This window comes from Scyliorhinus torazame, chromosome 22, assembly GCF_047496885.1.
Source record: "Scyliorhinus torazame isolate Kashiwa2021f chromosome 22, sScyTor2.1, whole genome shotgun sequence".
Lineage (NCBI taxonomy): Eukaryota > Metazoa > Chordata > Chondrichthyes > Carcharhiniformes > Scyliorhinidae > Scyliorhinus > Scyliorhinus torazame.
The window spans coordinates 84982230-85054318 of NC_092728.1; the positions used below are offsets into that span (position 1 = coordinate 84982230).

A 72089-nucleotide genomic window follows, 5' to 3' on the forward strand; every position below is an offset into this window, starting at 1 on the left:
ACATGTAGGCCAGACCAGGTAAGGATGACAGATTTCCTTCCCTAAAGTACATTAGTGAACCAGATGTGTTTTTTTTATGGCATTCGACATGGGCTACTTTAGACTTTTAATTACAGATTTTTATTGAATTCATCTGCAGTAGCGGGATTTGAACCTGGGTCCCCATAGCATTACTCTGGGTTTCTGGTTTACTAGTCCAATGATAATACCACTATGTTACCACCTTCCCACTAGCTTTACTAGAGTAATGATTCAAAATTTCTAAAATAAAAAAGTTTAAAACATTGCTACAATTCTGCCTCTTTAAGTATATATTTTTCCATTTTGATTACATTTTCTCTATCTTTTATTTTAATTTATTAGAACTTATTATTTTAGTTGTTCTATCTTTTGAGTTAAAAACATGCCATTACCTCTCTGCCTCCACTGACTCAACTTTCTTACCTGAATTGGAACCTACCAAATCTCTGCTCTTGATTGGCTGAGAAATTGATGCAAAAACCAATTCCTTTCAGCCAAGGTGCCCCTTTTTCAAGTTTGACTTAATCGTGTCCGGCATTCAACAGATTTTTGAAGGAATTAAAGAAGAATTAGCATCACTCAATAAATATGTTTATTGGCAGCCATCAAAGTATGCTCTTAGTAATATAGCTTAACCTGTTGGCAATCTGAGGGTTAAATAAAGAAGTGATGAAGGGCAACATGGCGGCACAGTGGTTAGCACTGCTGCCGCACAGCATCAGGGACCCGGGTTCAATTCAGGCCTTGGGTGACTGTGTGGAGTTTGCACTTTTCCCCCATGTTTGCGTGGGTTTCCTCCGGGTGCTCTGGTTTCCTCCCACAGTCCGAAGATGTGTGGGTTAGGTGGATTGGCCGTGCCGAATTGCCCCTTAGTGTGCAGGCTAGGTGGGGTGCAGGATAGGGCAGGGAAGTGGGCCCAGCCAGGGTGCTCTTTCAGAGGGTGGGTGCAGACTCGATGGGCCGAATGGCCTCCTTCTGCACCATAGGGATTCTATGAATCTTCTGATGACTTCCAGCATAACAAAGTCTGAATAATCCAGTAAAAAAATGACATCCAATGAATTAAATTTTTTTAAAAATATTGTGAATTGGCTTTACCACAGAGTAACTCCTGTACAGCTGTGTTTTGCGGACTGGGAAGAAAGCATCCTTGCACTAAGGGCTGCGCCAAGCAGTGGATGTTTCTTTTCTGCAGCTGGTCTGAGAGTGAGCGAGTCACGAACAAAACACGTTCTTTCAGAGGCAGCACTATTATCAGACAGCAAAGGATTTCTGTGCAGAAACATGAAGTGAAAGATGTGTTGCAGTCAGTAAAATTCACTGGAATGTGTGTGTAGCTGAGCAGAAGGAAAAATGGCAGCCTGCGTTCTGCAATATTCATGGAATGGGGGAAAACTCCAGATGTTCAGCTTCATAGCTAAGTTTTGGTAAATGTTTAAAAGGTTACTTTTAACACAAACCAAGCTTGGACGGGTTGTCTTGGTGAACACGTAACAGTGTTGTCAGGAGGATCGGGTAAGTTTGCTTGAGAACCACCGATGGGATCCTTCTACAATACACCGTTACCATCAGTGCGCATCTGTGTTCCCCTTAAAATGTTCCAATTCTTTCTCTCCCTGAGCTGTTTAAAATAATCTTTTCGATCTTTTGGGTTTATGATGCAACCACCAAATGCAGCCCACCAGGCCATGGAGAGAATAATTGGCAATAGAAGCCGTCCCAGCTTCTCCGGAATATTCCGTTTGGAAAGAGTGGCACAATCACTGTAGTCGGCAAATAGGCTGCATAGGTTCAGGGAATGGTGCTTGACGCAGGCTGAAGAAACATGGGAGTTATTCAGAAATGTGAAATTACACCAGTGTTGCTGTGATCATACATCTCCCTGTGATCACCGATGAATTGTTGGCTCTGATGATCTCATTTATGTGGACTTTTGAAGTTCCTTGTATGGATTTTTAAAGGAAGGGCAGCAATAGCCACACTGGTGACACAGAGGTAGCACAGTGGTTAGCACTGTTGTTTCACAGCGCCAGGGCCCCAGGCTCGATTCCCAGCTTGGGTCACTGTCCGTGTGGAGTCTCCACGTTCTCCCCGTGTCCGTGTGGGTTTCCTCCGGATGCTCTGGTTTCCTCCCACAAGTCCCGAAAGACGTGATGTTAGGTAAATTGGACATTCTGAATTCTCCCTCTCTGTACCTGAACAGGCGCCGGAATGTGGCGACTAGGGACTTTTCACAGTAACTTCATTGCAGTGTTAATGTAAGCCTACTTGTGACAATAATAAAGATGATTATTATGATTATGATTAGAAAATGTCTCCAATGTTGGCCTGTTTGGAAGTGGAAAGATTATTTACTGTGGCCAAGCTGAATTATTCATGGACACAAAGCTGAAGTCCTAGTGTGTTGTATATGTAGAAATCTGATTCAGTAAAACACTGAAGACAGCAATAGAATGTTTGCAAAATAGTGTTTATTCTCCTTTCGGTTTACCCTTCTGGATGTGCACAGTAAGAAGTCTTACAACACCAGGTTAAAGTCCAACAGGTTTGTTTCGATGTCACTAGCTTTCGGAGCACAGCTCCTTCCTCGTTCACCTGAGGAAGGAGCAGTGCTCCCAAAGCTAGTGTTTGAAACAAACCTGTTGGACTTTAACCTGGTGTTGTAAGACTTCGTACTGTGCACACCCCAGTCCAACGCCGGCATCTCCACATCATGGCTACCATCTGGATGTGGCAGTGACTTATCAACTGGTGGAATTTGTGGACAGTTTCGTGTTATTGATTCTGGTCGGCTGGAATGTGGACCAATTTGAATCTAGAAATCTTTGAAGGGTTGCATGACCAATGAGACCTCTCGACCCTACTGGTTTGGAACTAATTCAGGTCTTAGCGATGAGGGGTCAGAAATAGAAAGCTCTGTGTGAGCATTTTGTAAAGTGTGTGGATTTGACAATCCAAAATCTAAGGATAGTTAAATAGCTTGAATTTATTATTATTATTACTTAACTGGCTTCTGGGACCTTCTGGGGCGTCACACGCAAATTGGTCCTTTTCATTTTCGTCTTTTGAAAATTATTGAATATGTTTTTTTTAATCGTGTCAGATCAAATTTGAAAGCTTAATAACAGTAAGTTTTTCTATCGTGGTTATTTTTCTTCACCGGTTAGGTGGATTGGCCATGCTAAATTGCCCCTTAGTGCCCAAAGCTGTGCAGGTTAGGTGGATTGGCGATGCTAAATTGCCCCTTAGTGCCCCAAAGATGTGCAGGTTAGGTGGATTGGCAATGCTAAATTCCCCCATAGTGCCCAAAAATGTGCAGGTTAGGTGAGGCTCCGGGATAGGGTGGGGAGTGGGCCTAGGTGGGGTTGCTCTTTCAGAGAGGGAGACTCGATGGGCCGAATTGCCTCCTTCTGCACTGTAGGGATTCTATGTATTACAGATCACGGGGGCTACCCAATTCAATTTGGGGAAACGGGGCACGGTCCACTTCGGGTACCTAACCAGTGTCGGCATCAAACACTCCCGGACATAGGATAGTGAGGAGCAGAGGAGGAATTCCCTCTCCTCCATCTCCACAAGTAGGCTTCAACACCCCACTCCAGCCCAAAGACTGACTACATGTGCTTTTGTAATTAGACCAGTCCCCTTTTAATCAAACCTCTCTCATCGTCTTCTGCAGAAGTGTAATTAAGACACCAGCCCCTGTTGTGGAGACCAAGAGCTGGTCAACACATGTGGGGCAGTTTGTCATCGCATCCACGTCCTGCACAATGCGTGTGAAAGAGTCTTCAGGACTGTATGACATCCAGTGACAATGCCAATTAAAACTGTGAAATAAATTGAGTAGTTTCCCGCGAATTAGCCTTGTAACTTACAGCGTTACATCTCGCAGCCTCTTCGTCCGCGAACTTAGGCGGTACTTTGAAACCGTTAAAAAATAACTTTTCCTCCCAACACTGCAATCTCCCTCAGCGTTTAAATTTCGCTTTCATCAAGCTGTGCGTGTGTGTGTGTTAGTATTTGTTTTAGTATTTTCTTTTGTCCCACTAATAAAATTCTGCCCTGGAGTTAAAAGATAACGCGGATTTGCAGATTTCTCCCAGAAATGAAACATTTGATTTCTTCACACGCATTGCTGCAGTTTTGTTCTGTGACATTTTCAAGACTGACATTGGCAGCTTTTTACTATTTCGTGATAAAAAAAAACAGCATTTTTTTTTTAAGGAATTGGAAATTTGGTGAGAGGCGCTGTGTTAGGAGCCTTGCTGGAGTGTTAAATCATCCCCTCCCTCCACAAGCTTTCAGTCCCACAGTCACTGCAGCTCTCCTTCAATGAATAGAGAAATCACACACACTGGCCAGTAAATGCACTTTGGCTGGTGTCAGGTTTATTTCATTGGCAGGTGCAGCTACTGTACACACACACTTGTTATGTACGTTGGGTGTGTCGGAAAGAGCAGACCCGGACAGGCCACCGCTTGGATTGAGGGGAGGGGACGTGTTTTTGCTTTGCTGCTGGGAGGAAGGGTGGGTGGTGCTGGAGGGGCTCCACTCAAGGCTGCATTGCACCGCCCTCGGCTGGCTGGACATTGGCAGTGATTCCAAGGGAGAGGAAACTGACTGGTTTAGCTGGAGCGGACCTCATCTTCTCACTCGGCTGCACTCCAGGAGTCAACAAAGGGAAGAAAACTGCAAAAGGGAATCCGTGTTGACGTTTTTCCTTATTTTGAAAAATTACACCTTTCACTGCTGCGACCAGCAGCCCCCCTCCCCTCCCCTTGATTGAATTAAGAAGGGATCTAGTGAAATAAAGCAATTCTGCCTCTGAAACTAAATGAACACAGATAATAAACCAAAATCAACTTTGGAGCGCATCTGCCATCAACATTTGGCACTGCATTCGCCACGGGGGTCTGTGGCACTCTCAATGTAGATAGATTTCAGTAGAAAGTCTTGGCGTTCTTTCTCAACAAAAAAAATAAATAAATGTGGACATCTTATCATCTTCATCTGTTGGCATCTCGATTACACTGGCCATCAGCAATTACTTTCTCAGGAATCCTGTCTGTCACTAAACAGGTCATATATTTCTTGAAAGCCGTGGATGTTTAGCTCAGATAGTCCAAAGGTTAAATTGAATGGAAATATCGGTCAACTGGTTTATGGAGGAACAAAAATATATATATACATACACACTTTATATATATATATATACATACACACTTTATATATATATATATATACAAACATATATGTATGTACACATGCACATATATATGTACACACAATGTGCTCTCCACAAACTGTGAACAAGTGTCCACATTCTGACAATGCCAGGTGCAATGACGCGTGGCAGGACATGCTAATATAGAAGGAAAAACTTGATGGAAAAGACAAATTTGTCTTGAAAGTGAGAGTTGGCCAACTCGTCCAGAACAGAATTACCTGCCCATAACGTGTCAACAATGTGCTTTTGTTTTTCCCCCACCGCCGTCCTGATCCCTCGGTGCTGATGGGGGTTTTACTTTCCAGGCTGTGTACCCCACCCCCACGCCACTCGTGATCTTGGCAATTTTAAACGTGCTATCAGAGGGGTTGCTATGGAATTCCTTAGCCCGGATAAATATTTTATGCAAATTAAAATTTAATTCTTTGCTTAGTTTAAGCAATTTTCCCGTAAGTGGTGTGTATGAGAGAGATTACAACATTTGCCTGTTTGTTTATAATTTAATTTTTTATGTTGTGGCTGGCAATAGAAAGACTGAACACCTGTGAGTATTTATAATGTCCCGTCTCCCTCACAGCTGCTCCTTTTCAAAACACCTCGCTGGTGTAATAATTTCATAAAATTTCATGATTTACCATCTGCTAGACTGTGCTATAGGTACATGCAATAAGCGGCTGTGTGGCGCCAGTCCCAGAAAGGTACAATAACTGTATATTTTAACTTAATGACTTTTTTGGTGGTGGGGGGGGGGGGGGGGGGGAGGTGTTGGTTGCAAATTTCAGTGCTCCGCGTGGCGATGTTGTTGAAGACAAGTCGATTTGGATTTCATATCAGGCACTTCCTATCCACCCCCCCCCCCTCCTCCTCTTCACCCCTCAGCTTTCAAAAGGTTGACAGTGTCAGAATCTAGATACCAACATTGAGCAGGAAAGACAAGGTAGGAGGCACAAAAGGATTATTTTCCTTTTAGCATTTTGATGTCTGTGCATTTGGGTAATTAAAATGATTACTACAACAATTAAAGCAAGTAATTAGAAACTAATTACACCAGAATTTTTTGTGATTACAGGAGCAGATGAAAATAGTGTTCAAAATTAAATTCATTGCATATTCATGGAAATGAAATTAAATACTGCTGTGTGAATGAGATACTATGAGCGGGGAAGGGGGAAAATGGCAATTGGGGGATTCAGAGTACAGGCTGTTCCTAATGCACAAACCAGACATTTGGTTAAATCAGTGATAATCTTTTAATGGCTTTAAAAGGAGTAATATTTGGAAAGGAGTCAAGAACTACCAGGGTATGTGGTTTTTACACTCTGTGTGATAATGCATAGCAGCTGTAGCACAATAGAAAACAGTTAATCATTATCCACTCAAATGGATGCACAGAAGAGATATTTTATATCTTTTTTGTTGCTCTTCATGCAAGAAGATAAATTAAATTAAGGAATATTCTAAAGCCCTCTTTTTACTATTGAGTTCCTTCAAGCCTCTCTTATGCCATAATCATTTAATGAGATTCGGTAGATTAAATAGATTTTCTGTTAAGCCGAGCACCAGAGAGATAGCCATGTCTGGAGTGAATGGTTATTAACATTTAAATATTTCACAGAACAAAAGTCAGAATATGAATTTTTCATTGTTGCAGGGCCGGGATGGATTTCGCTCGACCTTAATGAAACCAGAAGTAATTAGAATGAGACAGGAGGAGCACTTTCACGAGAGCGCAATTAAATTGAGCGCGCAGAGTAGTTATTTATATAGGTTGGTCAATCTTCAGCTCTGGTGCTATTTTCTCAGTCTGCTCGAGCTGTAGATTATTACAAGAGATTAATAATGTAAATTTCACTGACTCCGCTGCTCCTGAAGGTTCGGCCTTCAGAAATTGATGTGACCGTAATCCATCAACTTGTTCCATACAGCCCTGTCCCTTCCCATTTCTCATCAACTTCCTCCGCCACCATCACCACCACCCCCCCCCCTTCTTAAAGCTGTCTGTTGTCAAACGCGATCCCATTTGGTGGAAATGTCCAATGTGAGCTGACTGGCGTGAAGCGACACTCGGCTTTGTATTTCCAGTCACTTGTCAATTTCAGTGCGAGCGCTGATCAGTGATGTCTGCAAATCAATTCACAGCCATTCGACATTGAGAAGAAAGTGCCTCACCTGCACAGCAGCCGCAGCCGAATGAAATCAGACTAAATAAACAAGTCTGCTGAAGCTAAAGGGGGGGGGGGCTGTGTGCAAAACAATTAGCGCAAACATCTGCCCGAGTGCCCATGGTGTTTTTAAACATAATTAAAAAGTATTCTCCTCAATCCCACTGGATACTGTGTAATCCACCGGTAATCTGGCCAAGGCAGCCAGGGTGACAAGGTTTAGAGCAGGGAATGTGTTTCTGGGGCATGTGTCTCAAATTGTATTCACTCGACTCTGATTCAGATTGAAGCACTTTACTGTATCACGAGGTGATGGTTGCAGCGCGTGTTCACTGTGCGGGGAAGTCCTGACTGAGCCCAGATGTGATGCAGGCCAGATGTTGCCATAATATCATAGCTCAGAAACCACCCTGTCACATCTTCGGGTCAGTTCCTGATGTTCCTGAGCGGATGGCTCGGAGCTTGGGCGATTATTTTTGGTTTTGGCGTTCAGGTGTGATCTTTCTTTTTACACCCTCGTTTTGCCTCCTTCCAGCATGTTTTTTGTTTCACAACATGCAGTTGCCAATTCCTTGGCGAGGTGCACATGGTTCAGACCCCCGGTACTCGGGACACCGCCTGTGTCAAAATACCAGGCACTGACCGGCCAACTGACCTTCGTTAAACTCCTGCTCTTGTAACAATCGTTTACAATTAGCTTGGCCTTCTCGCCCTGGTTTTCTCTGTTCATCAAACGGGGAATCAATCCCATTCAATGTGGGCACCTCTGTTTTGGGGGAAATGGTTTAAAAAAGTCACGAGTCCCTTTCCAAACATTTGTGCCAGAGTATATTAAATATGGTAGCTCAGAAGTGATGCATGCATTGAAAGACGCATTGTGAATCCAGGGATCGGCAATTGTTTGTATGAGGTCTTGAAGTTTCAATTGAAAGCAAAATGCTGCGGACGCTGGAAGTCCGAAATAAAAACAGAAAAGGCTGGATAATCTCAGCAGGTGTGGCAGCATCTGTGGAGAGAGAAACACAGTTAACTATGGAGACCATGTGACCCCTCTACAGAGCTGAAGAGGGGGGTAGAAATATGCTGAATTATATATAAGGACTTCATTGGCAGTGAGAATTTACTGGCCTTGTTCTAGTTAATGCCAAATAATGGAGGCTATGAAGGTGGGCGTGAAACTTGCAGGTATAGACGCCGCCGCTTTTCTGATTTTTATCATTTTTATTTTGATAGCTTCATGTTGAAACTCAGCCACATCAGCCTACAAAACCAAAGCTCACACTCCAATGCAGCACAGAGGGAGTGCTGCACTGTCAGAGGCACAGACTTTCAGATGAAACATTCTATGTACCCTAACAGGAGGATGTGTGGTGACTAGGGGATTTTCACAGTAACTTCATTGCAGTGTTAATGTAAGTCTACTTGTGACAATAAAGATTATTACCTGCCTGCTCTGGTGGATGTAAATGATCCCATGGCAGGGAAGTCCTCCCCCATGTCCTGGTCAATACTTATTCCTCAATTAATCACAGAAACAGATCACCTGGTTATTATCACATTGCTGTTTATGGGAGCTTACTGTGCACAATTTGGCTGCTGCCTTTTAACTGGCTGCCCTACAACAGTGATTGCATTTTGTTAGCACCTCATCTGCTGTAAAGCACTTTGAGACATCTGGTGGTCATGAAAAGTGTTTCTTTTTCACAGGACTAGTAGAAAACGAGTGAAATTGCTTTCCAAATGTTAACATTTGTTTTCCATATAAATAATTTGCATGGTTATTTCTGTAGTAATTTCAAAGGTTACCATGAAATACTATGTTAAAATATCGAGTATAGGGGCAAGATATGATGCATTCATATTAATTTATCAAAAAAAGGACACATCAAGTGTATGGAGGCGTTGTTACAGATGTTAAAAGCAATTTCAAAATGTCGCCAGCAGACTCAAACCGACCGGCGCATTTCAAACTTGAAAGTTTCCTGACCAAACAACAATTAAATTCTGAGTGCCTCGGCCCAATATTCACTTCAGAGCAATTAGAATTTGTGCCTTAAAAGGAATACATCCCAACATTCACACAATGCATGGCACGAAATCTATCATCTGACTTGAGCAGCAACGTGGGAGGTCTATAAATTACAAAATTACAGAAAGCTGCCGTCTCAACAGCATCGTTCACATTTCCTCACAACTTCCACAGAGAATGTTCGGAAGGCCTGTGGTTTGTTAGAAGAGTTATGGAGTCACCTCAAGAGGATGCTAAGAAGATTTATTTTGCGAGGCGTTTGGAATGACACCTGCTGGAGACTGCTGCACGACCATATAGGCTGGGTTCTCATTTTGGCTGACTCCACTCACTTTAGCTGTGACTTTTCATTAACAACATGTTTTCAAGAATAGATCTTCCCCCGCATTTCCCGCTTAAAAGAGATGAAATTAAATGAAAATCGCTTATTGTCATGCAAGTGATCAAGAATTAAGAAGTTTAGAGAACTATTAAAATTTCGGTCAATGGTTCACATGTAGGGTAAAAACGCTGACTCAATGGATAATCTGTATTTTTGGGGGGGGTGAATACTTAATTAAGGTACAGGTGATGGCGGGCAGGGTTCAAAATAAACGACGGCTGCCTAAATCTGAGTTCAAACATCGAGGAAATTCCAGCATTTCCAATCATTTTCTTTCTCACCCATCAACGAAAGCAATGAAGCAGCCAAGCCCTGTTAAGGACTTATATTAATGCATCTGGAAAGAAAATGCCAGTTTATCATTGCTGTGCTGAGCAGTAAAACCCACTGTTCCACGTTCCTACATAGTGAAGCATTGCTTCAGTTCAGATCCCCCCCAACCCCCCCGCAAGGTGAAGTATGGAATTTGATTAACAGGGCTTTGATTTTACAGGTTTTGAGATTCAATCAGTTGGAAACATGTTGAATGGCAGCTGTGGAGATCCTGAGTCGGTGGGTTGATGTTCAGACAGCGGATCGATGTTACCCAGTGTCTGGAGTGGTAATTGAGGTGAAGGGCAGCAATCTGAAAGGTTAGTTCCGTGACAAAACAGGATACATACCATTTTTGGAGTGGGTTTGTGCACTTTGATGCAGCCCTTCTCTTCAGCATTGCTATTAGGAAAGCACCCTGACGGTAGAGGGTCATGTGACTTGGATGATGACATGATTTGGGAACCGTGGACTGGCAGATTGAGGCCTTTAGAAACATCTTGTTCGACTAACAGGACAGTTGCCACCTTGAGCCTAGAAACATTTTTGGGATTGCTTTTGTTTTCATCAGTGTTGATAATGATGGTAATTGCTGATCGTCTAGTGTAATACGTACAGTGAGTAAATTTAAGGAGGAGTTGGACAGATTTTAATTAGTAATGGGTTGAAGGGTTATGGAGAACGGGCAGGACGGTGGCGCTGAGGCCATGATGAGGTCAGCCATGATCATATTGAACGGTGGAGCAGGCTCGAGAGGCTAAATTGCTCACTCCTGCTCCTCGTTCTTATGTTCTAAGAAGGAACTATTCTGACCATTTCCCCCTTCCAGCACTTGGTCTATCGCTCTGTAGGTAACAGCACCTCAAGCACAAATCTTGATTAATAAAGGGATCCGAGGAGCAGCACGGTGGCACAGTGGTTAGCACTGCTGCCTCACACCGCCAAGGACCCGGGTTCGATCCTGGCCCCAGGTCACTGTCCATGTAGAGTTTGCACATTCTCCCGTATCTGCGTGGGTCTCACCCCCACAACCCAAAAAGATGTGCAGTGTAGGCCAATTGGCCACGCTAAATTGCCCCTGAATTAGAAAATAATAATTGGGTACTCTAAATTTATACATTAAAAAAATAAGATCAAGGGTTATGGGGAGAAGGCAGGGGAATGGGGGAACATATCAGCCACAATCGAATGGCGGAGCAGATTCAATGGGCAGAATGGTCTCATTCTGGTCATATATCTTATGGCCATATGGTACATTGTCCTCACCAATTGTGGAACATACTCTTCAACAGCCCACTGTCCTGGCCAGTACGTATCTCGCAACCAAAGCTTAAAATCAGGTTATCCAGTCACTATGCCAATTCTGTTTGTGGGAGCCAAATTGACTGCAGTGTTTTCTACATTAGCACAGAGCCTATACTTCAGTCGTACCAAATTGGTTATAAAGCACCTTGGGGCTTTATATTGGCTACTCCAGCTCCTAGTTCTTATGCTCTAAGAAATATTCCACCATCCACCTCTTGCTCTGTAGCCCTGTAGGTAACAACACCTCGGGCACAAATCCAGTGTTCTTAATAAGGGGATTTCTTGATTAATAAGGGGATCAGGGGTTATGCAGAGGAGGCAGGAGATTCTGTTTGTGGGAGCTTGCTGTGTACAAATTGAGTGCAGTGTTTTCTACATTACCACAGAGCCTATACTTCAGTAGTACCAAATTGGTTATAAAGCACCTCGGGGCGTCCTGGAAAGTTCCATATAAGAGCAAGCCGTCTTTTTTAACATTGGTTCCCGATGCCATTGTTGTTTTGGAAACCGTTTATGCTTTTCAACCTAATTCACACAAGTAGTGAACTGGATTGATCACTCTGAATAGATAACAAGTGGACTCTTAAGTTGTGATTGCAGAAGTGTTTCGTAACTAAAACATTCTGAAAGCCAAAACACCTAATTAAAAAATCTTGCATATACCGTGTGTTTATAGGGAATCATGCCCAGAGATTGTCCATCACACTTGAATGTATTAGATTTGAAATGTCTCCGTAGATTCATTCAGATTGGCATAAATAACTTCTGTCTGTTCAGTTAGCCATGCTGATTTGCTCAGATATTTGATTGTCAACTGACAAGTTGGAAAACTATGACTAGAATTCGGTAACAGCAGCCCTGACAAAATTAACCAAAAAACTGCTTAAATATTCAAAACACTTAATCAGGCACCAGTAATTCTTAAAAATATTAATTTATCAAAACAAAACTTTGGTGTAATTCAGAAAAAAACACTAAACATACTCTTGATGTTAAACACACTCTTGATGTTAACAATTGTATGTTAGAAATGTATCTAATTAGTTTCCCTCGTACAGGTTGCTGCTGAATGCAATTGGGCATGGGTTCGGCTGAATTCTATCATTTACATTGTGCACCTGTGGCTTATTTGAATGTAGTGGTTCAATCAATAACAGATGCCCAAAGTATAAATAGTGTCACTCCATGTAGGCCCCTATGATGTTCCAAACCTTTCTTGTAGCCTATACCTTGCATGACCAGCCTTGCTCTCAAGCACGAACGTGGATCTGAAGCTTTTTCTCCTAAGTATAACTTGATGATTGGAAATCAAGCTCAGGCAAAACATTTCCTTCAAATAACTATTATCATAGATCTCCAGCATATAATGGTGCCATTTGTGGCGGAGTGGTTAGCACTGCTGCCTCATGCCGCCGAGGACCCGGGTCCGATCCATGTGGGTTCTCCCCGTGTCTGCCCACAACCCAAAGATGTGCAGGGTAGGTGAATTGGCCATGCTAAGCTGGCCCTTAATTGGAAAAAAAAAAATTGGGTATTCTAAATTTATTTTTAAAAAGTGAATTGTGTCATTTGAACCTTTTCCCAAGGTGCAGTAATTTCAAATTTTATTTTCTACGCTCTCTTTCTTGTCTTCCACAATGTGACCCACTCCCTATAATCACTCCTCCATTGTGCTGTGCTCCCAGTCTCCCTTTCGTACTCTATTCTTCTCCTGAAAAAACTGAACTGCCTAAAATTTAGAGTTAGTCTCCAGGCAATGTGCACATAATGGTACAGGAGGTTAGCTAGTTATATAATAGGTGCACAAAGCAAATCTTCAACCACGCAAGTGCAGGACCTTTTATATAAAAACAGAAAATGTTGGAAATACTCAACAGGCTATGACAGCATCTGTGGAGAGAAACAGAGTTAGCATTTCAGGTCTGTGGTCCTTAAGAAAAGCTAGCGATGGGTGAGTGGGACAAGGACAAAAAGGAAGCTTATGACAGGAGAGATGAATGACATAAGAGTTGATCTTCCAGGGTCAATAGTGGTGGGGTAAGAAAAGAAACAAGCAATACTCCTGGAGCAGGTGCTGCTGTTGACCAAAAAAAAATAAAAATCAAAACTAAGAAAAGGAAAAATGGAGCAGAGGTTATGATCTGAAATTGTTGAATTCAATGTCCAAAAGGCTGTAAAGTGCCTAATCGGAAGGTGTGGTGCCGTTTGTCAAACTTGCGTCGAGCTTCATTGGAACAGTGCAACAGGCCAAGGACAGAGATGTCAGTGTGAGAGCAAGATGCAGAATTAAAATGGCAGGCCAACGAAAGCTCGGGGTCATGCTTACGGACTGACCTTTGATATCTCTTTCCAAGGATTCCCTTTTGGTAATAGATAACCAAGCCAGAGTCGAACAGCTATATTACTGATGACAAGCTTATTCACAGTGACATGCACGCTCTGTTCTTTCCCTAAAAAGCTTTGTCTTTCTATTGCATGGAAGTTACACTGTGCTTGCGACAGGTGCTTTCTCTCCTCCCTTTCCAGCAGGAAACTGATAGTTGGGAACAATTCATGGTTAATACAAACGACTGGTGAGAGACAGCTTCAAGGTACACAATTTATACCCAAGATTTTGTTTGTCTCAATAAAATACATGTCCTTCGTTTGGCTATGATATATTCAGAAAAATGCATTTTGTTTTAAAGCAATAAAGATTTTCTGCAGAAATATATGTGCTCACCAACTTTAATTGCATGGAGCAAGGCTCTTTGGTGCACAGGGCAGTGATAACATGGTCAACTCTACTGCTGCTGATCATTTGCCAAGAGCACGAATGGACAGGGAAGATTTACCACAAACAAATTTGGCTGGTGCTTATGAATAATGTGTGCAGTTTTATAATGTGCTTGCTTCTAATGAACTGAATATATTTATTTAGGCGGAAATAAAAGTCTCTGTATAATAAAATTAAATTTGATGCCGCGTCGCCCAGCCCAGTTGGCACATTAGTCCCTCTGATATCGACACTTCAAAGGTGCTCAAAGGCTCTCGACACAATAGCCTTAATTGTAATTCAAGCACTTGTGATATTTTGGTAACAATTACTATTGATTTTACAATTTGTTTACAGAGATGTTGTTTTATTACTAATATATTTAATGTACAAATCAATAGGAACACTTGTTTGGCTCACTCCCTAGAAGGTAATAAAATCAAATATCTCAAGAGTAAAATGTTATCTGATCCATAAATGGCAGCAGCAGATGCTTAATGTAATAGTTAAAGACTATGAAGCATTCTTGGCAGGGGACTATATTCACACCAGTAATGACAAAACTTACAGAATATACAGGCAGGAAAAATTTAAACTGCAATTTACAGCCCAAATTACTAAAGATTTATTTATTTGAAATGACTGCGAGCTATGAACACTGCACTCCATTTAAAAGCTCTTTATTTTGCTTAGCCCCGGGGCATTCGACGCATCTAATGTCACCCGCAACTATAATTCTCCGTCAAATAACCCTCACTTTCCACTGATTTTTTTTTGCACAGGGTAATTTCAATTTTTTATATTTCCCCTGGATAAACCTACAGCTTTCATTGGTAGAAAAAGTTGCAAACCAGCAAACTTTCACTGGCTGGAAATGTATTTTCATTTGCTGTACCCTTGGCACTGGTTCATGTGGTGAAGGCTCCCAACGATTGTTTGCTTTGTTTTTCGCCTCCATCTGTTTCCCGACGTTGTTCGAAGAACAATCAGACACTGAACCTTTCAAGAGGTGGCATTTGCCAATTTCACAGGGGGGGAGGGGGGGGTGGAATCAGATGAGACACATTTTTTAACTGCACGTGCACCAGCCAAGACTTTAACCCATCTCAAATTGAAGATTACCTGACCCCACCCCCAATATTAAAACTTTCTTAATTGCCCCTTCACTGCTTACCCAGTGACCTCAGTCACTTTACTTGTTTAACATATCTGTGGGCCTGCTTCCTAACTGGACACAATTGGTTCTGATAGCATTGTCACGAACCCAACATATTGGGCGGGATTCTCCATTGCCCGACGCTGAAATTGGGAACGACGATTGGGTGGAGAATAGCTCCCGACGCTGAAATCGCGCCAGGCGCCAGTTTGGCGCCGAATTGCGAGGCACCGCCCCCTACAAATCCGGCATTATTGTGGCGCGTGCAGTTGTGACCGCATTCACACCTCATTATCGGGCCCAACTACAATGCTCTGCCTCCAATGGGCCGAGTTCCCGACGGCACCGGCCACGTGTGGTCTCGACGGTCGTGAGCCTGGCGTGGCGGCCACGGGGAGAGAGAGAGGGCATACAGACAGTGTCCAGCACCGCCTTATGTCAGGGTGGACAGGTACGCAGTCCAGCACAACCAGCGCCATCTTTTCTGGTGTGATCGGTGCATGTATGGGGGGGTGTAGGTATATGAGCGACTGCAGCTTGTCAGCTCTGTGCATGTCCAGCATGGATCTTGTGATTCTCCCATCATTTGTCGCGTGGTCTGCGGGTGTTTCACGCGCCACCGGTGCTGGCCCCTCACTGGTACCTTAATCGGTGCGGGTGTGGCGCCGATTTGCCCGTTGTGGAACAGATCCTCCATTGGCGTTAGCACTTGGAGCCTCAGGAACGGAAGAAACTTACACCTTGGCCCTGGAGGTTTTAAGGTATTCTTGCCGCTGACTTATGATCCCACCACAACAGCTTAACAGTAATTGTGCCTGCTGGTGGGCGAATAGTCCAGAGAAATGTCACATTTGCTGTAAAATTTAAAGTTGCCTTTTTAAAAATTGCATTAACGTGACTGGGGTCTCGGGGTTCACAGAAGGACAGACTGAACCATATGCATTCTCAAACCTCTGTTCAGGCATCAGGCCCAAATCATTGAATGGTGCAGTTTAACCATTATTAGCTGGTCTGATGTTACTTCTCAAATAGAGTGGAACCCATCTGACGTCAATTCTGGGACGATCAAACCCTTGTGCAAAATACTTTTGACTCATTGAAATACAAAAAACCTCACAGGTGAGTTCCACAGAATGATATCCCAATTAAACCATTTTTTTGTCACAGGCCATGGCAATTTAAGGCACCATTTGTCATCTCATTATCCTACCCCAAATTACTGTGTCAATAGGGGCCCCGTGGAAAATCAAAGGTTATACTTCCCCATTGATGAGCAGCAGTACATTTCTGTCTGTGCCCCAGGCATAGACTACACCATTGGTAATTTCTCCTATTTTCACTCACTCCTGCGTCTGAGCCACTTCAATTAAATGATATTTATGTTAATAGGAACAGTGAGAAGTACACGACTGGAAATGGTTCTGCAGACCACGTGGCCAGTCTCAGGAACTAACACCCAGCAATCGGTGGCATCGTCAAGGGGCTTTTCACGGTATCTTCACTGCAGTGTTAATGTAAACCTACCTGTGACAATAAAGATTATTATTATATCTATCCGGGTCTCACTGATTCTCATTCATCCCCTCCAACCAGCTTCCTGGGTAGTCATGCCCTCATCATCCAATGTGCAGGAGGGCTATTTTCACAGTAACGTCATCGCAGTGTTGATGTGAGCCTACTTTTGACAATAATAAATATTATTATATAAATAGAGGGGCACGGCACGGAAACTGGATTGTGCCAGTGTTCATACTCCATGAGACTTCACCCATTCCATCTACCTCGTCTCCAAGTGCCTCAATGTGCCTTACCCAAACCACATCAATGTTCAACATTCTTACCTCTATCTGGGTAAAGAAATGTCTTCTGAATTCCCTATTCGATCTCTTGGTGACTATTATTGTGGCTTTATAATGATACCACCCCCCCCCCCCACCCCCGCCCCCTCCATACACACACACACACACATAGACAAGAGGAAACATTCTCTCTCTGTCCGCTCCATCAGAAGCTTTCAGAATTAAAAAAATGTAAAGTAAACATAGAGTCGCCATAGTCCCCGATGACCACAGGCTGCTTTCCCTTTTGAGGACAGCTGACTGGTGGTGATTTAACCTGAGAATCAGCACACCGCAGGCGAGGGGCAAGGGTGAGATGGCGGGGCCTTCATGAATGAACTCAGCAGGTACGGGGTTTGAATCCGTGTCGCTGGCCTCGCTCTGCATCCCGAACCAGAATTTTAAATCCCTCTATTAGGTTAGTCCCTGCCGCTTGTGCATCCTTTTTATTCCCAAATATATACTTTCTTCATAAACTTTGTAAAATTACATTCCATATCAGTTCAAATTTGACATTGCACAAAGTGCAATAGAGTTCAATCTCTTTTACTACAGTATGCAGCACTCCGATATTGCAGTCAGTCAACCCAGTTAGGATTTATATTTACAATATATATTTTGTATCAAACGTGCAGATCAAAGGGTTTTTTAAGGGGCTCAACCCCGTTAGGCTTCCTACAGGGGCAGAGGGGGTCTTTAACACAATGGCTTTTCTCCATTGAGCCTCTGTAGTGGTTGCCACAAAGTTTTATTCCGTGTGGAGTTTGCACAAAGCTTTATTCCATCCCTCAGCATGTAGCCCTGGATCTTTGCGTGTGCCAGTCTGTAAAGTCCGATTTGTGGACAGCCCCTCGCACTAGAAGTCCAATAGGTTTCCGGTAAGCCCAAGAGCTTCTTTCACCGAGTTGATGATCCTCCAGCAGTTGAGCGCTTTTTCCTCCTTTCCTGATAGATGTAACCTTGTGTTTCTGCTAATCCTTTGAAACCTTTCTTGCACTCTCTCCAGTGCCTCAAGCCCTTTTATAATGTGACAACCAAATTTGTACACAGGACTCCAGGTGTGGTCTAACCAAGCTTTGATACAGCTTTATTTTATAAATTTAGAGTACACAATTATTTTTTTTCCAATTAAGGGGCAACATAGCGTGGCCAATCCACCTATCCCTGCACCTAGGCATAGGATCGCGCTGTACGCGAACGACCTGCTGTTATACATTTTGGACCCATTGGGCAGTATTGGGGACATTATGGGTACTTTGGAGGAATTCGATCGGTTCTCTGGATACAAGTTGAACATGGGAAAGAGCGAGGTGTTCCCGATTGAGACTAGAGGGCAGGAGAGATGATTAAGGGAGCTGCTATTCAAGTAGAGGGGGCGAGTTTTAGATACCTGGGCGTCCAGGTGATGTGGGACTGAGCGCATTGGCACAAGCTGAACTTGAAGCGGTTCGTGGAGCAGATGAACAGGGACTTTAAGAGGTGGGATGTGCCGCCATTGTCGCTGGCAGGATGGGTGGAGACAGTAAAAATGACGGAGCTGCCAAGGTTTCTGTTCGCTTTTCCAATTTCCGTCCTGATTCGTTCTTTAAAAAGGTCAATGCAGGGCGGCGCAGTGGGTCAGCACTGCTGCCTCACGGCGCTGAGGTCCCAGGTTCGATCCCGGCTCTGGGTCACTGTCCGTGTGGAGTTTGCACATTCTCCCCGTGTCTGCGTGGGTTTAACCCCCACAACCCAAAGATGAGCAGGATAGGCGGATTGGCCAAGCTAAATTGCCTCTTAATTGGGAAAAATGAATTGGGTACTCTTAAAAAAAGGTCAATACGCTGGTTTCTGGGTTTGCGTGGACGGGGAAGACCTCGTGGGGTGGGAGGGCTTTTCTGGAGTGGGGGTGAGGAGGGGGGGGTCAGGCGTTGCCGAACATGGTGAACTACTACTGGGCAGCGAACATTGTCATGGTCAGGAAATGGGTAGTGGGGGAGGGGTGGTATGGGGGTGGATCGAGGCGGCTTCTTGTAGGGGAACAGCGCCTCTGCCATTCTTTCCGGCCAGGCACTCTGTGAGACCAGTGGTGGTGACGGCCTTAATGGCGTGGGGCAGTGGAGGCAGCATTTGGGACTGGAGGGTGCCTCGGTGTGGACACCGATCTGTGACAGCCATTGGTTTGCGCCAGGGCACTGGACGCGAGGTTTCGCGGATGGCGACAGGCAGGGATTGAGCGATTCGGTGATCTGTTCATAGAGGGCAGATTCGCAAAGTTGGAGGACCTGGAGGAAGAATATGAGCTGCTCAGGGGGAACCGTTTTAGGTACTTGTAGGTCCGGCATTTTGTGAGGCGAGAGGTGCCGTCTTTTCCTGGGCTACTGCCCCTGGGGTTGCAGGATAAGATACAGTCGAAGGAGGAGATAGGGAGGGGAAGGTGACCGAGATCTACAAGGAGCTGATGGATTGGGAGGGGCTCCGATGGGGGATATAAAACAAAAGTGGAAGGAGGATCTGGGAGGGGAGGTGGAGGCCGGGACATGGGCTCAGGCCCTGCGGAGGGTGAATGTGTCCTTGTCGTGTGTGAGGCTAAGGTCATTCAGTTTAAGATAATTCACAGAACAAATAGGATGGTAACATGAATGAGCAGGTTTTTTGAGGGAGCAGAGGATAGATGTGGGTGGTGTGCGGGGAGGCCCGTGAATCACGTCCACATGTTTTGGGCATGTCTGAAACTAAAAGGATCTTGGCAGGATTTTGCGGACGTAATGTCCGAGGTACTTGAGGGGGGGGGGGGTAATGGTGGCCCCGAATCCAGAGGTGGGGGAATCCAAAATGGGGAAGGCAGGATGGGTGAAGGGGGCAATGGTGGGGAGTGGGTGGTGGGCGGTGGTTATTTATAATGTTGTATAATTTTTCTTCTGCTTTTGTTTGTTTCTGTGAAAATGCCGAAATAAAATGTATATTTTTTAAATTCCCAAGTAATACATGAGCTTAATTTTTTTCAAATCAAAATTTAACATCTCACGCTTACCCACGTTGATATTCTTTTGCCAATTGTATGTTCATTCTGCAAGTTTATTAATATTCTCTTGTAATTTGCCGAGAGGATATTTTTATTTCTGGAGTAAAGAACGAATGTATTTCCTTTCCATTTGTGATGTGTGCAGCAATTGTAATTTACATTGCAGTCAGTGTGATATATTTAGATTGAGTGGATACCGAGAGAATGGGCTGAATGTTACAGCATTTAAATATGATGGGCGACTAACCCACCACCCTCTAGCCCACCCCCACGGTAACACACAGATTTCGGTAGGTGGGCAGGCTCTGAAATAAGCATCCTATCCACCTTTTTTTGAAAAAACAATTAACGGCCAATTGAACTTGTCAACAAACCAATTAACCCCAATATTATGCTGACGCGCCATAATACATTGGCGTGGGCGGGAGTGGGTAGGTTTTTTTTAAACTCGGCTGGTTAAAAGGCAACAAGGATTGGGGGGGGTATGCCCTTTGGGGAGGAGTACCCTTTGTACATCAGGGACCCCCCTCTTTTTCCTTCCTGCCTTCCCGTATCTCTCGCCTCACTCCCTAGATTGCCCAATCTATTCCTGCTCTAAAAGCCCAAAACCTACCTCACACAAGACATCATCACTCTTCCTTGTAGGCATGCTTGCCATCCTAGCAGCACCCACTACTGGGTTCTGGCACCGGTGGGACTGCTGGAGCTGGCCCAAGGGTGGAACCTCTTCCCACTGAGGGGTGGACGTTCATTAACCCTCATTTGCATTCATTTCAATCTCATTAAGAAGATTGAAGTCGAATGCAGTGGCCTCCCGGGAATTACCTGACTCCCCAGCGGGAAATCAAGGCGTTGTTTAGTATTCCTTTTCAAAAACGGGAACCTGGACAATGGCTATTGAGGGGACGTGGATAGCCATCTCCATCTTCTGGCAAGCTGCTCAAGGGCACCAGTGCTCGGGGAGGAGGGGGGGGGGGGGTTGTTGGGGGATCCCCCACGGGGGTTGGGCTTGGATGAGGGGGGCTGAAGAGTTCCAGGTCGGGGGTCACCCATGGGCCATGGGGGTGAGAGGCTTTGTATTTGTGGGAAGCCATCTTTATTTATTGTGGGGATCCAGAACAGGAGCAACAAGAGCTGATGTCTGTCTGTCTTTCCAACACTTCCAACACAGAGCCCTGCTATGGCTTCTATCCTGAAAGTCAATTTCACTCCCTTTGACTGAGCGCAACCTCTGGATTCACAGCTGAAGGATATTTAATAATAATAATCACTTATTGTCACAAGTAGGCTTCAATTAAGTTATTGTGAAAAGCCCCTAGTCGCCACGTTCCGGAGCCTGTTCGGGGAGGCCGGCACGGGTATTGAACCCACGCTGCTGGCATTGTTCAGCATTACAAGCCAGCTGTTTAATCCACTGTGCTAAACCAGCCCCTTTCAAATGAGGAATTAGCCTTGTTGGTCGTGTTAGCACTTCACGCTTCTGAACTCTCAAGTGCCTCCTCGAGGGTACATATGTCATGCCTCAGAGGGTAATTAGCGCACTGCATGCCCAGCAATCTTGGATGCCTGAACAGTGCCTGAACTCTAGGAGCATCAGCACCGTAGAGGCAGCTGCCAATAATCAAACACTAAAGAGCAGGGCTTCAGCACTGAGGATCGTCTCGTGATCAAAGGGTAAGTGTGTGGATGAGCAGAGGGCAGCTGACCACAGTCTGCATAAAGTCCCCGGCAGAGGTCTGGGGTCTAGGGGCTCCTGATGTGATCAGGGGGTGAAGAGTAAGGTTTGCCAGCGCAACTGGTTCGTTGGATGGCACTCTGAGAGAAGGCGTGACAGTCATGGTAAGGGTGGGAGAGGCCGAGCAGATTTGAGGGTCCCGTTGTGAAAGCCCTAACTGATTATCGGCCTCTCTCCTTCTCCAATACCTTCCATATAAAACTATGTTTGCTGGAGTTGATCCCGTGGAGGCTGTCTCCGTATTGCTTGTGGTAGATGCCATAGAAAGCAGCAGCAACAACGCAGGCTAGAGGCGGTTTCCGGTGGCAGAGCAGGTACCCGCTCGGTCATTCCAGGGCTTGAGCGGGTACCTGTGTGGCATATCATAGTCATCCCCCACAGGTGCATCCGGGAGGTGACGGATGCTCTGTAAGACCGGGCATCAAACTGTATCACCTTTGAGCTGGGCCAGGCCCATCAATATGCCCAGGCTACAGGATTTGCCGCCATCACCGGGATGCCCCAGTTCCAAGGGGCAATCAATGGCACGCATGTCTTTCTGCGAGCACCATAAGACCATAAGACATAGGAGCAGAATTAGGCCACTCGGCCCATCGAGTCTGCTCCGCCATTCAATCATGGCTGATATTTTCTCATCCCCATTCTCTTGCCTTCTCCCCATAACCCCTGATCCCCTTATTGATCAAAAACCTATCTATCTCTGTCTTTAAGACACTCAGTGATTTGGCCTCCTTCTGCGGGGAAGAATTGAGGGTTTCACAGACTTTGACTTTTCCAATGGCATGAAACATGTGGCCTTGTTTATAATCTTCCCTGTGTTGAGGTGTCTGCATCAGGAAATTGCAGCACCTCTACAACTCAGCCTGACTGTCAAGGGGTTGGAGTGTGTGATTGAAAGAAATTCCCTCTGGAAAAACCCTGAACTGTGGCCAATCAGGGTTCTGAGTGCGGCCCGCGAAACGTTTTGTTAACCGTTGTCCCATGCGCAGATTTGTCACATTCTGCTGGTGTCCATCCGTGTAGCTTTCTTCCTTCCTGTGACTGACGTGATCCACACGTACAGTGAGGGCAGGTGAAGTGAGGTGTGTGCTAATTGCTCACAACATTGACTGTGAGAGCCATGCGCTCCCGCTGCATCAAATCTAAATATTTCTTTAGTTTTTACTTGACGTTGATGAGAGTTCTATTAATATATGAATGATTAAGCATTTTCTATAACTTGTTATGAAATATTTGGCGTGTATTAAAAGCATTCATTTTATTCAAGGATCATGGCTAGTGAACAAGCCCGGTTCCAATCTTGCGGCTCACTGAGATGAAGGAGGACCAATTATGTGGCCTACTCACTAGCCCAGGTTGCCCTTTACTGATAACAACAACACTCTTTAGTAGTGTCACAAGTAGGCTTACATTAACACTGCAATGAAGTTACTGTGAAAAGCCCCTAGTCGCCACATTCCAGTGCCTGTTTGGGTACACTGAGGGAGAATTCAGAATGCCCAATGCATCCAACAAGCACGTCTTTCTAGACTTGTGGGAGGAAACCGGAGCACCCGGAGGACACACACGCGGATATGGGGAGAACGTAGACTCCGCACAGATAGTGACCCAAACCGGGAATCGAACCGGGGTCCCTGGTGCTGTGAAGCATCAGTGCTAACCACTGTGCTAACGTGCCGTCCAGAGAGCCAAACTGAAATCTTGCGAAATATGAATCAGGTCCCTGATTAGTAGCAATTTATCCAGGAGTTTTAGGCTTGACTTTCCTGCCTCTATGGTTTAAAATTCATTTCAAGCCATTTACGTAATAGTCAACGTTTTAATCTGCTTATGCTATGAAGTGTTAGTGTTAAAAAGAAAAAAGATGAAGAATACTCGACATGGAATGAGGAACGGTAATATTTTCCAGGCTTTGGTTTGGTGATTGGATTAATAAATTCTGTTTTAAAGTCTGCCCAGTTTGGAATTAAAGCTGAAATCCCAGTTACACAGAGAACTTGGATGGGATTCTCCGCCGCCGTGATTTTCCGTTTTGCCGGTGCACGGGGGTTTCCCGACAGCGTGGGGCTACCCCACAATGGGAAACCCCATTGACCGGCCGACGTAATGGAGAATCCCGCCGGTAGGTCGGGGCAGAAATGTGGCGCAGCGGGCGGAGAATCCAGCCCACTGTTTTCAATATTTTGGACCATTCCCCATTCATTACAGTAGATGGTGGCATGAGCTAGCCAAGTGTCTTTCTCTGCAATTGGAATCTTTATTGTGCAGTTCAGGCACCAAGCAGTATTTATTTCCGGTGCCTGGGCTCTTTCAGTCAGCCAGCACAGGAGTGATGGGCTGAATGGCCTCCTCTGTGCTGGATGATTTCATAACTTTACAGTATATGTACTGTTGTCTTTGGAACGGGTCTTGCAAGATAGCTGACCTAGGACCAAATATGATCTGATAAAGGAAGCCTGGAAACATAGCAGTGGGACTGAAACCAGAGAGAAAAACAGCCATTTGGGACGAAAAACAACATTTGCTTCTTTTAATGTTTCTGAAGGATGCTGCCAGTAAAAGTCTCTCTCGTGCCAACTGTTTGATTTTATTTATTTCCATAATGACCAGCGTCAGCAAACCTTGGTTTGGGGCGGCGGGGGTGGGGGTTGGTTACATGATGCGGGAGCGGTGGCGCTTTCGCAAGCTCCAACTCTGCTCATTTTTTAATCCCTCTTTTTTCCTCGTGCACGTTCTTGGTGCACGTGGTTTATACCGTGTCCCGAGAATGGTTTGTCAATGTCTCTGCATGATGGAGCCGAGTTAGACTGTTTAAATCCTCGCTCGTTCGTGGTGGCTGGAAGGAGTCGGGGTGGGTTCCTGCCTTTAGTGTTGCAGTTGCTTTTGAACGGGCTCCTGGCCTGATGGTGCGGTCTGCATCGAAGGATAATGAGGGAACAAAATGTCATATCTCCAAATTTGCAGATGCCACCAAGTTGGGTGGGAGGGTGAGCTGTGAGGAGGATGCAGAGATCCTTCAGTGTGATTGGGACAAGTTGGGTTAGTGGGCAAATGAATGGCCGATGCAGTATAATTTGAATAAATGTGAGGTTATCCACTTTGGTAGCAAAATCAAGAAGGCAGACTATTATCTGAATGGCCATAAATTAGGACAGGGGAACATGCAACGAGACCTAGGTGTCCTCATACACCTGTCACTGACGGAGCAGCAGGCGGTAAAGAAGACAATTGGTATGCTGGCCTTCATTGCGAGAGGATTTGAGTACAGCAGCAGGAATGTCTTGCTGCAATTATACAGGGCCTTGGTGAGGATATACCTGGAATATTGTGGGCAACTTTGGTCTCCTTATCTGAGGAAGGATATTCTAGCTATAGAGGGAGTGCAGCGAAGGTTTACCAGACTGATTCATGGGATGGCAGGACTGAGGTACGAGGAGAGATTGAATCGGTTATGATTGTATTCACCAGAGTTCAGAAGTATGAGGGGGGGATCTCACAGAAACCTGTAAAATCCTTACAGGACTTGTCAGGGATGATGCAGGAAGGATGTTCCCGATTTGGGGGGGGGGGGGGGGGGGGGCGCGCGGGGGGGGGGGGGGGGGGGGGGGCGCGGGGGGGGGGGGGCGGGGGTCCAGAACCAGGGGTCACAGTCTGAGGATAAGGGGTAGACCATTTAGGACAGAGATGAGGAGAAATTTCTTCTCCCAGCGAGTGGTGAGCCTGTGGACTTCATTATCACAGCAAGTAGTTGAGTCCAAGACAGTGCACGGGTTTCAAGAAGCAGTTAGATATAGCGCTTAAGGTGAAGGGGACCGAAGCATATGAGGGAATGCGGGAGGATGCAGAGATTTCACTGGGATTTCAGCTTTAATCCCAAACTGGGCAGACTTTAAAACCCGCTATTGAGTTGGATGATCAGCCATGATCATAATGAACGGCGGAGCGGGCTTGAAGGGCCAAATGGCCTCCTCCTTCTCCTGTTTTTTCTATGTGTTTTTTTTCTACGTTTTCTATGATGGCTGTCGGTCGAGATGCTGTTCTGGCTGAAGATCCCGGCTCTGAGGTACAGGTCGTCAAGGCCCAATTCCGAGAGTGGCTGGGGTGCATTTGTGGAGGCAATGGAGACGCAAGAGGAACTTCTTGTATCAGAGAAATTCAATGGAGCCCATTTAATCCTGTCTTCAAGGCCTGGGGTTAGGACCATAGAAATGATAAAGCACAGAATGGGGCCATCCATACCATCTTGTCCATGCCGCTCCAAAGGTTGGTGTGGCCTTCCGATCACCGGCTCTGTGTTTTTGTCCTATTCCAGATGTTAGTCATGAGGGGCTGGAGGTGGCCGAGTTGGTCAAGTTATCCCCCCCCCCCCCCACTGGCCGGGGTCTAGGTTGTTGACCGCCTGAGTTATGGTGAGATCGTTGGAATCCTTGCGAGATCCTGAGGTGTGTTCATTGTTCCTGATCCTGCCTCTTCCAAGATCTTGACTTTCTTCATGTGCCTCATGTCTGAGGGCAGTCTTGCATTTCTATGCCACGGTGATTATCCTGGACTTTGCTCCCCGTTGATCATACTGTTGTCTGCTTGCTGTTCTCAATCGTTTCCTTTTACAGGGAAGTAAATAATGTCGGTTGGATGGCCTGTGTCATTGATTATCCTAATTTAACAAGTTTCTATCATGTTGAGCCAAATGTTGAATGCGGAACCTGTTCACAGTCTTTATCCTAAATGCATTTGGGCCTTATATTGTCTGACAGTCCTTGTGGTGGAGGGAGGAGTGAAGTTTTTTGTTGTCTCCGCCCCCCCCTCCCCCCCTTGTTGCTTCGAAGGAGGAAAATGAGGGGAGCCTGACAGAGGTGGGGGTGGAGGGTTGAAGCTGGCAGGGTTAGAATGTCCTCACTGGGATCGAGGAAGCCCCCCACCCAGTTAGAGCTAAACAGTTTGGGGTTTTTTCTCTTACTACTTTTAATTTGGGTCAGAGGCTTTTGCATAGTGTAATGTGTAATTCCCCCTTAGCTCTGGGGTTCTCGGGTTTTTGATTCCTCTGTTACTTTTCTTTGAAGCTATGTGTATGATGTAACTCTGCGCTGTTGACTGTATCCTGCTCTGGTGCAGACGGATCTTGTATCCATCAAGGGACCATGTTGGGGATATTGTCCCCAATTTAATTAATCCCAGAGCTGAAGGGGTTGGATTACGAGGAGAGGTTGAGTAGACTGGGACTGTACTCGTTGGAATTTAAAAGGATGAGGGGGGGATCTTATAGAAACATATAAATTATGAAGGGAATAGATAGGATTGATGCGGGCAGGTTGTTTCCACTGGCGGGTGAAAGCAGAACTAGGGGGCATAGCCTCAAAATAAGGGGAAGTAGATTTACTACTGAGTTTAGGAGGAACTTCTTCACCCAAAGGGTTGTGAATCTATGGAATTCCTTGCCCAGTGAAGCAGTAGAGGCTCCTTCATTAAATGTTTTTAAGATAAAGATAGGTAGTTTTTTGAAGAATAAAGGGATCAAGGGTTATGGTGTTCGGGCCGGAAAGTGGAACTGAGTCCACAAAAGATCAACCATGATCTCATTGAATGGTGGAGCAGGCTCGAGGGGCCAGATGGTCTACTCCTGCTCCTAGTTCTTATATAACTCACCCAGTCATATTAGTTCCCATGCTTGCAATGACTCCTGTTATCTGCTGCACCTGTTTTTCATTGATACCTACGGCTCTTTTCTTTTTCTTCTTTTGTTTGGATGCAATAATTGTTAGAACTTGAAAACTTCAATAAAAATGCATTTAAAAAAGAAATTTTGGTTTGATTGAAAACTGTCCAATGGACAAACAGACAATTCTGGTAACGGCACGCGATTGAAGCTACTGGTTAAAGCTGGTTGGTCCATAACAACCTACTGTGAGTCCCAACCTGTGGTGGATCACCTGATTTGCCAGATTAAAAAATATATTTTCTGGGGACTACAGCTTGGTTACCTGAAAAACTAGTGTGTTTACCAAGATTATAAGCACGTCGCTTCTTTAGCGTTTAATATTTGTTCGCGGTTGTATGACGGTGTTCGACCACAAAGCAAAACGAAAAATGCAAAAACAAATTAGAATCAAGACCTACCTTGTAAACCACAGCAACGACCTTTTTATTCGCTGTCACAGCCTGCAAGCCACTGAACCTGAGGCTAGGTTAATTGGCTGAATTTTCTTTCACAATAGCATTCAGATTTCAGAATTATTCCTTTTAAAGCCTCCCACCAAAGATGTTTGCATTTCAAAAGGTATTAATCCCATTGTCCTGTGTCTGAAAGAATACAGCTACTTTTCAAAAGCAGCCATAGTGTTCCAATGTGATCGGCATTCTATTTATGATTTAAATCTGGAAAAGATAGGAAATGGCAACTGTTGGTAACACTCCATTTATTTGGCCATTTTTAACCCCCTGAGTCCCAGTTAAAATCAAAACAGTGTCAAACAAAGCCCGGAACAGCAGGGGCCACCCATATGATAGATGCTGCTGCTGAGTGTGATATTTGCATTGAATTCTTATTTAGCAGGCCCATTTTGTCACTGTTTCGGTACCCCTGTTCCATTTGCCCTTTTGTCACACCAAGTGGATTTAAACCCACCTTCAGTTCTTTCAGCGGCCAGGAATGGGCCGATTATTTACACACTCCTCCATTGCATTACTGCCTTATTGATGATCACCCTGTACTGTGCCTTCTTTTATTGTGGAGCAGAATGAGTGCTCTAGTACATTTTACAGGATGTTGGTCTTGCTTCTTGTCTTTTTAATTCAATGGGATTACAGCGGTGGCTTTACAGCATAGTGCAGAGTTGTTGGGTGATAAAACTCCCTTCAGAGCTGCAAAGAGGTCATTACAAGGCAGGCAGTGTCCAGCTTTCAACACTGAGTAATCTTCATTTCGATATCAGCATTTTCTCAGTTTTTTTGACGATTTTGTCCCATACCCTTTAATCAAAGGGCTTTGCTGTGTCCATTATCTCATTGTGCACATATTCTCCCACAATATTTAACATGAGTTGATTAATTCTTGGAGGACTGCAGACACGTAACAATTATATTAATCACCAATGTATTTAAAGGCAATTTGACTGAAGAGACGTCGGTGACTCTCTCGTTGTCTGTTCATTCTTACACATACGCTGGGAGTTATTTCTGAACTAATTATTTATTTATTTTTTACTTTTTCAGAGTTACAAAGCCAGGGATCAGAGTGTGGGTCAGGGGCGAACCCCTAATCCAGCTCCTTGCCTGCTCCAAAAACCAATTCAAATTCAAATTGAATCCAATTCATGGTCCCCACAAGAGAGACATACCAGATCTGAGCCAAAACGCAGAGCAGATACTATCACTTAATTTTAGCCAAAAGGCCGAGAAGCGATTCTGAGCTAGTTATACGATGGGAAATGTATATTATTTTCCAACTACAAACCGAATGAGGTAAAATATATTCCATAAAATTGGATTGATGAAAGATAAAATTGGAAGGATTTAGCATTGATTACCTTGCATGTAAGTAAAAGTCACACCTTTATCCATCCGCGTGCCAAACAGATCCGTTACCCAACAGATTAAAAAAGCACAAAATGCTACAATTGCGTCAAGCCTGAAAAAATGTTTAAAATATGCAACACTCGCAGAAATAAAGAGCAGATTTGAATTCTTCGAATTAATAATCATTGTAGTTTTGTTTGGAATTTTTAAAGTTTTGGTCTGAAAACTGATGATCTCCATTCGCAAAAGAGAAAAGAATTAATCTTGTGTTGGTGCACTGCTCATGTTTCAACAGGAAGTGAGGGGTTGCAACATGAAGGACATTCCTCAGGGCCCATGTCTCCAATACAGGGGTATGCAAAAAACTAACATTACCACTCAATTAATGCCCCAAGGCAGATTCCCCCATTAGTATTCCCATTTGTGAGTTCAGTTCATAAGACTAATGGAGTCGCTACCTGGGGACATTAATTGTGAGTGACACCATTGCTGGCTCCTTGTAAACTCTCACTAATATTGCTGTGCGGCAAAGACAGAAAAGACTATGAAGATTATAAAGAAAGCTGCAAAGCTGCCAATATCTCGCCTTTATTTGACAGCTATCTGCACGTTGAGTTAAAAGGCTCACAATAAAGCAGGAGACTCAAACTCGTCGGCACGGTGTGTTTCTCAGAGTGCATTACTTCCCAAGACTTTTAAAAAGCTCAAAATTACCTTTTAAATCCATTTAAGCTTTTTAGGTGCTTGGAATCTGTCATGCTCATCAGATGTGGTTATGTGTGTTTAGAGATTTGAATAAAATACATGTTGTACTCGATGGAGTTACACATAATGCATTTTTGTGAAGAGAGAACTCAGGGGATGCAATGACTTACCTGCATGTGCACTTAGCAGGTTTGGAGTCCATCTGCAAATGGACATATCATTTTGTTGACAAGTCAGATTGCTTAAATACACCATTTAGTATTGGGTAATGGCACACCTAAATCCTGGGGCATTCTTTAATTTTACCAGCCACTGCTTAAGTTGCCAGGTGTCACCCACCTCCTTCAGCAGGGTGAATTATGGGGTGTTTTATTTCAACAAGGTGATGAAAACAGATTAAATTATCATCAGAGTGACACTGAAAAGTCAGTTGCCAAGCGCACACTTCACAGGGAAGATCCAGTGTAAATTTCTGTTTCTGTTTTAGCCTTTATATCAAGTCCCAGATTAATGCTGTTTCGCTGTAATAGAAACTAAATGAAACCATGAATAGGATATATGAATGAGTTCTTAACAAATCAGAGCAAACAGTCCACGTTTGACAGGCTGAGAGCCACTTGCAACATTTTTTAAAATCACTTTACATTTATATTAGAGGCCCCTGTGTGAACATCAAAGGACAGGTTGCAGTGACAGTACAATCAGATAATTGCACCACCTTATCAGCAACTATCAGGACAACAACAATAACAATGGAATAATGATGTATATTAGCCATGATCTGTGGGAAGAAGTGATATAAATAACAGATATTACCATTACATATCATCTTAAAAAAAGCATCACTCTGTATAGCGAAAGACGGGCCATTTCATTTCAACGCATAAGACATGCCAGCGAGGAAAGTCTAACCATCTAAACTATTTGATAAATAGAGGATTTTATTTCATTCTAGGAAAAAAAGGAGAAAGAAAATATTGCACGCTATAAATTTTTATGGCCTAAATTTTCTGGTGCGTGCTGAAGAAAACTGCAGTGATATATGGTCAGTGAAATATTTTTTGGTCTTCAGGGCTACTGGTATAGACTTAAGGGCAAACAGTAAATGGTTTAATGGACTCTCACATCAACACATTAAAACCAAACCTCAGCTCTCTTATGCCACAGCTCTTGTGTCAAATACAAGCTGAAATTAAACAAAATAAAAAAATCATATTAAAAAATTATTAGCTCCTACAAGCCATTAGTCTACATCGTGCCTGTCATATTGTGATGGATTTCTCATTTAGTTAAATGAGAGGTTCTAACAACAGTGATAGAAACCTATAGATTAAAAAACATGGAAAATATTTAACCCCCGGGAAACCCCAGACTGACACTCTGCACCAGATAAAAGGTCCCGTGCTCAGTGTGGAAGGTTGGATCTGTATATATTTTTTCAAATATCCTAAACCAAAAGTAAAATCAGTTGTGAAAATGTAATAGGATTTCCACATGGAAGATAAATAGCAACTAAATAGCAACAATTCAAAGGGATTGTTTGACTTCTTTGAGCACAATGTCCTTCTGATTGTAACCTGTCTTCTGCAAAGGCATTTTAGCCAAATCCAGCCAGTGATAGAGCTGTGGTACAAAATGTTAACTCTTTGGAGGCCCCAACTATAAATCTAGTTCCAGGTACACCTGATGCAAATAGCAGCCAATGTCTAACAGGTAAAACTGTATCATAATGCTTTAAAAATGCAGTTTGGATTTTTTTGGAGTATACAGTGATAGCTGAATGATTCTTCAAGCAATAATACAAATTATGATGGACAGGTACGCTGTAATGCACGTGGTCAAGAGTACAGACTGGATGTGCTGTGTTTGTCCCGGACCTTAAACACTCTGTTGTGTGTGTGGATTGCTGAAAGGCTATCGGCAGTTTTACTGTGTCTGAATTTTATTTTCCCCACAATCTGTAACAAATCTTAATGGTCTGGATGACGAGCCTATAAAACAGACTCTAAAACCAGAGGCAGAGAAAGAAAAGGTAGCAGATAGTTATCCTGTTAATTGTGTAACAGCAAAGCAGGACTAAGCTGTATTTATACTGTTTCATTTCAGCTGCCCGAGTCCTTAGCCTGACCCAACACTGGAAATGCAGCCGAGTGTGGCTCGCTGTCAGGGTGAGCTTTGATCCACCTCATTTAGAGTCAGGGTAGTCCTTTTCAGTGAATGGTGGCAGCAGGAATATCTACCTCTGGCAGAGTGGCATTCAAACCAATCATTGCAAACTAAAGTGGATCCAACCACTGCCCATTGGCACCCTCTCTCCTGGTGACGGCTGCTGTGATATTTCTAACCAGTTCCCTCAGGTACCAGTCCCTGTAGTTGTTGGGATGCAAGAACAGGATCTCCTTGTAAAAGGGGCCACCTGAGACTCAGAAGCCCTAAAACAAGTTTGCTTCACTCCCAAGAGGCTTATGACACAGAGTCGCTGTAGTTCTCGGATAACACCATGAGTCAGCACCATTGCAGGTTTAAGAACATTACAGTGTAAGAATAAAAAGAAGGACCTGTTGTATATAAACCATATTGTGCCAAAGAAGTCTTTTAGAGTACCTAATTACATTTTTCCAATTAAGGAGCAATTTAGCATGGCCAATCCACCTACACTATCTTTGGGTTGTGGGGGTGAGACCCATGCAGACACGGGGAGAATGTGCAAATTCCACACGGTCAATGACCCGGGGCCGGGATCAAACCTGGGTCCTTGGCGCCATGAAGGAGCAGTGCTAACCAGGGCGCCACCGTGCCGGCGTAGAAGTCTTGTGTTCTAAGGTCTGCCTGTTCTTTGTTTGGTTTTTGCATTTGAGAGAATGTCTGGAGATCCGCTTGCAAAACATTGGGCCCAGCTGGTTGAAACAGTACAGCATACAAAATCACATTTGTTTCCAGCACAGTTTACTGAAGCTTTTTGCCGTGACACATTCTGAGTGAAACAGTGCATTGGGCCGACCTGGCTCTAAATGAGTGCTTCCTAGTTGGCCTTCCCTTTGGACGTGGTGTGATCCTGGAAGCCTCCGAAAATTCTTCTTCCTCCTTTTCTGCCCTTCCTCATCAAAAGGATTTATTTGCAAATGCCCAACGTTAATGTTTGTGGCAAAGACCCCATGGTTGAAGTATAGGAGGCAACTAATCTCCTGGCCTGAGACAACTAACGGGCGGTTTGCAGAATAATTTCTTAGTTGGAAGGGTAAATGGATCTTTTGCTCTGGCGGCATCTGTAGGGAGAGAATAACAGAGTTATCGTTTCAAGTTGTCTCAGAGTTGAAGAGAGGGAGAAACGTGTTGGATTGTATACCATACAAGAGGGGGTGGAACAACTGGAACACAGCAGAAGGTCAATGATTAGTGGCAACTAGGTGAGATTGTAACAATGATGGAGCAAAACATAAGAACAAGATAGGTGGGGATTTGGATTGGGACAAAAACTGTTTGGGATTTTTAAAAAAAGGGTTAAAATGGAGGAGAATGGTCACAGTCTAAAGTTGTTGAGCTCAATGTTGATTTCCAAGGGCTGTAACATACCTAATCAGAAGATGAGATGCTGTTTCTCCAGTTTGTGTTGGGCTTCACTGGAGCAGTGCAGCAGGCCAAGGACAGACATGTGGGCATGAGAGCGAGAGTTACAATGGCATACGGCAGGAAGGTAGGGGGTCATGCTTGTGGGCTGAGTGAGGGTGTTCCACAAAGCAGTCACCTTGTCTGCATTTTTTTCTCCCCCAAGTAGAGGAGACCACACTGGGAACAGCGAATACTGTAGACCAAATTGAAGGAGATGCAAGTGAAATTATGCTTTATTTGAATGGGGTGCTTGGAGCCTTGGAGGGTGCAGAGGTAGAGGGGCAGATTTTGCACCTTCTGCAATTGCAAGGGACGGTGCTGTGGGAAAGGGATCGGGAGTTGGGCGTGATGGAGGACATGGAGGGAGTGGTCCCTACAGAAAGCTGACAGTGGGTTTCGTGCTGGCATCATTCTGGAGTTGGCGAAAAAGGGGGATGATGATCCTTTGAAAAAGGAGGTTGGTATGGTGCAAAGTGAGGACAAGGGAGACCCTATCCTCATTTCAGGTGGGGAGGTGAAAGGGTGAGGGAAGAGGCATGGGAATGGGTTGACCCCGATGGGATGGAGGGGGGGAGGGGAGGGGGTGATGGAGGAAAAAGGTAAAGTCGCCATCGCCCAGATGACCATAGGCTGCTTTCCCCTTGAGGGGTAGAGCTGACTGGTGGTAATTTAACTTGAAGATCACCACACCTCAGGCGAGGGCACGGTTGAGAAGGCCGTCCTTCATGAATAACCTCAGCCGGTACGGGGATTAAACCCACGCTGTTGGCGTTGCTCTGCATTACATACCAAGTGAACCAAGCCCCCCCCCCCCGCCCACTGTAAGGAAAAAGCACCATTATTGAAAGTTGCAGCATCAGAACACATGCGACTGAGTCAGGAAAATTGGGAGAATAGGAGGGAGTCCTTGCAAGAAGTAGGGGGTGGGATTCTCTGTACCTGCGCCGGGTCGGAGAATCGCCGGGGATAGCGCGAATCACGCGACACCGTCCAACGCCGGTCCGCCAATTCTCTGGCAACCGGAGAATAGGTGCCATTGGTGCGGCACGCCGCTGGTTGGGGGCCGCTCAACGCGGCCCCCCCCCCCGCCGATTCTCCCCGCGCGATGGACCAAGTGCCCGCCAAGTTAGGCTGAGTCCTGCCGCCGTCGTTCTCGTGTGGTGCTACCCCGATGGACCTCGGTATTCATGCTGTGTGGGAGCGGCCTGGTGGGGACGGAGTGTGAATCCGACCCCGGGGGGGACCTCCACGGTAGCCTGGGCCGCGATCGGGGCCTACCAATCAGCGTGCGAGCTTATCCCCGTGGGGGCCTATGTTCCTCCGCACTGGGCTCTTGTAGCTCTCCACCATGTTCCATTGGGCTGGCGTGGAGACAGCAACCCACGTGCATGTCCGAACCCGCGCTGGCTCTGGCACGCATCCGCGAAGTCGCGCCGGCCGTGGCGCGCGTGAGTGGACCCGCGGCGCCCGTGCTGACGCCTGTAACGGAGGCTGGAGGCTCTCCAGTGCCATGCTGGCTCCCTATGTGGTGTAGGATCGCTGAACCTAGAGGCCAGATGACGCTGTCGTAAAACGCTCCGGCATTTACGACGGCGTTGACACTTAGCCCCAGGATCGGAGAATCCTGTCCAGGGTGTGAGGAGCTATATATAATATCTGATGTGTTCCCTCACCATGTGTATTGCTCAAATGAAACCAAAGGAATATTGAAAAGTATTAGTTAATACATATTAGAGTGGTAAAGAGATAAAATATGATTTGAAAATTTAAGTTTTATCATTAACGAGGGTTCCCTGACAACATCATCACTATTTTTGAAACCATTCATTGTTTATGAGAGTTTTCCCTGGTTAAATTAGAATATGTCTGATCTGGGCTCAGAAACCAACCCAAAAAATTTAAAGAAGGGGAAAATAATTATCTTTCTGAAAAGAGGAGGGGATGCTTTCAAAAGGAAAGGATTGCTGATAGAATGGTATTTGAGCACTGACAAAAGTAGCAAAGTAGGCATGTGGAGGACAAAAGAACCCAGAAAAATATGGATAAGAAAAGGTACCAACTACAATTAGCAAAGATGAGTTTGGGGCCTGAAGCCCAAACCTGTCCATCATTGAGATCAAAGCAATCTGTAATTATTACACAATATAACCATTCGTCAACTACTCCAAATTGCCTTTGTTCTATTTTATTATGGCCCTAACGTTCAAAACGTATGAATAGTTAAGGCACTGGTCCCACGTTCTCAAGGCTGTGTTGAAATGCACATTTTGCTTTGACACTAGGTGTGTCCGTTCAGAGTTATCCCCAAACTGATTCTTGAACAAAAGTGATCAAGTCCCCTATTAGGGGACAATCCTGCACTTTCCTTGCATCACCATGCAGAGCCAAACCTGGTTTTGCACACTTTATTAATACATCTCGACTCGCTGTAAATGTTCTCTCCTCCCCAGTTCCTGGACACTCAACCGCTGGAAGAGGCCTCAGCCCCTGGGATGGCACAGCACTTTCCCAAGGAAGTCTGTGACGGTTCCACCCGGGTAGGAGCCAAGTAATGTAAATGTGGTTCTGCCCGACTGGAACCGCACCCACAGCCAGCATTCACAGACCAATAGCTACATTGCAAACACACTCTTAGAAAAACAACCAAATGATTTTATAACAAAGGGTTAGTTTTGTTTTCAGACTGGAAGTAATTCTTTATAAATTGGTAATCCATCTTGTAGCTAAGGCGTGTAGCTGGTTCTCCACCTGAGTGATTAGCGGCGGGTACTGTGACTGTCCCATTTTTTCCCAATGGATTTACCTTGTCCTCATGGGAAAATAGCATTTGGGATTTAGTAGCTAACCTGGAGGAGAGGGGGAAATGAGAAATGGAATTCCCACTTGATCCTGATGTTGTTTATTTCTTCAATCAGTACTGCGAAAGAAGGTCTAATGTATTACTATTGTCTTGCCGATTCACTTTTATTAAAATAATTTCATTTTGATCTACTGTTACATCTTCATTGAGAAAGAGACCAATCTTATGTTTACAAGGCCATTAGAATGGGGAAGTAATACTAAAATATATTATGAGCCTTTATCGGTCAGTTACAGTTTCTCTTCTGCGCTAAATCTAATGTTTGGAATTCAGCTGAAGAATGCAAGTACTACAGTCAGTGTTTTTACTCCAGTAAAAGCTTTGGTTTGCCAGAGTAAGCTAGTGAGGTCTGTCAAAAGCAAGTTAGCGGATCCAAATATTTTAATAAATATTCCTGCTGAAATGCTTAATGACATGCCCAGTAAAGGCATGTCAGATACATAACTTTAAACATGAACTGAGGGCAGCACGGTGGTGGTGGTTAGCACTGCTGCCTCACGGTGCCGAGGTCCCAGATTGTGTTGTGTTTGCACATTCTCCCCGTGTTTGCGTGGGTATTGCCCCCACAACTCAAAAATGTGCAAGGTAGGTGGATTGGCTACGCTAAATTGCCCCTTAATTGGAAAAAATGAATTGGGCACTTTAAATTTATAAAACAAAAACATGAACTGTATTCGTTGGAATGTAAGAAATAGGAGCAGGAGTATGCCATTCGGCCCCTTAAGCCAGCTCCACCATTCAATCTTCTATCTCAGTTCCATTTTCCTGCACTAACCCCTTTTATGTCTTTGCTATCTAGAAATCTTATTGATCTCTGTCTTGAAAATGCTCGCTGACTGAGCCTCCTCAGCCCTCTGGGGTACAAAATTCCAAAGATTTCCCACTCTCTGAATATAGAAATTCCTTCTCGTCCCAGCTACCTCTGAGACTGGTCTACTGGTTCTAGACTCCCAGCAAGGGAAACATCCTTCCTGCATCTACCCTGTCCTGCCTTGTAAGAATTTTGAAAATTTAAATGATTTGCCTCTCATTCTTCTATAATCTAGAGAGCACAGGCCCAGCCTCGTCAATCTCTCCACACAGGACACCCCCCATCCTAAGGATCAGTCTGGTGAACCTTGTTGCACACCCTCAATGGCAAGTACACTCTTCCTCAGATAAAATGTGGCAAAGAACCTCTTCCTCACCAAGCCTCACCAAAGTGAGTCAATCAAGTGACTTACAAACTATTCCTTTGTTTGTAACTTGTAAAATTACAGTATCCTCTTTAACGGTATTTTCATTGAGTGTGTGTGTGAGTGATTGATGTGGTGTTAGATTTTCAGGGTGAATACTTTTTTAAAATTGAGAGTACCCAATTATTTTTTCCAACTAAGGGACAATTTAGTGTAACCTATCCTGCACATCTCTTCAGTTGTGGGGTGAGACCCACGCAGACACGGGGAGAATGTGCAAACTCCACACACACCGTGGCCCAGGGTCAGGATTGAACCCGGGTCCTCGACGGCGTGAGGCAGCAGTGCTAACCACTGCGCTACCATACTGCTCCTTTCAGGGTGGATATGTGTCTAGATAATCGTCTTTATTTAAACCTATGAAACACGTGCTGCTGAATTGATCACACACTCGGGGGTTAATAAACACCCACAACTTTTTCAAAAATGCACGATTACGGATAGATAGGAAACTGGCGCCACAGTCTTCCCTCATCCTGTCTGTAATAATTAACCACATCTCTGCCTCCTCTGGAATGGACAGCCCCATCATTCTCCTTGTTGGACTCCAGTCGTCTGCCCTTTACAACTTGTCCAGAATTCTGCCTGCATTCTGTTCTGCTTAGTCTTCTTCCTCTGTTACCCTCTGCCTTGACTAACTTTGGGTCCATATTTGTGATGCATCAACTTTGAAGCCATTGTCCTAATCTTCAACTCTACCTGGTAAATTCATCGCTCCCTACTTCTGAAAATTTATATTCCTGTTTACACCTTCCACTCTTCAAATTGCGACCTCCTTTATGTTGCTCCTTCTCTTTGGTTTTAGCTGTGCAACCTCCATCCATTTTCATCCTACACTCCTTCCTAAGCCTCTTACATTTTCTAACTCTCTTGCCTCGTCAAATCCCAAATCTTTGAGCTGGTTTGCAGCCATTGCTCCCAATCCTTCCTTTATTTCTCCGCATTGCTTTCTTTCTGCCTTCTTGAAATGTTTTAGGACATTTTACTATGTCGAATTGGTCATTCAAAGTGTGAGACTTTCTTTAAAGACATTGCAACAGTTACTTTATTTTTGAAGTAACACTGTCGAGATGTTTTCAGACTATTTTGTCACAAATTAATTTCACAGTTCATACTGCAGGTGTATTCAAAACCAACAAGATATTTACATCTACATTCTTTCTACTTGCCAGACTGCCCCAAGTTTCCTTTAACTTTGCAAAGAGCATTCCACAGGTGAGTGTATGTAAGGAGTCCATGGTAGCACAGTGGTTAGCACTGTTGCTTCACAACGCCAGGGTCCCAGGCTCAATTCCCGGCTTGGGTCACTGTCTGTGCAGAGTCTGTGTGTTCTCCCTGTGTCTGCTTGGGTTTCCTCCGGGTGCTCTGGTTTCCTCCCACAAGTCTGAAAAACGTGCTGTTAGGTGAATTGGACATTCTGAATTCTCCCTCTGTGTACCTGAACAGGTGCCGGAATATGGCAACTAGGGGCTTTTCACAATAACTTCATTGCAGTGTTAATGTAAGCCTACTTGTGACAATAAAGATTATTATTATTAAGATGGACTCCCAGCTTCAGTATTTTCTTTAAATATTGAACCTTGGGCTTGTGATTCATTTGGCTACATTTTCAGTCAACTTTTTCTGATTTCTCTTTTTTTTTTGAAACAAACGTCAAGATTTTTGATTGGGGGGGGGTTGGTGGTGGTGCTGGGTGTGGGTCAGGCTGACATGAGTTATAAGGTCAACTACACGAAGGAGCTGAATAAGAGTGGGATGGTGTGATTTGGTGAGTTATTATTTCAATTGCATCTGTTAATTCAGCCCCTTGGCAGTGTCAGGATCAGTGATGGATCAGGGTTCCCCTAAAAAAATATCAGCAGCAATTATCACAAACAAGAACTTTCACCATTGAAAGAAATCTCAACAGAAATACACGGGACAAAGAAAAACTATGTTAAAGTTAACTAAAAACGGAAAACGCCAGAAACACAGGTCTGGACCAGAATCGTTATCTCTCTTCTCTCTCCAGAGATGCTGCCAGACCTGCTGAGTATTTCCAGCACTTCCTGCTTCAAGTTCAGACTTCCAGCAACTGCTGTCATAAAATTAACTATATATATATAAAAATTGTCTATATATATGTTTCTGGAACCCACCTCTTCATTCACCTGAGGAAGGAGCAGTGCGCCGAAAGCTAGTGATTCAAAACACACCTGTTGGACTTTAACCTGGTGTTGTAGGACTTCTTACGATAAAATTAACGCTGATTCGTGGCAATGTTTTGAAGTGCTGACGGGGTGGGACTGGTCCGCTGAAGGTTATTAAAAAATAAATATTTTTATTGGTTTTCACATTTTATATTACATATTTCAGTTCGAACGTTAAATATACAAGTGTCCAGGTCTCTTGATCTTCCCACTTACATTTAATACTGACGGACGGGCCACCCCCACAATTGACCAGCAGAGAATAGGGACTCTGGCTGGTACCTCCCATTCGTCTGAACCGGACCAAAGTCCCCAAACCCAGAGGGAAAGGAATATTTTGAACCTGCTCCTCCTCCCAACAACAACAACAACAAAAAGTGTCCTTGTGATGGGTAATTATTTGGAGCAGGTTTTTTTTACCCCAGGGGAGAAGGGGGGGGGGGGGGGGGGAGCTTTCTGAAAGACATTGCTTTCTAATCCTCAGATCATTGGGAAGTGAGTACCCCGGGTGCAGACTGTAAATCAGCTGGATTGAACGCCACATATTTTCTGACACAAACGCGCGTTTATCGATTGATGTGGATGTTGATTGAAGTCTGGCCTGGGAAGTTGCTATTTAAATCGCGCCACTTGCTTATTCAGTTTTTGCACGGAGTGCCTGGGACGATAATGATTTCTTTATAATTAAATTATGCCGTCGCAGCGAGCCCCGTTACCAGCAGGCCTGCGGGAGGGGAGGGGTTAATGCACTGACTGCAGTAACAGCCATGCATTATTTACAGCCAGCCTAATGAATAAAACATTTAAGTAGTTGCCTAATAAATTTTCGAACACAAAGCAAACCCAGGTATGATTTAAATATATGTCTGTGATGAATATTGCTTGAATTACGGCTGGGGCACAGTGGGAGACCTGCCTTTTGCTAAGACGCCATCTCAAACAAAGAAGTATCTGTTGACTTGGAGAGAAGGGGGAAAACACACACAGTACAAAAAAAAGAGGTGGTGTGTGTGTGTGTGGGGGGGGGGGGGGGGGGGGGCGAATGCGAGGCTGTCAATTTTCTAACATCGCTATCAGAAAAATTACATTTGAGACAGGCGAGTGACTAATCAACGCAACTGAAACGCTGCTGCAATAAATTACTCTGCAGTGAAATAAACCACACAAACAGACTGATGATAATAAATGTAAATTATTTCTCTGAAGAAATGTTCTTGGTACATGAGTAATAAGAACCATCAGGAAGGAGTCTTCCTTAACATTAATTACAGAAAATGACAAGTGAGCTGACAACTGCAAAGTCTCATTATCTAGAAACATATTCACAACTTCGCAATTTGCGCGAGATGGACTTGAGCTAAATTAATCTCCGCTCTTTGCATGAAGCTGTTCTAATTTTCATGTTATTAACAGGTTTGCAGTATCACTCAACGCTGTCACTCTAATCAGGTTTCAGCGTGTTCTCAAACCGTGTGTCATTTCAGAGGATAAGCCCTCATAATGTGCTCTCTTTCATGTAAAGAATTCTACATCGTATCTATAATAAGCTTCTTTAATCATCTTCCAGCTCTCAACTTTGGCACTGCTGGTGTGCGTGTGTGTGTTTGGAACAATCAGGAAAGGACTTTGAAGTTTACAAAAGTGTAAAAAGGCCCTCTGTTTCTTTTTCTCCGGAAGACCAGGAACCGATATGTTTGTAAGGGCCTTTCTGACTCAAGTTTGACAAAACGTGGTATCTCTCAGGTTTTTTCCCCCCCTCTCCCCAAAAAATCTCCTGCCTGGTAATCAGCGCCAAAGTTTATTAATGGATGATCAGCTATTTATTTTACTGACAATGAGCTGGTTGTGGGAGCTTTTATTGCCGTGTTAAACATATTCCTGTTTGGTTTAATTGTAATGAATCTACTTTTTCACCCAGGCAAGCAGAACACCACTCCATTGTACGGCAGCTGGAGTCGCCCCGATTGTCATCAGTAAAACAGGCATATTCTCAAACCGAAACCTTTCTGACTGATATCTGTTGGTACAAATGTACACAACGCCGCACTCCAAACAATCATCTGATTATAAACAATGATGTGGAGATGCCGGCGTTGGACTGGGGACAAGGCAGTGGAGTTGCAGTAGCTCCGTTTCGACGTGGCGAACACATGAAATGAATTGGACGGGCTCCTGGCTATGGGTGTGTCAGAGAATCATAGAACTCCGACAGCGCAGAAGGAGGCCGTTTGGCCCATCGAGTCTGGACCGGCCCTTCAAGAGGCACCACCCTACCTCGGTACAATCCCCCCCATGGTCCTAACCTACCTTTACATCCCTGGACACAATGGGGCAATTTAGCTTGGCCAATCCACCTAACCTGCACATCTTTGGACACTGATTTATAATGGCCAGTCCTAACCTGCACATCCCAGGACTGCGGGGGGAAACCGGAGGAAACCCCACCAAACACAGAGTGTCATCCAAGGCTGGAATATAAAATAAAATAAAATAAAAATAAATAAAATAATCACTTATTGTCACAAGTAGGCTTCAATGAAGTTACTGTGAAAAGCCCCTAGTCGCCACATTCTGGCGCCTGTTTGGGGAGGCTGGAACTGGAATCAAACCCCGCTCCCTGATTATAGTGGAGACAGGGGGATTAAATTGTTCTTTGTTCTTCTGGTTGAGAAATAATTTTGTCCAAAACATCATCATGTCTGTCATGATATTCAGATAAATATATCATGGTGCAAACACACATACACATTGATGGACAGATCAACGGACCAATCAACACACACACAACATCACAGCCAATCACCAGTGAGAGCACACGCACTATAAAACGGGGAACACCACAGTTTCTGCTCATTCCAGCAGGAGACAGCTCAGGGCACAGAGCTCACAGCGTGCCACTCAGACATACACCATGTGCTGAGTGCCTCACTAAGATAGTGTTAGGGCTAGGTCCACAGGTTAACGCGTAAATTATGAACCACAGTCATAAGTTTACAGATGTTGTTATCAAGAGTAATAAAACAGAGTTGTACCATCTACAACCGTGTTGGTTCGTCTGTATAGCGGAACACCCAACACGACAATGTCATTAATATTTTAGACCACCCAGACAGAAATGTTTTGCTGCAAATGGATGCAAGATTTACTTCAGGCTGACTTGCAAATTTGCTTCGCTTCTTCGGCGAGGGACAGCAATTTTGCCACAAGTTCAGTGCCAATGGTTTTGTGCCCAGCCACAAGAGGAATGGTGCTTGCTGCAGGATGAGACCCGCCTTTCCACCCCCCAAACACTTTCCAAAGCAAGTAGAAGTAACCCACTCAACAATTCATGGGACGCCTTTCATTTAAAATAATCTTTATTGTCACAAGTAGGCTTACATTAACACTGCAATGAAGTTTCTGTGAAAATTCCCTAGTCGCCACATTCTAGCACCTGTACAGAGAGAGAATTCAGAATGTCCAAATTACCTAAAAGCACATCTTTCAGGACTTGTGGGAGGAAACCGGAGCACCCGGAGGAAACCCACGCAGACACGGAGAATGTGTAGACTCCGCACAGACAGTAACCCAAGCCAGGAATCGAATCTGGGGCCCTGGCGCTGTGAAGCCACAGTGCTACCCACTGTGCTACTGTGCTGCCCCACACCACCCAATGTACAGTGTCTTTCAGCGTTGGGAAATGTAACTGCCAGGGTAAGGTTGTGGAGTACCAAAGCTCCACACACTGTTGTCATGACACAATTACTAACTAACATTGACAGTTATATCTACAAAATGCTGCCTCCCTAGCAAGTAATTGGATCAATTTATTTCAATATGTCCACTAAATAAGTGACAAATATTGGAAGATTTTTTTCTATTTGCTGAATACCAGCTCCTTTCTATACAGTGGGTTACTCTGCTCCTGACCTCATTATAGCCTTCGTTCAAACATGGACAAACAAGCTGAACTCCAGAGGTGAGGTGAGAGTGACTGCCCTTGATATTGAGGCAGCATTTGATCGAGTATGGCATCAAGGAGCCCTAGCAAAACTGGAGTGAATGGGAATCAGGGAAAACTCCCCACTTGTTGGAGTCATACCTGGCACAAAGGAAGATGGTTGTGGTTGTTGGAGGGCAATCAACTCAGTCCTAGGACATCACTATAGGAGTTCCTCAGGGTAGTGCCCTAGGCCCAATCACCTTCAGCCCTTTTATCAATGACCTTCCTTCCAACATAAAGTCAGATGTGGGGATGTTCACTGATGATTGCACAATGTTTTTCAAAAAAAAAGTTTTTATTCTCCATTTTCACATTTTCCTTCAAAATTTACACCCCACCCACAAACAGTAAACGGTAACAAATACAAAATCAATCCCCTTAACAATACCAACGATCCCATCCTCCCACCACCCCAAACAATGGCCCACCTGTCAATATATGCATCCCATAAAACAAACCCTCCCACGGTGGCAACAAAAAAACAAAGGAGAAATAGAAAAAGGAGTCCGGGACCGCCCATGGACACCATTGACCTATAGAGTCCACTCCCCCTCCCCCCCCCTACACTCAACGCCCTCCAACCTCTGAAAGAGTACCGTACATGATACCCAAGAGTTGTACCCACCCCCCCAGTCTCCAACTCCTCCCGTCCACTGCCTCTTGTAAAACTCCTCCTCCCAACCTCGGTTCCTTCCCCCCTACTTTCCACCCCGGCTAGACCACTCGGACCCTGTTCTGTCAGGCTCCGATGGCCGCAGCCCCTCCCCCCACCTCACTCCCGTTCACTGGCCGGCTTAAACCAGCCAGCGTGGAGGCCCCCTTTCCCCCTTGCCCGGCGCTAGGAAAGCCCAGAAATCCCCTTTTAGCACACACACCCTGCATATCCACTTACACCCCAAAGAGCCCTCATTTTGAGTAAAAGTCCCATCACTTCCCTTGTCCAAATATATACAACATTGGCTCCTTTAGCCTCTACACCCGCGCGCAGTGATACAAAAAAGAAGAAAATACAGTCATGAGGTTACATCGGCACATGGCCATTTCTCAATATCTCAGTTCTGCCACAGTCCTTCTGCCTTCGCAAATTCCTTCGCTGCTTCCGCCGTTCCAAAATAAAAGTCCCTGAGCTTGTACGTCACCCTCAGCTTCGCTGGAAATACAATGCCGCACTGAACCTTGCTAATGTACAGTGCCCTCTTCACCCGGTTGAAGGCAGCCCGCCTCCTCGCCAGCTCCACCGTAAAGTCCTGGTATACACGTATACCAGCTCCAGCCCACTGCACCACCCGCTTCTGCTTGGCCCAGCTCAGGCCCTTCTCCTTCACCCTGTACCTACGGAAGCACAGAGTCACTGCCCTTGGCGGCTCACACGCCTTTGGTACAGGCCTCCACGACTGATGAGCCCGATCCAGTTCATATTGGGAGGGATCCTCCCCCTCCCCCAATAGTTTCGCCAGCATCGCAGCAAAATACTCAGTCGGCCTCGGTCCTTCAACTCCTTCGGGCAGCCCCACAATTCTAAAGTTCTGTTGCCTGGATCTGTTTTCCAGGTCTTCCATTTTTCCTCGCAGATACTTGTTAATGTCCATCACCTTCCGCATCTCTTTCCCCATCGAGGCAAGTTGATCACCGTGCTGCAATAACGTCTCCTCCACTTCTTTCAGCGCCTCCCCTTGCTCTCGCACCTCCCCCACTGCGCTCGCCACTGCCTTCGTCACCGGGGAAATCGCCTCCTCCTCCAGCACACTCAAAACCTCTCTCATCACCTTCCTCATTGTCTCCATGTATTTTCTAAACTGCCTTTCGAATTCCACAGCCATCACCTTAGTTATTTCTTCAGCTGTAAGCAATGCGGCCTCCCTTGGTGCTCTAGCCTCCATTTTCCTTGGTGACCTTTCCACTCCCCGAGGGACCTTCAACTGTTTTCCTTACGGACGTTCTTTTGCTCACCCTCAACATTTTTCTTCACTGTGCCTTCACTCTGCCGCCTCTGTGCCTTTTCTCTGCTTTTGCGGCCTCCGTGGACCCTGGGACTGGGCTTAAAGCCCTGAAAATGCCGTTCCTGAACGGGAGCCCTCCATTGTGCGGCCGCCTCCCGCCCACCGTCACCGGAAGTCCCCATGATTGCACAATGTTGAGCATCATTTATGACTCCATGAATACTGAAGCAGTCCATGTGCAAATGCGGCATGATCTGGACAATATCCAGGCTTGGGTTGACAAATGTCAAGTAATATTCATGCCACACAAGTGACCAGGCAATGACCAATCTCCAATAAGAGAAAATCAAACCATTACCATTTGATATTCAACGGCATTACCATCACTGAATCCCAACATCCTGGGTAGTTATTATTGACCAGAAACTGAACTGGACTAGACTTATGAATACTGTGGTTACAAAAGCAGGTCAGAGTCCAGGAATCCTGTTGCGAGTAACTCACCTCCTGGCTCCATTTCCTACAAGGCACTAGTTAGGCATGTAATGGAATGCTCCCCAGTTGCCTGGATGAGTGCAGCTCCAACAACACTCCAGAAGTTCGACACCATCCAGGCCAAATCAGCCTGTTTGATTGGCACCCCTTCCACAAACATTCACTACCTCTATCACCAACACACAGGAGCAGCAGTATGTACCATCGACAAGTACATTGCAGTAACTCACCAAGGATCCTGAGGCAGCAGCTTCCAAACCCATGACTACTACCATCTAGAAGGAGAAGGGCAGCAGATACATGGGAACACCACCACCTGGAAGTTCCCCTCCAAGTCACCAAGTCACTCACCATCCTTTACTGTCGCTGGAACTCCCCCTCCCACAGAGGGTGCAGTGACACTACTGCAGCTCACCATCACCTTCTCAAGGCCAATTGGGAATGGGGTACAAATGCTGGCAAATGTCGAAGCCCACATCCCGTAAAAATGAATAAAAAAAGAACAGGGAAAAGCTGATGATCAAGAAACAAAAGTCAAAAGTATTTAAATAAGCAAAATACTGTGGCTACCGAGTATGAAACAAGAACAGAGGATGCAGGAAAACAATGTTGGCGGACCTGCTGAGTTTTCCCGGCATACTCTGTTCAAAAGCATCTCAGTTTTTCAACAGAGAAACCAGATTCATACCTTGGCAAGCTAAAACCTAAGGACTGTGCTCCTTATTCTGGGGGAGAAATAGTGTTACCTCAACATTGCTACTTTTCACTTGGATTAAAATGCATTTCAAGAGTATACGGCTGACGATATAGAAGGTTGTGAGATCAGCAATTTCTAATGTATCCTGCACTTGTACATAAACGGTGCAACTTGCGCTGGGAATCAAAGCAATTTCCGGCATTGTTTTTTGTCTTTGTTCGATGTTGGCAGCAGATGAGGTCGTACAAAGAGGAGTAGGAATAGAGTGAATCAAGAAAAGTTTGGGTTTGGATGGAGTTGGAGGAGGAGGGAGGTCATCTCGGTGATTTATGGGAGGATTCTTGAGGAGGATACGGCTTCGCTGGAGAGGACTAAGGCCAATTGGGAGCTGGGGCTGGCGCTGGGGGAGGGGTTGCGGTGTGAGGTGTTGTGGAGCATGAACGCCTTGACCTCATTTGTGAGACTGGAGTTAATACAGTTAAAGGTGGTGCACAGGGCCCACCTGATGAGGTCAAGGAAGAGCTGGTTGTTCGGGGGAATGGGGGATACTTGCGAGAGGTGTGGGAGGGTCCGGCCAACCATGTACGCATGTTCTAGTCGTGCCTGAAGTTGGAGAAATTTTGGAGGTCTTTTTCCAGCACCAGGCCGGTGATCTTGCACTTGAACTTGGAGCCCAGTCCCCTGGGGGCCATATTTGGGGTGTCAGATCTGCTGGAGCTGCAGACTGGGGTGGGGGCAGATGTTTTAGCCTTCGCCTCACTGGTTGCTGGCAGGCGGTTCCTGTTGGGGTGGAGGTCAGCTTCTCCACCCTGTGCACCAAGTGTGGCTGGGGGAACCTGATGGAATTCCTGCATCTTGCGAAGGTGAAATTCACCTTGAGGAGGCCAATTGAGGGTTTCCATAGATATGGGGGTCTATTTATTCTTTGCGTTGAAGAGTTGGTTGCTGTTAGCTGCTAACGGGGGTGGGGGGTGGGGGGGGGGGGGGCGGGGTGGGGGGGTGGGGGGGGGGGATTCGGAGGAGGGATGGGGTATTCTTCTATGAGTCTAGGTGGGCTGGTTGGTAGAGTGGAGGGGGAGTTCTTTTGTTATTCTTGTTGTTTTGCTTTATCTATAAAATGTTAAAAACTGAGTAAAAATATTTTCAAGAAATAAGTAGAGTTTGGGTTAATTCCCAGGAAATTATACCACAAAATCCACGTTGATTAAAAATCGGAGTGCACATGACTGTGAGTGGATTTGAAGTTTACAATCTAATTGAGTATCTAACAGGAATTGTTCAGAGAGGGGCAGCATGGTGGCGCAATTGTTAGTACTGCTCCCTCACGGTGCCGAAGACCCGGGTTCGATCTCGGCCCCGGGTCACTGTCCGTGTTGAGTTTGTACATTCTCCCCGTGTCTACGTGGGTCTCACTCCCACAACCCTAAAACGATGTGCAGGGCAGGTGCATTGGCCACGCTAAATTGCCCCTTAAATGGAAAAAAAAGAATTGGGTACTCTAAATTTATTATTAAAAAGGAATTGTTCAGTGAGTTTGGGTTGTCCAAGTGCACGTGTGTAGACGTCCATGAATAGTTATATGCCAACATGTGTTGCCCATTTTTTCAGTGCAATTCGCCCAAAATTGGACAACCTCGTGCAAAAGATTGTGGAATTCCAAGCACAAATTATGCCAAATGTAAGTCAAGTGCTGTGATCTTTTGGGCTGGTTCAAAAAAATTTAAGCAAGATTGCAACTTTCCATTTGCAGGCCCCTGAGAAAGTGTAAAATGAAGCTGATTTCAAGACCAACAAAGCCAATGGACTCATTGTAAAAGCATTTATTTTTTCAATTAAGGAGCTGACTTCTCTTCACCAAGGTAACTAGCAAATGGTTCTGTACTTTAAAAAAAAGTCATTGTCTGTTTTTTAATACCAGGTGAATCACAGGTGAAGGCTTCAACACTAAATATGCTTATTTTATGTGATAAGCCCATTTTCAGCTGTGTCAATAAAACTGAGCCAAGTTATTACTCTTAAATATATCAATTAATATTTTAAATGCATGTAAAAATAGTTCTAAAAGGCTGCTCAAATGTGTGCATCGGTTGAAAGAAGATTTTATTTTTGACGATCTGCAAATGAAGTTTGAGAGGTAAATTGTGCAAAGAGCCCATTCCTGTGGAAAGTTTGGATAGGCTGGAGCAGACCTAATTGTAGTGTCCAGAATTCTGAGGGGCCTCGATAGAGTGGATAGGGAGGCCCTAATTCCCCTTGGTTGAATCTATAATCTGTGGCGTAGATTTAGGGTAAGAGTTAGGAGGGGACCCAAAGGGGAATTTCTTTCCACCCTGAAGGTGGTGGACATGTGAAACTTACTGCCTGAAAGAGTGGTAGAGGCAGAGGCTTTAAAAAAAAATTTGTCCATGGGATGTGGGTGTCGCTGGCTGGGCCAGCATTGATTGCCCATCCCCGAGGGTATTTAAGAGTCAACCACATTGCTGTGGGTCTGGAGTCACATGTAGGCCAGACCGGGTAAGGATGACAGATTTTGTTCCCGAAAGAACATTAGTGAACCAGATGGGTTTTTATGACAATCGACAATGGTTTCATGGTCATCATTAGATTTTTAATGACACATTTTGTTTATTGAATTCAAATTTGAACCCAGGTCCCCAGAGCATTAGCAAGGGTTTCTGGATCACTAGTCCAGGTGACAATACCACTATGCCACTGCCTCCCGTCATAGCATTTCAAAAAACACTTGAAGGGCTATAACCTACAAGGCTATGGACTGAGAACTGGAAAGTTGCTTTAAGCTGGATGGCAACTTGTTGGTCAGTATAGGGAAGGTTGGGCTGAATGGCCTTCTTCCATACTGTACATTTTGATGATTTCCATGATTCTGGAAACTCATGCAATTTGTACCTGGATTGCTGATTGAATGCAAAGCAAAATTCTTGTCCACAATATACCCATGATTTGAAAAGCAATTTATATACAACTTTCTTTACCCCCTACATCATTCATTTCCTTCCTTCCTTCCTTCCTTCCTTCCTTCCTTTCTTCCTCTCTTTCTCTCTCTTTCTCTCTCTTTCTCTCTCTCTTTCTCTCTCTCTTTCTCTCTCTCTCTCCTCCTGTTGTACTCAATTCTGACAATAAGATCAGCAGGACGAGACTCTTCCAGCCATATGTTTTTTTCCATTACTGACATTGCCTTGCTGTGCTGAGCAGAATGAAATGTAATTGAAATGATGGAAACTAAATGACTAATCTTTTTGTTTCCTCATCCCTCCACAGCTAGATGAGGATACCCTGCCAGCACACAGTACTCGACCCATTGCTTTGGCAAAGTATGCACGTGGTCCCAACCAGGCACTGAGGAGTATTCTGACATACTGACGTGATAATCACATCCGTGAGCTACTGCCGAGTTCTGCTGTGCCCCCTTTTGCTGAAAGGGGCTTTTTGCACTTCTTGTTTTACCCTGGGCTCTTGTGTGACTTTTATCAGGTGGCAGTGTCCCTTTAAGAGCATGCAGAGACTTTTTTTATGTATCACATTGGATTACGTTGTGCTTCAGCTCCACATGAATGATGTGACAAGGCTCAGGGGCTGAAATGTAATTGTGCTGTTCCAGACAGATCTCCTCATCTTCGATTAAGATGTTATTCCCACATACACTGTAGAACTTATGTGAAGCCAGCAAATGCAGTGAACTTATTACAGTTCAAATAACACATTGAATTAGTAATTGTCCCTATTATCACTCTGATTTATGATGCGTTGGGTCTTGCACCACCCTGGAGAAAATTTATATAAAAATAGGGCGCCAGGTGGCTGTGAGGATGCCCTTGGTGAGGTGTGCACATGTTGGAAATGGACACTTGTTGCCTGGTGGGATGTTATTGGCCATGACAAGAAGATGCAAAACACCAACTTAATATTCTTGTCATGGGCGGCACGGTAACATGGTGGTTAGCCCTGTTGCTTCACAGCACCAGGGTCCTAGGTTCGATTCCCGGCTTATGTCACGGTCTGTGCGGAGTCTGCACGTTCTCCCCATGTCTGCGTGGGTTTCCTCCGGGTGCTCCGGTTTCCTCCCACAAGTCCCAAAAGACGTGCTGTTAGACAATTTGGACATTCTGAATTCTCCCTCCGTGTACCTGAACAGGTGCCCTAATGTGGCGATTGGGGACTTTTCACAGTAACTTCATTGCAGTGTTAACGTAAGCCTACTTGTGACAATAGAGATTATTATTATTATTATCGTTCCTAGCGTTCAAAAACAAGAGTCCATATCCATGGTTTTTCGGGGTTAATACCGTTTCAGTAGCTACAGTTTTAACTTGGTTGGCTTAGGGTGGGGTCAAATGCAGTTAAATGAAAAATCAACTTTTGTTCGATGACTAATGTATGTGTGGGTGTACCCAATTGGGTGGTAATTTGAGAGGTGGCCTCCATTAAATATACACAAATGTTGCCATGAATCAACAATTATATATTTTTCACTTTGTGAAAGGTATCATTTCCCTCAAAGTGTTCAGTTCAATTGGACCGGGGTTCTGATGGCATTGAAAGGCTCAAGCTAATGCAGTAATAATGGGCCTGTGCTTTGGCTAGGATCTACAGCAATCAGCCTGAGAAACGGCTTGCTGAGACAGCCAAAGAAATAATCTGAAAAAGCTTCGCCTTTCAGTAAATCACATTCTCTTTTAAATGAGTTTTTTTTTCAGGGGCCTCGATGTATAAAGACAAAAATCCATAACGGAATGAAAGCGTGCGGTACCCTGCTGCTTGAACTCCGTAATTATTATATCTTTGTCTTACTTTCTTAAAATTTTTAAAATTGTATTGCAGTCAAGCGCTAAACAATGAGGCTCACCTCTGTTTCAACCTCGGCATAGAGCCAGAACTGGTTGGTTGATTTAAAATTTATGAAATTGACCCAAAACAAGAAACCAAGACTTTCCCTGTCAGACTGCACTGGTGGCAATGTGTCAAGAGCGGCTTTAAAAAATACATAACTTTCAGGATTATATTTGCATAAAACACACACACACACACACACACAGATGGGATTTTGACTTTAAGCAACGTGTAACACAGAGGACAGCGAATCAGAGCCCCAGATTTCACCTCGCCAGATTTCAGGCTGCGATTGGTGCACAAAGTCCAAGAGACCCACAGGCACTGCTGCATATTCCACCCATTAAGTCTGCAACACCCACTGCCAAAGCACAGTGAAGTCGGCCTTCCATGAGATGTGCTACCACCCCTTCATTCTGTTTGGCTGCTTGAGCAAGGTGCAATTCCATGTTCTCAGATGGGGCGTTAAACTATGGTCCAATCTGTCTGTGCAGGAGGGTGTGAAGGTACTGTTTGAAAATAAGTAGGGAGCTCCCTCCGAAACCTGGAACAACATTCCTCCCACAATTTATACCACCAGCAACAGATTCATTCTTCCCCTCTGCTGCCTCACGCCTGTCCAAACTTGACGTAAAGTCAAGTCAGCGAGGTTTGAAAATTTAACAAGGGGGGAATGATTTGGCTGCGGGGGCGGGGAGCACTGATCATATAAAAATGTATTAAAAAGAGGTTCATGCCCTTTGTGTTTTCCTAATTCTCGTGCTATTCCTGATCCTGTGGATGGTGAGCGTGGGCTCAAAATCGCCCCCACTTTGTGTAATATGAAGTAGCCCCCGTGGCAAAAGAATTCTTGCTCAGATGCTCCTGTCACATCATTCCGAAACCAACCTGGCACTTCTACAACAGATCTTATGCGTCTTGTCTTTTTAGCATCCGCTTATATACCAGTGAACACCTACACGCAAGCCTTTGGTGCTTGAAAAGAGCTGTGCAATAGGCTGATGAATGACTGACTGGTAAATACATCATTAATATCTGGTACTGGGCCAGACAGACCAGCGAGCTTCCAGGTTCTGCCGAAAGGTCACCGACCTGAAACGTTAACTCTGTCTCTCTCTCCACAGATGCTGCCTGCTCTGCTGAGTATTTTCAGCATTTTCTGTTTTTGTTCCAAGCTTGAGTCCTGGCTATGCTGAGTTAGTTATCCCAGCTGCGGCGAAATACTGCTGTGCAATTGGCTTCAGCACTCCTGACCGAGTGAAGGGAACATTTTACCCAAGATCCTGATGTTCCTGATGTGCATCCTGATGATGCTGGAAAGCATTTGTGTGGATGGAGGATAAGTAGAGAATCAGGCTTGCCTGTCATTTTCCACCCCCTCCTGCAATGCATTAGCCTGTTTGTACTTGGCTAGTGTCCCATAGGAAGAGCGGTCAATTGTGGAACCTCAGCTGAATCCCTTGCTGCCTTCCAGAGAGGACAGAATCGAAAATACGGAAAGAAAACAGCTTTGTAATATTCAATTGAGTCACATGGACTTAGAGGATATGTAGGAGATGGGTGCTGGCAGGTTTAACCATGCTGGGCAGGTTGTAGGTGAGGGATCAGACTCATTCAGCACCTGGTCCTCCAGGTTGGGAGACTGGGCGTGGGGTCAACAACTCCACCCCGTAAAACAAAATCAAGTTGCAGAAGCTAAATTTCACGACGACATCCAGGGACCCAATAGTGAACTCCATGTCGGCAATATGACTGCTTCAGGTGAAAGCTCAGTCAGGGAAGTCAGGACTTTGATGAGCAGTTTTCTGGGGTCCCAAACAACAGTCCATCTTGCAGCATGGAACCATGTAGGAAACATCAAAACAACGCAAGTTACCAGAGACATGCAGATATACGACTTGTACATTCTTGGTATCATTGAGTGGAGATAAGGCAAGGTGTCAAGCAACAGCTAAACCATCCTTTTCTCAGGGAGAGACAACACACATGCCAGTGGTGTAGCCTTCATAGTGAGCAAAGACAAGGCCAAGTCTCTCATAGAATGAGAATTCATCAGTGAAAGGTTAATCAAAGCAAGGTTCGACTCCAAATGCTGCAAACTCGTCATCCTGAAGTTTTGTGCACTTACCAACGTGGCAGAGGAGGATAATGATGGCCCGTATGAGCAACTAAAATAAGCAGCACCCAAGATCTCACAGCATGACATGTTCTTCTTTAAATTTAAAGTGCTCAATTCATTTTTTTCCCAATTAAGGGGCAATTTAGCCTGGCCAATCCGCCTACCCTGCACGTCATGAATACAAAGGTTGGAGTGGATAACACTGGCTCTGAAAGAGCCATGGGGTGTCATGGCTGTGGCGACATCACCAACGATGGAGAAAGGCTCGTCAACTTCTACCTAAACAATAACACCGTAATCAGCGACACAATTTATCCTCACAAAGACATTCATAAGTTGACATGGAGATCCCCAGATGGTCACACTGCCAATCATCCTCAACAGCAAATGAAGGTTGGCTCGACACGATTTCAAGGTCCATCATGGGGCAGATGCCAATAGTGACCACTGTCTGGCCAAACTGAAGTTGCAGGCTACCTGTACCAAATATCAATGGCGACAAATCTTCGACACTGCCAAGCTTGGATCTCCCGATGAGAAGAAGGATTTGATCATCAAGCTCAGGAATCACTTCAGCATACTTGCAGATGAAGAAGATCAAGACACAGTTGAAAAGAAGTAGGATAACATCAAAGAAGCATACACTGAAGCAGCTAAGAAGACCATTGGAGAGGCAAAAGAAGGACAAGGAGTGGTTAACAACAGACATGGAAAAAGATTGAAGATAGAAGACTTAAGGAAAAGCTGCTGAATGTTAAGTCACCCAGGCTGACTGAAGAAGCTGAAGAACAATATAAGACCAAAGACAAAGACGTAAAGAGAACTTGAAGAGATAAGTGAGCCTTTGTTGAGGAATTGGTGAGAGAGGCAGAATAGACTGCAGAAAGAGGAGAACTGAACATGGTATAGAAGGTCACTAAACATCTCTGTGGACAAAACACTAATCATGCCGTGCCAATCAAGGATAAACAAGGAAGTGTGATAACAACAGAGAGAGCGCAATTTGTAAATGGATTCAGCACTTGGAAGAGGTTCTTAACTGACCTGAGCTGGATGAACTGGCTAATTCACCAACTTCTGATGACATTGTTGGTATTGACACTAGCAGCTCCCATTGAAGCTGAAGTGTGTGCAGCCATCAAAACCATTACAAAACAGCAACGTCCCAGGAATTGACTCTCTGCAGGCGCAGCTATTGAAAGCAGGTGTGAACATGGCTGCCAGGGTGCTCACTGATCTCTCCCGCAAGATCTGGGAAAATGAAGTCATACAAGGAGCAGGTTCAGAATAACATGGATAAGTGAGAAGTTATTCATTTGGTTAAAAAAAACCAGAATTGCAGTGTATTAATTAAATGGTGATAGATTGGGGAATGTTGGTGTCCTTGTATGCCAGTCACTGAAATTGAGCATGAAGGTGTAAGAAACAGCTAAGACGGCCAATGGTATGTTGGTCCTCTTTGCAAGGGGACTTCAGTATAGGAGCAAGCATGTCTTACTGCAGCTGTACGAGCCTTGGTGAGACCATATCTGGAGTATTATGTGCAGTTTTAGCCTCCTTACCCCAAAAAGAATATACTTGCTATAGGAGGGAATGCAATGAAGATTTACCAAACTGACTCTGCACTAGGAAAGATTTAATTTAATAATATTTATTGTCACAAGTATGCTTACACTAAAATGAAGTTACTGTGAAAAGCCCCTAGTCGCCACACTCTGGCGCCTGTTCGGGTACACGGAGGGAGAATTCAGCATGTCCAATTCACCTAACACGCACGTCTTTCAGGATTTGTTGGAGGAAACCGGAGCACCCGGAGGAAACACACACAGGCACGGGGAGAACATGCAGACTCCACACAGACAGAGACCTAAGCCGGGAATCGAACCTGGGACCCTGGCGCTATGAAGCAACAGTGCTAACCACTGTGCCACTGTGCCGCCCATCGAGTGCTCGACTGGGCCTATATTCACTGGAGTTTAGAAGAATGAGAGGGATCTCACTGAAGCATATTAAGTTCTGACAGGGCTGGACAGACTGGAAGCTGGGATGATGTCACTATAGTTGGGGGGGTGGGGGGGGGGGTGGCTGCTCTCGCACAAGAGGCCACGGTCAGTCTCAGGATACAGGACAGCATGGTGGCGTAGTGGTTAGCGGTGATGCCTCACAGCACTGAGGACCCAGGTCCAATTCCGGCCCCGGGTAACTGTCCGTGTTGAGTCTGCACATTCTCCCCCACAACCCAAAGATGCAGGGTAGGTGGATTAGCCACACAAAATTGCCCCTTAATTGAAAAAAAAAGAATTGGGTTCTCTAAATTTATTTTTTAAAAGGATACAGGGTAGGTCATTTAGGAATGAGAAGAGAAGAAGAAAATAGTTAGATATCATAGAATCATAGAATTTTCAGTGCAGAAGAAGGCCATTCGGCCCACTGAGTCTACACCAGCCCTTGGAAAGAGCACCCGACTTAAACCCAGGCTTCCACCCTTTCCCCGTAACCCAGTAACCCCACCTAACCTTTTGGACACTAAGGGGCAATTTAGCATGGCCAATCCACCTAACCTGCACAGCTTTGGACTGTGGGAGGAAATCGGAGCACCCGGAGGAACCCACGCAGACACGGGGAGAAAGTGCAAACTCTGCACAATTACCCGAGGCCGGAATTGAACCTGGGACCCTGGAGTTGTGAGGCAGCAGTGCTAATCACCGTGCCACCGTGCTGCACTTTTTGGATTCTAATGGTGTCAAGGGGTATGAGAAGAAAGCTGGAGTATGGCATTGCAATAGAGAATCAGCCATGATCATATTGAATGGCGGAGCAGTCTACTCCGACTCCTATTCTCTATGGTTGTGTGTGCCTTCCTGGTGTGGAGCTTTAGTCTGATTCTGGCTCAATGGCAAAGATCCTACCCACTGCGGAATAAGATCTCCTACACAAACCCATACACAGCATATCTCAGGACACACGGTCTAGTTCGCTGGAGACACATGTTAATTGCACCTCAGTTGGGGGTTAAAGAGGAACCATCTTTTTTTTTGGGGGGGGGGGGGTTTGTCGGTTCTGAGAGAGCATTGTGCCGGTTCACTGTTTCAAATGGGCCCTGTGGCCTGGAGTTTACTTTCTTCAGCCACCGCACTTGGTCCCCGTTTGGTGTTTAACGGATTCCCATCCAGAGACTAGTTTGAAAGATTGCAAATGACATCCATTCCTTCAACTGGCTCCCTTGCAGCAACCCATGACTATTGCAGGAGGTGCCTTGGTTCTGCTTCCAGTAATAGCTCATGTGGCAGCTTTGAGCACATTGGAGGATTACCAAAGTCTAAAGCGGGCCAATGGTGGATCAGTTTTTTCTTAGGGAAAGCTCAGGACCATCCAATAATGATAACCTTGTCTGAGACCTGTGAGAGTGGCAAGATGAACAACATGCCTGTGAATCCAGCATACCTTCATCTTAATGATTTGGCTTCTGAAGAAGATGTTAGGAATTTCAGGCATTCCAAATATCAATCATTAAAATAAAGGATGCTTTAATTTCCAATCATGCTTTTTTAAACAAACCATTCCTTGTTTTTTTCCATATAATTGGTGGGGCTTGTTGTAAAGTGTATGCCCAGTTGGTATTCTTGAGCATCTAATAAATTAAATACTTGAGCAGCCTGAAAAACAAACTAGGGATTCACCTGTACTCACTAATAGGCGTGGACTGAACGTTTGGTTTTGGTTGGGAGTGCACAATATATAATGTGTTTCTCTGTAGATAAAAGCTTGTAAGTGTAGAAGGACATGGCTCCAGTCCTAACCTTCATAACCTGAACCTATAGGTGCAGCTAGGACTTCCACTCTTGCTGAATAATTCCCCAAAAGTAATCCTACTCTGTCTACTGGTAACCTTTTAACCACACCGACAACTGGACCTGATAGTAAATCACACTCCAATTGTACTTTATACAATGGAACTGTGATATAATCTCCACTTATCCCATTCACTAACACCTTGCTTTCATTGAACTCTCCAGAGGAAAAACTGAATCCCTCTCCAGTAAAAGCTTTTGCATAGTACCTTAAAATAGTTATTGGTTTGGCTACATCATTTGAAAAAAATGCGGTGATCTTCCACTTAAACAAAAACCCTGAATATCTGTTCTCTACCTCATTCACCACACTTGCCCCCACAACAGTGTTTACCTCAGGTCCCCCATTTCTACTTAGAGCTACAGTCTGTCCTATAGTATTCTCCACTTTTGTTCCCTTTTCAAAATCATCCTTATGAACCCCAACTAGTCCCATGGGCTTTCCTCACAACTTCCAACATGCTGAACAAACACGTTCCACTTTGTTGCACTGGTAACACTTAGGCTTTCGAGTCTCACCTCCACCTTCAGTGCCTTCCTTCCTGGCCTGAGGAGGGGATCTCTGAGCATTCCTAGATATCCATTCCTTACCTTGGCTACCTGCCTTCCTTTCACTCTCCCACTTCCTATCTTTTTCAAAATTATGGGGGTGACAGTACCAAGGTTTAACTTTATGGACCAGCTCATAATCAGGAGACATTATTGCTACTTGACTAACGGTTATAACCCTTTGATCACCAACATGGATTCTTAGCACAGACGGTATGGAATTCTTAAATTTTTCTAAGTGAATGATTTCAACATAATTCAACATAAGTCTGTCCCAGCTGTTTCCTTAATTTTGAAATATGCCTCTGGAACTAATTAATATGCACTTAGAATCACCTATTTTAACCTCGTTGTAATCTTTAGACACCCCATCTGACAAGGAAACATAACCTTCCTGTATCCACCCTGTTAGTTTGCATGCGTAATGTTCACTTTCCCTTTGGCCGCTCAATTTGGATTGCTATTTTCTCAAATGCCATGAAGAATGCCTCTACTTCTTTTTCCTCAAATTTTGGTTGGGCCTGTATTAAACCTGAGCATATATCCGCTGGGTTCAGTTTGAGGGTTAAGCCCCCCTATAGCTCCTAGCAGCACCCTGTTAAATTTCAGCGCTTTAAGCTTTCTCTCTTTTGCTTTTTCCTCCCACTCTAATTCCAACTTCCTCATTTCAATTTCCATTTGAAAAACTATTGTTTTCTTTTTGCTTCATCTCCATTGCTTTTTACATTTTAAAAATTACTCTCTCATTCTCGAGCTGCAACTAAATTCTCTTCAACTCGATTTTCCCAGCAAAAAATGCCTCTGTTGCTACACTACTTGGACTACTTGCCCGTGGGCTCTCTCCCACCCACCCCTCCCTATCCCTGTAACCACCCCCCCTGCACAAACCTGGACACAAAGGGGAAATTTAGCATGGCCAATCCACCTAACTTGCACATCTTTGTACTGTGGGAGAAAACTGGAGAACCCGGACGAAACCCACGCAGACACGAGGAGAATGTGCAGACTCCGCACAGACTGTCACCCAGGGCCAGAATTGAAACCGGGACCCTAGCGCTGTGAGGTAGCAGTGCGAACCACTGTGCCATCATGTCAATGTGCCACCTTGCTGCCTAGGCTCCCGGGGGGGGCGGGGGGTGGGGGGGGGGGTTGGTGTTGACCAACATGGCCAACCTCAACCCATCATGACCGACAGCCGGTACTGGGCAACACAGGACCACAATGATTGGCTAGCCAGGCCTCGAAGACATGATTAGTTGCACTCTGTCGAATTTCTCTGATACAAAAACCTTCTTGTACGCTCCATTGCTTCCACAAAAGCACCCCGCAACTCTTGGAATTGGACCTTGAACACCTGTACCTCAGAGCCAAGATTTTCAGCCACAACAGCATCTTCATTGGCAGCCGTCATCCGTCGATCCACCGCACCGTCAAGGCGGGAGCTCATTCAAACAACCACACCATTAAAGACAGGGACCCACCCCGACTCCTTTCAGCCGCCATAAACAGGCGAGAATTTAAACATTCTAACTCGCTCCATCATGCAGAGACACCGACCAACAATCCTCGCGACATAGTATAAACCATGAAAACTAAGAAAAGACAAAAAGGGAATGTGCACAAGGATTAAAAAGACGGATTAAAAGATGAGCAGAACCGGATCTCGTGAAAATGCAGCCGCTCCCGCGCTCACAGTCATAATTTTAATATTAAATTTTGTCTTAGTTCCAGATGTCTTCCTTGCCTCGTCAGCAATAGTAAAACTATTATATTGACGCTGGGTTAAATGAAACTTTTCTCATTTACATATTTCTTTTTCCAATCAATGAATATTTTTTTTTGTCCAGTCGAGTATGAAATGAACTATTGGAACATTTTTTGTTGCAATACAACTAACTACTCTTTCAAAATCTTTGTAGTCCCAGTTTATTGATCATTTAAGATTGCGTAAAAGTGCCTCTTCTGAGCAAAGATTTTCATTTGATGCAAAATTCATCACAGAACATTTGATTATGGAAATCTAAGTCGGAGCAGTTTTACAGAGAACAGGTCTCCCAGGGCATTGCTACTGTGTAGTTTGTGTAATGGTGTTTTGCTTCTAATCCAGGCTGTTGGTTCTATCAGCTACTGCTCTAAATAGACAAAACTAGGTAATTATTAACAATTTGTAAATTCCTGCAGTTAACCAAAGGATGGTTGGAACCATTTGTAAATTTCAGACTGGAGTTTTTTTCTCTTAAATAAAAATATCGTATTTACTGCACGCTAATGTATGGAGTATTGTGTGACTGCACACTAATTGCAGGATTTTAACGAATATGTACATTATATGTTATGATATGTGACCTATTATACAGCATTCACCAAAGTATAGCTCACGATAGGTCAGATGATGCATTGTTTTCTGAGGGATAGAGCATCAAGTGGGCAGTATGGTGGCGCAGTGGTTAGCACTGCTGCCTCACGGCGCCGATGTCTCAGGTTCGATCCCGGTTCTGGGTCACTGTCTGTGTGGAGTTTGCACATTCTCCCCATGTCTGCGTGGGTTTCGCCCCCACACCCCAAAGATGAGCAGGGTAGGTGGATTGGCCACGCTAAATTGCCCCTAAATGGGAAAAATGAATTGGATACTCTAAATTTATTTTTTAAAAAGGGATAGAGCATCACAACACGTAATGTGAAGTATGTTATTCTGACAAAGTCAACCTGTGGCTCTTTTGAGATTGTTTTTAATTGTTGATCAGTTAACATGGCCTGAAGTTAAGCAGAGTTTATTTGGTACGTGGCAGTCAAAGAATCATAGAAATGTCCATGACGGAAGTAAAGGATTCAGCCCATGGTGCCTGTGAAGTCCGAAAAAGAACAACCCAGCTGTGTGGTCGTTTCCATGGATCCAACACTGGCAACGAGGGTCAAGTGGAGTTGCAGACGGCGCCATTTCCGCAGTACTCGGCCGCCTCTCTGAAGGCCTCTGGATGTTGCTTCATCGGCTGCTGACATGCCACACTTTGGGAAGCTTGAGGCGTTCAACCATCAGTTGCAGTATATAATAACAATCTTTATTAGTGTCACAACTAGGCTTACATTAACACAGCAATGAAGTTACTGTGAAAATCCCCTAGTCGCCACATTCTGGCGTCTGTTTGGGTACACAGAGTGAGAATTCAGAATGTCCAATTCACCTAACAAGCACGTCTTTTGGGTCTTGTGGGAGGAAACCGGAGCGCCCGGAGGAAACGTGCAGACTCCGCACAGACAGTGATCCAAGCCGGGAATCGAACCTGGGACCCTGGCATGTGAAGCAACAGTGCTGACCACTGTGCTACCGTGCCACCCATTGAACGCCTGCGCTTTTTTTTCAAGCAAACGCCATCACCGGGGATGAGTATCAAACCATTATCCTGTTAACGGCCTTTGGTGCGTCCAGCTTCAGCATAATTAAAAACTTGACGTACCCTGCTGCACTGGACAGGAGGTCATTCACGGACATGGTCACGCTGGTAGGGAACACTTTAACCCCAGACCATCTGTCGTTGTCCAGGGCTACTTATGGCCAAGTAGCCTAATTCTGTTCCTATGTCTTATGGTCTTATGAGTCTGTGTCGGAATTTTTGACACGTCCCCGGAAGCACGCAGAGTTTTGCGATTATAGGGCCACTCTTTCAGAGATGTTATGGGACAGACTGGTCTGCGGCATCTGTAACACGCCGTTCCAGCGGAAACTACTCGCTGAGCCCCAACTGGACCTAAAATGGGCCATAGAGGTAGCCCTATCATGGGAACGTACGGAGCGGGGCATGCATGAGTTGCAGTGGATGGAGGTCCTCAGTCTGAACCATGCCTCCTCTCCGAGAGCGGCACCCTCTCAACCAGGCGATTCTGGCCCCTGACCCTGGACGCCTGCCCGCCAGAAGTCAGACTGTCCACCCCGGAGGCTGGACAGGACTCCTCCCCTCCTCCCTTAGGGGCTTTTCACAGTAACATCATTTGAAGCCTACTTGTGACAATAAGCGATTTTCATTTCTTTTTTCATTTCATTTCATTTTCATCTGGATGACACAGACCATGGTTATTACAGGCCCTGTGGTCAGTGTGGCTTCAGAGAACGGCGTCCGCGGAATGGCCCGTCCCCTCACCCCACCAGGTCTGGCTGCCCTGTTCCCGCACCTTCTTTGCCAGCAACTGAACTGTGTTTCCTCAGCCAAGATCACGCCCATGAGGATCATGGTTCATGTCAACAGTCATCCGATCCAGATGGAAATGGATATGGGTGCCGCTATCTCGGTTGAGAATAAGGGCACTTTCGACAGAATTCGGATCGGGGTTCAGCCCCTATCCTTGCAGGACACTGAGGCCTAGTGGGCCATTTACACTGGGGAGCCGCTGGCAATTGTTGGAACTACGCTGGTCCCGGTTGTCTATGGGCAGCAATCTGTTTGCCTACCCCTTGTCATGGAATGGGACAATGGCGGCAGTTTGCTTGGCCGTGATTGGTTGCAGCGCCTCCGCTTTGATTGGCAACAGGTGTGGGATAATGGGACACCTTTCACCAGCGTGGAGTTCGGGACATTCATGCTGATGAATGGGATTCGCCACGCCCGCATCACGCCATATCACCCCGCATCCAACGGTTTGGTTGAGCGAGCAGTCCAAACATTTATGTGTGGGATGGGCAAACAGGCAATGGTGACCCCCAACACGCGTTTGACACGTTCTTCCTTCAGTTACCACACCACGCCTCACTGTAACACTGGTGTGGCGCAGGCGGAGCTACTTATGGGTGTCGACTCGGGACTCGCCTCAGCCTCGTGCTACGCGATATAGGTGGGAAGACCCACCGTGGACAAGACCAGGTAGAGCATGGTCCTGGCAGACGTGCGCACCTCAGCGTTTCGCATCAGGGGACACAATCTAAGTACGAAACTTTGGCGATGGGCCGACATGGGTCCCGGGTACCGTTGCCCAACAGACTGGGCAGGTATTGTACCGGGTTCATGTACGGGATCGCGAGTCCAACAGGCACCTGGACCACCTCCGCAGCCGAGCATCCGTACTGAGCGATGCCCTTATGGAGGACCCAGCGCAGCCCTTGGGCACGCCACCGGCATCACCCCCATCACCCCCGCCACAACCCCATGAGGCTTTCGAGACTGAGCTGCTGGATGCTGATGACTCAGACTCCGAGAAAGAGATACCAACACTGGATGATGGGGGTTGAGCAGCCGCTGCAGGTGGTGCTATTGAGGTGCCCAACCCAAAAGCATCAGTCCCCTGACCATTACACGCCCCCTGACCCCACCTCGATGATGCCCCAATGGCAACCTCAAGCTAAAAAGTACAGAGGTCCTGTTTGCCCTTGCCCTTTTTTGCCAGACACATGTTCAGAAGTGGGTGGGGGTGTTAAAGCCTATACGAGAGCCAAGGGACCAGACCAATTAGGCTCCCCATGAATCTCGAGGAATACGAGCGACCCTACTGAGGAACGGAGCTCCCTCATTAGCCGGGAACATAACTGGGCATAGAAACCCCGGCCCGGGTGTGGGTCGGTCGCGGGGGTCCCTTCGGGGAGTGGCGCTATTTAGAGTTTCGTTCTACATTAAATAAACCTTTGTTTCCTTTACAGTCCCAGGTGGTCACTTCCTTGGATCCTTCACCAGCCTAATCCCACTTTTCAGATCTTGGTCATTGCTTTGTAATTTACGAGTGTGTAGCCAATTGCTTTTTAAAATGGGATGAGCATTTCTGCTGGCACCAGTCATTCAGGCAGTGAGTTCCAGGCCCCCTCCCTGCCACCCTCAAGATGAAAGAAATTCACCTCAACTGCGCTTTAACCCTTCTACCAAGTCCATTAAAACTATTCCCTCTGGATATTACTCCATTCTATTTGAACATAATTTTATACGCCACAACTAAATATCCCCTCAGGCCCCTCTGTTCCAAAGAATGAAATGAAACCCCGGACTATCTAATCTTTCCTTATAACTTTTTTAAAAATTTAGAGTACCCAATTCATTTTCTCCAATTAAGGGCTAATTTAGCGTGTTCAATCCATCTACATTGCACATCTGTTAGGGGCTGTTTAGCACAGGGCTAAATTGCTGGCTTTGAAAACAGACCTAGGCAGGCCAGCAGCACGGTTCAATTCCCGTAAAAGCCTCCCCGAACAGGCGCCGGAATGTGGCGACTAGGGGCTTTTCACAGTAACTTAATTGAAGCCTACTCGTGACAATAAGCGATTTTCATTTCATTTCATATTTGGGTTGTGGGGGCGAGACTCATGCAAACACGGGGAGAATGTGCAAACTCCACACGGACAGTGACCCAGAGCCAGGATTGAACCTTGGACCTCGGCGCCGTGAGACTGCAGTGCTACCACTGCGCCATCCTGCTGCCCTATCTTTCCTCATAACTTAATGACAGCTTCCTCGTCCAGTGCAATCACATCTTTGCTACGGTGCAGTCTCCAGAACTGTCGGCATTCTCCCCTACTGTGGCCTAACTAGTGTTTAGATTTATTCTTTCATGGGACATTGGAGTAGTTGGCTCCGTCAGCATTTATTGTCCATCCCTAAATGGCCTTGAGAAGGTGGTGGTGAGCTGCCTTCTTGAAGCGCGGCAGTCCATGTGGTGTAGGTACACCCACTGTGCTATTAGGGAGGGAGTTCCAGGGTTTTGACCCAGTGACTGAAGGAACGGCCGATATTGTGCCAAGTCAGTGACTTGGAAGGGAACCTCCAGGTGGTGATTGTCCCGTGCAACTGTTGGCCTGGTCCTTCTAGGTGGCAGAGGTCATGTGTTTGGAAGGTGCTGTTGAAGGAGCCTTGGTGAATTGCTGCTTCGTGCATCAGGGATTGCTTTTCCATTTTTAAACTGGAGAAAACTGAATCTTCATATAAACAGTTATTCTCATTAAAAACAAAATAAAGCACAGGTTCACTATCTTTGTCTCTATCTCTTACTGTGTTAATCTCTCTGAAGTTAAAAAATAAGCACTTGATAATAGCTTTCTCGTTAAATTTGACTTGTTCAGGACGAGAGGGTCTTGAGGTGTCATTTTGAGTGATTTCTTCTGCTCCCTTTCAGCTTCTATTATTGGTAAATGTTCCTCAGTGCTCATTGTCACAGAGTTCTCATTTGTCACTGCTGCCTAAATGTACAATTTGAATGAAACAATTGAAAACGTAACCACGGAAACTTCCATACTTTAATGCCTGATGTGCGATGAACAAAATGCATGCTAAATGTACCATTTTATAACAGCATTTTTCTGCATGGGGCTGACATTTAAAGTGTCATGGAAAAGTATTAGCTCTAATATATGGAAAAATGTTATGTCTGCATGGACTTCAACTATATGTTCCTCTACCCGCAGCTACAATGGAAATTACCAGTGTCAGTGTGTCATCCCGAAGTTCCACCTTTCTGCCAGGGTTGGTGCTGTGATGCCTCAGTTCTGCATCTCCCATGTCTCTCAGTTGGTTAGTGTAGAGAACCTCCTACCCTGCTGCCAACTCCAAGGTGAGCAAATTGTTGCTAACTTTCCCCTTGGTTCAATTGCTCTGTTTTATTACCTTTGCTCTCGAGTCGCCAGGTATCTTTATGATACCACCACGAGGTTCAAGTCCGAGTAATGATCAATAACTCAATACACCGATTAGTAAGATTCAAATCAAATCACATTTATTATACACAGTAATCGCTACTCATGCACAAATTCTACGTCTAACCTACTTCTACAACTAACAGGCCTATACTTAACTTCGGACTGGCCCACCAGGTCTGGGGAACAAATGGCCTTTCGTTCGGGTTCTGAGTCTGCGGAATTTGAAGTTGGTACGGATTGGTAGTTAGGAGCGCCTATCTTGTAGCGAGCATTGAATTAAGACTTACTTTGTTCGGGGGTCACTGCACCAGTCACGGTCAATGTTTGTGTTGCTGGGTGACCCGGGCAGGACGCAGAGGTGAAGAGAGCTGAAGAGAGAGTGATTTGAACTTGGGGCTTAACTCTTATAGTCCCCAGGGGCTTCCCACCTTTCGGGGTGAACCCTGTACCTGGTCCCAAATGATTGGACTTTGTCCCAATCGCTTGGTTCGATTTCTCCAATACTGGAGCGGTTCCCTGATCGATGGGTGGTCTTGAGGTGCTCGTTCACCTCCTTTGTGTTGGCTTCTGCTGGCGCCGTGGAGTCTGGCTTTGCTTTGTGTGTCCAAAATGTTACTTTTTGTTCCCGGGGATTGCTCAACAGTATGCAGATGGCTGCTACATTATTATGCTGATGGTCGCTGGTATCGATGTTGTCTGGCCTTTGCAGAGTTAAATACACAGCAAACCTGCAGCTGCTGGTTTCTGTCTATGTTGGCTGACTTTCCCATCAGCCTTTGCCGTTCGCCATTTTAAATCGGGAGCTCGCCAATTTAGGTGGCTACACTCCCTCCTTGTGATCCTAACGCGAAGCGTGAAGGATCACATAACTACGTTGCTTTCCATTTCCTGACCTGGGGAGAACTTCTTTCATGGCCTGTACACTGACCATAACTATGCAAAAACATTTTAACTGACAATTCTAAGGGGCATTATGTCAAACAGGGACATGCATTACAAAACAAAAAAATTGGGAACCTCTAACTATCCTTAATACACCACTCTCACTTAAACATTTCATCACTCGAACTTCCTCAACCATACAAACAAAATCATAGCAGTTTATACACATTTTTCCTGACTTGGCAGTCAAGCTCAGGATCGTACAATTGCTCATGAACAGTTTCTTTACATTTCTTTATGTACAATAAAACCGCAAATGAATGCTCTTTATTATAGATCGTGGGGGTCAGGGGTCTGGTCGTACCCGAAAATAGGAGATCTGATCCTATATACCGGGGTGCGAGCGCGGTAGGCTCTCCTTCTCCATTTCCGTAGACGCATAGTCTGCACGACGCAGCAGAGTATCGCCAATACCAGCAAGGATTCTATTACATATGGCAGAGAGTACCAGGTTATAAACCTGGCACACCAAGATGGTGCGGTGTCGCTGGTGACTGGGCTCTGGGTACTGTGGGGAAGTGAATCATTAAAGGCTGGGGGGCTTGATGTCATGGGGTTCGTGTTCACGCGCAACCAAATGTCCATTATCACGATGAACCATGCGAAGGAAGTCCTCATCGCTGTTCATTTTTCACTTCTCTTCTCTTCTCCGGTCCTGGAGCTTCTGGAGTTCTGTGGAATCAAGCATAGTGTCTGTAACTATCTTGGTTTAACATCTCGTATGATAGTCTGTCTGTCCCTTAGTGCCAATTACTCCCTTTATAATTGGTCACTATGTGTGACTCCCTCATTTTTTTTTCCCAACAACCAAATTTTAGGACAAGACACACTTTCAAATAATGAACCAGTGCGAGCCGTCTCGCAGACTCTGCGATCTACCATCCAAATGTTTCAGGATGTAAATAGCATGTGGTTGGCAACCTAAGGGTTACCTGAAACAAAACAAAACGTTTTGAACTAAAAGTTGCCGAAATGAGGTGCGTATGGGCTGCGACGGGTAAGAGTTGGATGGAGTCCCCGGGTAGGACGGCTACCAATGCCGTGTCTCCCCGACCCAAGCTGAGTTGACCAGAGGGGGGGTTCCCAGGCAGGGCGGGTTCCAAGCCGTTTCTCCACTGCCTGAGCAACCGACAAGAACGGGCAAGAAATGTAGTCATCGTGGGGGGCTGCCGTAGTGGTTCTTCCCTCAAACCAGAAGGGCAGTTATGAATGGGCGTGTGGTATCTGTCGGCAGACGGGTTCCGCTGAACTGGCGTCTGGGACCTTTACAAGTCTCTGTGGGCAAGTCCTCAGAGGTTTCTGCTGAAAACGCGTTGGGCCGTGGTAAAAAAAGTTTGCAGTCTGGCAAACAACATTTAACAAACTCACAAACAACATAAAACATGCTGCAGGTTCCATCAGAATGGACACCGTTTTCTCCCAAGCGGTTCCTTTAAAACACCATCTGGACACCTCAGGTATCGGTTGTGAACAGGGTCGCAAAGGGGTTCTCGTTTTGGGAGTCAGACTCATGGTCGTCATCTTCTCCCGGATGGCAAACTCTTGAATGTACTAAGGTTGATGGGGCTGCATGGTGTGATTTGGGGTCGCTCTCGTCGTTTCGGATGAGTCTGTATGAGTTGTCTCTGTGCCAATAGGTGGTGTCTAGTTGTGTGGGGACGGAATCGGGCTCGTCATGGTCGGTCGGTGGTCGGTGGTGGGGTTTGTTTAGGAAAGTGATCATGAAGGGATCACTCGGATCGTAGTCGGATTCGCTGGGTGTGGGTCCTGTTGCATGGGGATTGTAGGGGGGCGTGCTGTGGCTACTGTCCGAGTCACAGTCGCTGTCTCTGCTGCTGCAGTCGGTGGGCGTTCCGGGGCGGAGTGTATATTTCGCGGGTGGAGCCGAGGTCGAGTCCCTGGCTGGGTTGGACATGGTGGGGGTTGGTAGGGTTACGTTGGCTGTGGGCGGGGTGTGGTGTGAAGCGTCGAGCATGGCATGGTGTGAGTGGTTAGACTGGGTTCCATATGCCTTCAGCTGGTTGATATGGAACCACGCAATCTTTCCGTTGGGATACTTTATCTTGTGTACAGAAGGGCTTACTTTGTCCGCAATGGAGTACAGACCCGAGTACTTCGGTGACAGGAGTGTGCTGGGGTGCGTTCCGGTGGCACCCTCGAGGAAGCAGGTCGCAGGTCGGATCGCTCCCGCCCACGATGGGCAAACGGACCTGTTTCACAGGATTTCTTCGGGACCTGGCGGCCTGAATCGGTGGAGGAGACGAAGGGAAGAGGTTTTCCCCCTGGGGTGTGGACAGTTGGACCAGAAGTGGTCGAGTGGAGCGACAAAGATCGAAGCAGGAACAGCGGGGACACCAGACCGGGGGGCGAAGCATGGCGGACGGCAGGGACCAGGGAGCGGAGGCTCACTGGCCAAGAGAGCAGCAGATGGAGTTTTTGAGGAACTGCTTCACCGAACTGAAGAGGGATACGTTGGACCCGATGAGGGCTGTGATGAACCGAATGGTCGAGGCGCCGGCGGTCCAAGAGAAGGCGCTCAGGGAGGTCGAGGTGAAGCTCTCCAACCAGGCGGACACGGTAACGGAGCTGGAGCACGAGGTGGAGGAGCTGAACTCCTGCCAGAGGAGGATGCAGGAGCAGCTTGAAGACCTGGGGAATAGAGCCAGGAGGCAGAACCTGAGGATCGTGGGCCTCCCCGAGGGCTGTGAGGGATCGGATGCGGGTGCATACGTGATGGGTATGCTTGGAGCGCTGATGGGACCAGAGGCCTTCCCTCGACCCCTGGAGTTGGATCGGGCACATAGAGCCCCCGCAAGGAAGCCCAGGCCGGGCGACCGACCGAGGGCCTTGGTGGTCCGCTTTCACCGGCTGGCTGACAGGGATCGTGTGCTGCGATGGGCCAAGGCGGAGAGGAGCAGCAGATGGGAGAACTGCGAGGTGCGCATCTACCAGGACTTGGGAACGGAGCTGGCCAAGAGGCGTGCAGGATTCATCAAGGTGAAGGCAGCCCTCTACAAAAAGGAGGTGAGGTTTGGAATGCTGTATCCTGCGAAGCTTTGGGTTACGTTTGAGGAACTCCATCACTACTTCGAGACACCAGAACAGGTTTGGGCCTTTATTAAAGAGAAGAAGCTGGACTTGAACTAACGGGCACTTAGTTTTTTCAGTGCTCTACAGTGGCGGCGGTCTGTTAACCGAGCTTGCTTTGACTAGGAATGGACTTTTATTAAAAGAAGAAGCTGGACTTGAACTAAAGGACTCTGGGCTCACAGAGCTTTTGTGTGGCGGCGGTTTCTTAAATTATCCTGGACTGTAATGTTTTATCAAAGATTGTTTTCAGCCTGGACAGAGAGCGGGGGCTGTAGGGTGCACTGCTTAGGGTGATTTTGGGAGATTGTAACGGGGGGGGGGGGAGAGAGAGAGAGAGAGAGGGGCCCTGCAAGGGGGGCCCTGCACTGGGGGGGGTGGGGCAGCCGGGAAGGAGAGCAGAGAAAACTTAAGTGGGCGGGGGGGGGGGGGGGGGGGGGGGTGATCAGGGATCCCCCGGGGGAGAAAGTCGCTTGCAGGGAACAGCGTAGGAAACCAACAGCAGCAGCACCGGGGGGGGGGGGGGGGGGGGGGAGGATTAGAGCCACATTAGTTTAGTTGAACACGTGCGGCATGGGCAAACAGAGCTAATAGGGGAAGTGCTTTCGTTTTCAATATGTTAAGGCTTTTGTATATGGCCTTCTTTTTTCTCTGTAAATGTTACAAATCTGTTTTAAATAAAAAAACATTTTTAAAAAAGGAATGTGCTGGGGTTGTATACGGAGCGCATGACTTGCTGTCCTATACTGTACTCAGTCGCATGCACTTTCCTGTCGAAACAAGCCTTGCTCTGTTTCTTCCTTGTGCCCAATTTCACTGCGGCTGCTAGCTGAGCCGTTTTAACATTCTCCACTAATTGCTCTACTGCTTTCTCGTGTGTGAGGGCCGTCACTTCGGGGCTGGTCAAGTCTAAACCTAATAAAAATTCTGTGCCTTTCATGGGGCGTCCGGTCATGAGGGTGTGTGGGGTGTAACCTGTGGAAGTTGAAACTGTATTACGCAAAAACATCAGCGCAAAAGGGAGGACTGAGTCCCAAGTGGTGTTGTTTTGCTGGATCATTTTTCTGAGGGTGGATTTTAGGGTCCGATTCATGCGCTCCACGATACCACTCGACTGGGGGTGGTAAGCTATGTGGAATTTTTGGGTGATGCCAAATATCGTGAGGACGTTCTGCATGACACGTCCCGTAAAATGGGAACCTTGGTCGGATTCAATGCTGCGGGGGAGTCCCCATCTTGTAAAGATGTGGTGGGTCAAAATCTTCGCTGTGGTCTTTGCCGTGTTCGTTCTGGATGGGAATGCTTCCACCCATTTCGTAAACGTGTCCATCACAACGAGTACATATTTATAACCATTCCTGCAACGGGGCAATGGTCCTATAAAATCAATCTGGAGGTTAGTCCAGGGGCCATTAACGGGTCGGGTGTGACTAAGCTCAGCCTTTTTGGCATATCTGTCCGGATTATTCTGGGCGCAGATAAGACAATTCTCGATATAGTGATTTACATCGTGCTTTAAATTCGGCCACCAGCAGATCTGCCTGAGGTGGGCTGTAGTGGGATCAATTCCCTGATGTCCATGACCGTTATGGAACAAACAAATCAGTTGATTCCTGTCCTGATCAGGAACCACATAAAGGGTGTCTTTTAACACCACACCGTCATGTGTGGTCAGAGCATTTTTAAATCTCTCATAGGGTGCTGGATATTTTCTTTTTAAAATCTCCCTGAGATTACTGTCCTGCTTCTGGGCATCCACTAGATCCTCGATCCTAGTCTGTGAGACCTGAACTGCATTCACTGGTGCGCTTTCGGGGGTGTCCAAAAATATCCGTGCCTGGAACCTGCTTTAGCCAGTGCGTCGGCTTTTACATTTCCAGGGGGGGAGGAATGATGGTGACTTCGAACCTTGACTATCCCAAAAGTCCTGTTCTGTGCTC

General features: G+C 45.6%; 1 long non-coding RNA gene across 1 annotated transcript; it reads left to right on the forward strand.

The window, feature by feature from the left end:
- Positions 1 to 6064: 6064 nt before the first annotated feature.
- On the forward strand, positions 6065 to 51581 carry LOC140398840 (uncharacterized). Its single transcript, XR_011937588.1, has 4 exons — positions 6065 to 6185; positions 10315 to 10453; positions 48901 to 49009; positions 50430 to 51581. It is a non-coding gene; the product is annotated as an uncharacterized lncRNA (long non-coding RNA).
- Positions 51582 to 72089: the final 20508 nt, after the last annotated feature.